Source organism: Vanessa cardui, chromosome 18 (genome assembly GCF_905220365.1).
Source record: "Vanessa cardui chromosome 18, ilVanCard2.1, whole genome shotgun sequence".
In the NCBI taxonomy this organism is placed as follows: domain Eukaryota; kingdom Metazoa; phylum Arthropoda; class Insecta; order Lepidoptera; family Nymphalidae; genus Vanessa; species Vanessa cardui.
Window position 1 is genome coordinate 7479683 of NC_061140.1, and position 72089 is coordinate 7551771.

At 31.1% G+C, this 72089-nt stretch overlaps 1 protein-coding gene across 1 annotated transcript; it reads left to right on the plus strand.

Moving 5' to 3' along the window:
* The first annotated feature begins 1447 nt into the window (after window positions 1-1447).
* Window positions 1448-33721, plus strand: LOC124537566 (G-protein coupled receptor dmsr-1-like). Its single transcript, XM_047114440.1, has 6 exons — window positions 1448-1806; window positions 30342-30500; window positions 32146-32282; window positions 32533-32635; window positions 32874-33457; window positions 33697-33721. The coding sequence occupies exons 1-6, from the start codon at window positions 1513-1515 to the stop codon at window positions 33719-33721; spliced, it is 1302 nt and encodes a 433-aa protein (XP_046970396.1). The 5' UTR covers window positions 1448-1512.
* The last annotated feature ends 38368 nt before the right edge of the window (window positions 33722-72089 follow it).

Consider the following 72089-nt stretch of genomic DNA (forward strand, 5'->3'; position numbering starts at 1 on the left):
TATTTTGGACGAGATACTTTTAAGACATATGATTAATTGATTAGTTTAGTATATATTGCATGTTTGGCAAATATTGTTATACAACTCAGATCGGCGTGAAAACCAACAATATGTACTTATATATATTGATAAATTATTTAGTTTACAATTAATAATCTTATGAGACCTCTTGGGGTATTATACAATCACTTAATTGCATCTTCAAGTGTAATCTGAATACCTTGTAACTGTGCTAACAATTAGCACGTATATATTATATTCATACACTGTACACTTAGTAAATATCAAGAGAATGATTTAGCTAGTGGTTTGATCTTGCCTTTTATGTCTAAATAGTCGACACAACAGTCAACTTTTGAATTTCTTCCACGCATATACTTAGCACTTTAATAAATAATAAAATATCAATCGCAAAATTTTCTGAATAACTCTAACTATAGTAATATTTTATTATAATAATATTTTATATTTTTTCCTACAATTATGACTACTGGATGCTGGATGTAAAAAATACTAGGCTTACTACATTTGAACCGATCCTATCCATGCTTTCACGATAACACTTGGAAAAAATCACACTTGGTAAATTGGATAATATTGAGCAATTACTTTGGTTTTAGGTAAATAAAACGTTTTTTGATTTATTAATCGACACCATAAATCACGCGGTCAACTAATTCAGACGCTTTAGGCCTCTAATTAATTTTATCAGAAAAACCACATCAGTAATTTTTCGCTCGTTTAGTGAGTTAAACGCATATTGTGTAAGAGGAGAGTCATATGTAGATGGTTGTTTACGTTTTAAGTCCCGAAAGACATCATTTAAAAACTACTATATTCATTTTATTCTGTCAGAATGTGATTAATCGCCTGAATTTAATACTATGCTATAATATTTTTGAATACTGCGAATAATACAAGAATTAATAAACCAAAATCTTTGATTATCTCCTTATATCTACAGGCTAAGCCTAATAATTTATGTAGTTTAGATGTAATGTACATTTAGAAATACATTTCTACGACAACTTAAATTCAATTATCTTAAAAGAAAGTCTTTTAAAATCTAAATGATATAAAATTCAAATTAACAAACTGAAATAAAACAAAATTTAAACCATATAAATATTGCTGATAAAAAAAAATACAAAGTTTCGAGTTTCAAGTCTTATTAAATGTGTCATCTTTTGATATATTCTAAGAATATAAATTAACTTTTCAATATAATATATATTTATTGTCTTACGGTAGATCTCTTGGAAAACTGCCAGACGCAATCCCAATGTTTGTTTTTATAGGCTATTTGAGTTTATCAAAAGACATTCGATGGTCTAGCCATATATCATTATTTATAACGGCAGTTTGTCATTATTCCACATTCCCTTATATGTCTATTAAAAGTTTGCGTATATCTAATATTGTTACTTTATTTTCAGATATTCTCGTCACAGCTAGCTGATGGACATATCGATTTTCAAATACCCCTTATCCGAGTAAAAGCGAAGTAGCAAAATGTCCAACAATTCGCAAACTTTATTGGATATTTTTCAAGAGATCTTGGCGGCATCTGGCAATTCCTCGGATACCAAGATCATCAATGAGACGAGAATTTTATCAGCTTTAAAGGAGCAGGCGTCAAAAGGGAAACCCGAGAATTTTGGCTCAGTTTTAATTAAAGTAGTGAGCGATGTACAGAGCAAATTGAATCTATCCATTAAGCCGGACGGCTACTGTGGTTATTGTGAGGGAGATTTCCGAGACGTCATCCACGCCTACAACGGCATTCATGGATATGTTAGTCTTATGGTGAGTATCTTTTAGCAATAATATGCAAAACAATATAAAATGTATAAAACACTTTATTCCTTCAACTCTTGCGCAAAGATCTCGCAAAGTCCTATATTGAAACATCAAATCAAATCAAATCAAAATACTCTTTATTGTACACCAGTAAAAAAAACACATATACACGGTTAGATGAAAGATGTACAAGAGGCGGCCTAATCGCTAACACAGCGATCTCTTCCAGGCAACCTTAAGGCAGAGGAAAACATATATTGAAAACGGTAGGGGTATACAGAGCAGATATAAACATAATAAATAAATACAGTGTAATGTTAATATATTAGAAAAAATAAATAAATAAAATAAAACATCCTAAAGTCATTCGTCGATGATCTCACAGGAATACTATGTGTATGATTGTGTGTGTGATCATTGAGTCCAAGACGAAGAATTTCGTCAAGTTAATTTGGGAATTCAATAGACCTATTGTGTCTCCATCATGGGATCAATTTCATTTTCCGATACTATTTCAATGGTAAATTTACAAGTATTACACACAACGGATGTTAATGAATACGAAATACATTAAATCTATTTATATATACAAATGCAAAGAGATAACTTCGTACATATTTTTTAAGCATATTGCGCCCACGCAGTGTTATGAAGTTGTATAAACTTTACAAATACATTATCATACACTAAATGATATAAAACATTTATGATTAAAGTTCATACTGTCAGTATCCAGCTGAGCTCCATTTTTTTGTCTTTTCGTATTTTAAAATAGCTTGAAAAAAGCATCGACACTTTGAAGCAGATATTTCCAAACTATTGTCAAAGTCTAAATTCGCATAAGTGTCAACAGATGTGTGAATTATACTGTTATTATATCATACTTATTTTATATATTTTATTCTGATTATTAACATTTAACGGGCACTTCATATTGTCCAAAACAAATTAAATAGGTAATTGACTTATTATAAGCTGTTTTTTCTGATTCACAAAACATACCCAAAACACAAGAGAAAGAGTTAATGCGCTTAAAGCGCTGAGTGCTAACAGAAATGAAATAATAATTTTGTAGAGGACACATTCACTTTGATAAAAACTAGAATCAATTTTTCGTCCCTCCGAGATTTGGTTCTTTTCATGTTTGTGTTGAGTATTTTTTTACGATTTTCTTTTTTCTACAACCGGATTGTAATAACGGACTTTGTTTGCTGTAACTCTCGATTTACTCGGATTTTATTTATGGACTTGACGAACAACTCTATATCAATTACCTTTGTATGATAGAAATAGAAACAGGATTTTTCTTTTTACTTCACATTAAACATAAAGAATATAAACTGGATTGCTGTTATGAAATTGACCGCAAATAAAGTAAATTTAAAACCCTTATCAGCAGCGAACGTCATTGTCATTAATAAATCATAAAATACAATTTATTTTTTTTCAATAAATTATTACTTAGAAATATCCGTCGTTTATTTAATCTACATATTATTATATTACTCTTCAGGTATCTACCTGTTGACTTCCAGGCAGGTACTTGTTGACTTCCAGGCAGGATATATTAATTTAAATAATTGTATTAACTAACATGACTGTATTTTTTTAAATGTTGAAAAAGAGCAACTACTGAGTTTCATGCCGGTTCTTCTCGGTAGAATCTACTTTCCGAACCGGTGGTAGCTTCACTTAATTGTTAAATGGCGATTCAAAAGTGCTTGTAAAACTCTCTTGAATAAAGTTTATTTTGATTTTGATTTTTGACTAGTTATCGTCCACGGCTTCTCTCGCACTTTAGGAGATCATCTGTTTTGCTAAAAAATAGCCATTTCCTTCCTTGGAGTTTAAATGTGCTTCATAACAAATTTCATCAAATTCGGTTCATTGATTTGGTAGTGAAAGAGCGACAAACAAACTTACTTACACATTTACAATAATAGTATACATCAAGGACCGAATATATGTTATTGATGACTGTTCTTAGGCGAACCGGGTATTCATGCCGAATTACGTCATTCAGTACATTCATTTAATTTACAAGTTATAATAATTAGTTATAAAATCTAAAACAAAAGACGATACATATTCAATACATTAATTATCAGAGACTATAACGATCAATGCTTAGAAACAGAATAATACCTTGATTAAGTAATTTACGTAAGTTTAAATGGTTGAACTAGAGTAATGTGTTTTCATTCTGTAATAAATCGAGGTCTATCGCCTTCTATTTTGTAACTTGATCTAACGTTCATTGATATATTAATTTAATGAATTCAATTAGTACTTTAATAGCTTCGACAACCTAATAAATGCATTAAATAGAAATTTACATTACTTACTTACATTAGTATCTTACTGTGGTGGATTTTTTCTATATCTGTATGCAAATAAAGCTAGGATTTATTTACAACAATATAATATACTTCTATTACTTAAGCTGGAAGAAATGAGAATATAACAAAAATGCCTAAAACAACTTTACATTCACTACCTTGTTTATTTTAGGGAGGTTTAGAAGCTTAAGTGAAATGGTTATATTGAACGTTGATCCATATTCTTGAAATGTACTCTATTGCATAAGTATAAGAACGAAAATCCTTTGAAAAAGCTTTGATACGATTTGTTGTAGATTTTTTTCTAAGCCTTGCAACGCGTTAGGATAAGTCGTGAAAATATGGGAAGGTATATTCTTGGAAAGTAATGAAATAGAATAGTAGTATCAGATAACATTGGAACATAAGTTTACATTTCAAATTTCCATTGTTCAAAGTTACCTGACTAAATAAAATGCTAATGAACTTTATTAAGAGCTCATAACGCATAAGTACATAATCAAAATATTAAACTGAAACAATGGGATGGTCTCATAAGTCGCAGAACCGATAACAATTGGAGCAGAGACTACGCTTTGGAAAATGAAAATTGTTAGCTGACATCGAGCTCATTGGTATTGAAAAGACTTTTGTTCAACAGTGAATAAGAATAAGATGGTGATGAACAAGATAAAATGAAATGAAATGCAATTATACAATTAGAATATCCTTTTTTTTCTTGTTCTCTAACCAGTAACATTTTACGCTTTCTGAAATAATCCTTTTTTAAATTTTAATTATTTAGTAAATTGCAATCAAGAATGCTTTTTATTTTTCTGTATTCCTCCGACTGCAGCTCCTCAAACCATAACCGTATTTTATGTGGAGCTACCGTCCTAAAACCACTGGGATAAAAATCATCTTACTCTATTAATATATAAGAATGACATAGCTCGAGAGCGTGTTAATCACATGTGACAAAATTTCATAAGAGGAAATGGATATCTTTTTGATGGATTTCTAACGAACTAAGAAATATTGAATCTGTTTTTATTTTACAAGACTACTCTAGTTATAATTTTAGAGCTAGAGACTCCCATCGGGATATTTTTAACAAAGTAGGGATATTCATTGCTTCGTTACAATATATCTGCAACGATGTTATGTTTATTCATGGTAACATCAACTTTGATAGAATCAGTGATAATCATTATATGTACATTTGATGTAAGTATAAGATTATAACGCTAAGTTTCCCACTCGCAAATTCAATAAATCCTTCTTGAGGCAATGTATTCCCTTCTATTATAAAATTCCGCAGATATTTTTAACTATGATGATAAATTCATATAACTTTTAAAAAATACTTTAATAAATAAAGCATATTATTCTTTCAGATTCTTCTGGATAGAATCCTCTTTCCGAACCGGTCGTAGCTTTAGTGGTAGCTTTCGTAAAATGACGATTCAAAAAGTCGTGAAGGCCTCATGATTTTAGAAATAAGGCAATGAAATTATTCCAATGAAATGTTATCCTAGGAACATTCACAAGTTCAACCGATTAGGCCAGTGTAGCAATCGATATATTATTGTCTGTTTGAACGACACAGGCGGAACCATTATTTAAATCTGAGTATCTGTAACATATTTAATTATTTGTTGCGTATCAATATCCGGAAATCATCTCGAGTCAAGCACCGGTCCGGCCTTAAATCAGCGTTTCCTCCCCGTAAGTGCCGACCCCTTGTCATTGCTTTTAACTTGTTACTAGGTTACGCATTGTGGCACGTTTTGTCAATAACGTCGTCCTCATGACGTCATCAGCAGCTTCTTAAAATTGATGTATCGTAAAATTTCTATATTAATAATTTCGTATAGGTCTTCGATACTCGATTGAAACCTATTCCCATTTATAGATCGTTATTAATAATGTATTTGGCTGACAAAGTAAATCCGCAAAATTCGTTTTCAATCGAGATATTTCGATATTAAATCCTAAGTCAATGACATGACAGTTCATCGGGCGGCCATGTTTGACATTTACGGGTGCGTTCAGAAAGCTGTGTAAATAATGATTATTGTTAGTTTTCATCGCCTGAATAGAAAATAGATAGATGTTTGGTAAACGTTGATAAAAAACATTGTATGAAAAGTAAACGATAAAAGGTGTTAATTAAGCATTATTTCTCTCATATATTTTTCATCTAGAATGAAAAAAAAATACTACATTAAAGCTTATGTAATAGGAAAAATTGTAAGGTAAGACAAACCTTTTATTGTTTCACATGAAAACGCCCATCGACGAAAAATTTAACGCTCCACATAAAACGTCTACAAAATCGGAACGTGTATTCAAAAGATAAGTTAAAAGATCAAAGAAATTTTACTAAAGGTACTAGAAATATAAGAAAGACTTGAAAGAAGTGTTTGTGAAGAGGCTTTGATTTCATCGAACAATAAAGATATCCTTTTTATCTCTAATAAGAAATATATAATACATTATTAGAAGAAGTATTTCAATTCGAGTAATAAATTAAAAAATTGTCTATTTGATTGTGATTGATAAATTTTGATTAAATATCTTATGGAAAATGTATATAATACATTAATATTATAATACATTTTGTTGCACACCAAGACAAGACAATTATAGTAGACAAATTAAAATAATATGATGATACAAAAGGTACTCTTATATCTAGCTGAATAATAAATATGTTGTCTTGGTTTATTTATTTATAGATAGACTGTCAAAGTTGACGCGAGCAGATACTCAAGTACATATGTGTGAATGTGTGTGTTGGTTCGTTTATTTTATTTCTTTGAAAAGAGACACTATCTCTAGAAATATAAATTATCATAGATATATGTATTATGGGTTATCGAAAGGCTGCGACTGTATATTTCGCTGGTCGTCATCTCTTGGTCTCAATGTGTATAGTACAGGTGATTTGAAAATGAAACTGTAAAATGAATACATTCAATACATTATTAGAAGTATAGAAAATATGTGTTTTGAGCTAAATACAAATTTTTGGATGTATATTATGTGAAGATTGTAATAAACTGTTCACATAACAGTAATTTATGTCACTATAGTAATTTACCAATCGATTCATTTATTACTTATCTGCTAATTGTATATTAATTATATTAATCCTTTTACCGCCCATCTCCGAATCCCATTTTCTCCTCCAATCCTCATTTAAAATCCACCGCCTTATGTTTTTCTCGTGCCAGGCAGTACCAGCTGCCGCACCACGCCACAAGGAAGTGACGTCCCACATACAGTGTCGATAACCGAATCAGTAATTATTCTAATAAATGTTATTTCAATTTAAAAAACGTATTTAAAAATCAAAGCCATACTAAATATTATTATTTCAATTAAAATTATATAAGTATATGTAAAAACGCTTTTCCAGTAGGTGTCGACGAAGTTTGTAATTAAACCAATATTTAGTTTGAAAATACAATATATTTTTAAATATCACTTTATACTGTAAATTGACTTAACAACACTGTAAGAGTCGACGTAGTTTTTAGTTAAAATACAATATTCAGTTGACAATTACTATATTTCTTCGAAATATAACTTTAAACTGACTTTTCCAAAACCCGCTTCCCGCGTCCGCCGTCCGCATTTCCAAGATGGCCGTTTCAAATGCCGCGCGCCACCAAGCGGCCATCAGTGTGACCAGTTTATAAAAACATTTTAGTGGTAAAACTTTGCCCGCAATTATTAAAGAAAACCTTATATATATTTAAAAAATCATGACAAGACATGTCCAAGTGTCATAATCACCGTTGCTAGTTTAATTTAGGCTACGCGAGGCTAAGCACTTATATCTCAATTCATACTTAACCGCTCTAGAATATCAATTGTCAGACGCTATAACAACTCTAAATCACTTACAAAGAATTAATAAATTCCATACTAATATCATAGAGGTCAAAGTTTGTATGTATGGATGTTTGCTAACTTCTACGTAAAATTTACCGAATGGATGTTAAAATTTACAATAATATAGCTTTATAAATATATTGTTGTGAGTAATACTTGACAATCAACCCTCTAAATTGCAAGCGAAGCTGTGGATGAAAACCAGTCTTTAATAATAAGACTACTTCACTGACGCTGCGCATATATAATATGTTATACTTTCTATTGTATGAAGTTTTAAGTCTGCGTACATTTGGCAGTGTTATCAAACCCATGCCAAACAAATCCGCTGGTGCCGCGCGATCTCTCCGATCGTGTCTGATAACCGTACCATCAGATTATCTCTGAATGCAACTGTGTTTACTCACACGCTGGTTCCGTGTAAAATTCGGCGGTAGATATATTATTGGTGTTATATATTCTGTCGTATCCTATTATTAGATTTATGTTTTAATTTCTCGGGTACAATTTGCATATCTGTGAAGCGTAACTAACTAGAGGATTTATTTACTGAGTCATTGAATAAACAGCGATTGTTAATGAAAATATTGATAGTATGTTTCAGCCTACATATTAAATGTCATAACTTAAAAACCACAAAGAATGTGTTAATGCAATATCCATTGATTTATTCTTATTATGATCAAAAAGAGTATTTTTATCATTGCAATTGCATCACAATAAGTAATAAACTTACATATGTTGTTATAATTGTTTTAGTTATCAATTGTAATGAATACCATAAATATTTATGTGCCAGGAACAATTAATATTATTGTTTATGATTTTGGTAGTTATCATAAAAATTAATGGAATTGCAATGTAAATAAAATAGATGTGTAAAACTATAAATTTTAGCTAAATTATTAAACACATAAACTAATTATAAAAGCGTGAACGAGTAGATTTTTTAGATTAAATCATGTAAAATAATTTGATCCTTTCTGATTTCATTTTTGATGACATATTTGTTGCTCAATAATTATTATTTTATTTAAAAAAATATCTAAAATTAAATAAAAAGCGCTGAAAGAACGTTAATAAAGCGTCAGAAACATCTGTAAGTGCTTCAGAGACAAAGGACATGATGTTCTCCTATGTTATCGTGCCTCCTCTTTGTATACTTTCTAGATTCTTCGTTGATGTATGTTATCATAATAAATATATAATTATTTTCATCCAATATTATTATAGTTTGACGACCTCCGTGGTCGAGTAGTGTGTACACCGGTTTTCATGAGTACGCCACTCCGAGGTTCCGGGTTCGATTCCCGGCCGAGTCGATGAAGAAAATTCATTAGTTTTCTATGTTGTCTTGGGTCCGGGTGTTTGTGGTACCTTCGTTACTTCTGATTTTCCATAACACAAGTTCTTTACTTACATTGGGATCAGAGTAATGTATGTGATGTTGTCCAATATTTATTTATGGTTGTAGATTCTTTTAGAGTCAATCACACCAATAATTAATATTTAGGGTCACCTCAAACGACAATTTTTTTTGCAGATTATCACAATCAGCTGACATACTGACTCTCTGAATGAGATTCAATAAAGAACGAATTGATTCAAGAAGAAGTTTTAAGTGTATAATTGATTAAAGTTGTATAAATTGTCGATAATTCAAATTGTTGGAGATATCGTACACATACCGAGTGAGAGCTTCATAGGCTTGCGCCGAGTAAACCAATAGAGATAAATGTATTACGATATGAAACGGTTAATATAGATCCTTTTACCCTCACGAAGCCGGGACGGATAGCTAGTGTGTTCACAAATAACCTTGTTGACCATATGAAAGGTTTTATTGCTTTTCATCTATTTTCTTCCTCTACAACGTGTGACTTATGTAATTATATTATGTCTTATTATTTTCGTGTGCTTGTATTTTGTTAGGTGTGTACTATATGACATTGAACTTTGTTAAGTTGCGATATAAAATTATTGATAAACGTAGTTAAATTAAGCGTAGTGAGCTGTTTCTATCTAATATACAGTTGTTAATATTAATCATATAATAATAAATATTATTGCAATGATTCTGATGCCTTATATAATAAATCTTGGTAATTAGTTGTCGTTCCTGATCCAACTAGACAACAATGTAAAGGTTTTGCTTTGTATCCTCCTTATCATATTTCGTATTAGGATCACGAAGATTCACGTTCATCTTAAGGTCTAAACGATTTTAATTTATAAAGAATTGCTGCACATTACAATTTAATGAAAAGTTGAAAGGATTGGGTTAATGATTAATTATTATACTTATACCTTTATGCCTTGAGCAATGTTTTCATATTTATAATAAAAATTTTGAAATACTTTTAGCATTAAAAAGTCACAAATTTCATCGACATGCGAAGAAAACTATGATTAATGAAGCGTACTCGGTAAACGATGTTTATAATAATAAAAGTGTAGTATTTGTCGATTTCGAGATATTATTATAAAATTTAAACAGCGTCAGTTTTCATATATAAAATATATTAAATGGCCTTTAAATAATAGCTACTATTGAGTTAATAAAAATTGTCAAATTACATTTATTTTTAAATAACAATCATTCTGTTCAATTAACGAAAAGAAAAATCTTTTCGTCACAAAAACACCAACACGGCGCCGCTGCGAGCATAAGCCATTTATTTTATAACGCATTCATTAACTTAAAAGAGTAAGGGATATTAATATAAAATATATTTAAAAAAAGGTCCTACGGGAATTCTAAACGCTGCAACAATAAGCCTATTTGGAATTGAAATCAAAAGGTACCTTATATTCATCATAAAAAAACTTATCCATTACTCTAAGTAATTACCCTTATTTCGAAAATAAATATTTGTATCGTCTAATTTCAGTGGCATTGAAAAGCAGAAATTCATCATCTAATGATTGGTATGAATGGAAATATCGTTTGATAGATGGATGCTTAAAGGGATGCGTGTCATCACGATGAATGATGCTATCTGTTTGATTGCTATTTAAACAATGTTTAATGATCGAGTCAAAACCAATTTATAATACACAGAAATTGGTAATTTGTCTCTTCTAAATATAAAAGGTATTATTATAGCAATAAGGCCGATTTCCGTTTGCGTGTATAACCGTTCAATTATTTGTTTGTTCGATTAGATTTCTACGTATAGTTGTCGTTGGCATTTGAAAGTTTCCGCCTTAATAGCGTCAAGGAATGAATGATGCGCGACTCTTGATGATGGGAAAATTATTGCTTTTTACATTCATTCATGCAGATTTAACAAGAAATTAATAATAATGGACTAGTGAGAGACACTCATGCTAAACTGTCTTAGTATGCATGAGACGAGTAACAGTTTTTTTAGATTAATTAAATAAATCTTGAAGTAAACGATCGATTAAATTAAATAAGGAAAAATTATTATTCGGATTTACCTCTCGTTTTATGCTCGTAAGTCTCGTTTTATTATGATATGAGTGGGCACTACTATAGCCCAAGGGGTCCAGGGAAGGGGACAGGATCGATCGTGCGACTTTTTTCATCGCTAGACGGCCCGTAAACCATTGCGCCATTAACCCTTAAGTGTTTAACGCTTTAGTAGTTTTTTTTCTATTAAATCTTACAAAAACATGATTTTTTATTAATAACTAGCAGACCCGGCCACGCGTTGCTGTGGCTGAGTGATTAAGGAAGGATTTAAAAGACAAAATTTAACACAAATTAACATAGCATTTTTAATTTCATTTTATTTATAAATACTCTGATAACCTTTAATTAAAATAAATCACAGTTTATCACATTAAAGTTTACTGAAGCGCCGGTCGATGTACAATATTTTTGGTCAACCTGTCTTTTGTTAGCACAAATAAACTTGATGGTCTTCCTACACGTGAACAGGCCACGTATAATTTGCCCATGGGAGAAACATGGATTCTCTAAATCTAAGCCGCAAATAGACATTGTTTGGCCTTGTGACATATTTATAGTCATCGCGAAAGCTAAACGAATAGGACATTGCAGTCTTTTAAATGGTATTGGAGAATCTGACGGTATCATTGGAATGCGTGGTAACAGAACGATTTCTCCTTTAAACTTTCCTGTCAAAATAGTTGCTTCGAGAACATTTCCGGTAATTTTTTTTATTACCAAACGTGTACCGTTGCATAGTTTAGGGGGGTTCAAATTACGCAGAAGAATAATCGGTGATCCAATTTTGATTCGAAGATTGTGTGGAGGCATTCCTGTTGTGTCTAAAGAATTTAAAAATTCAATTGGAAAATTCACTGCTTCATTTTCATCAACAGTAGTGTCGATTGACTTGAACGACATCAAATCACCTGGTAATAGTTGTTGTATCTGGTAGTCAATTAGGTCTACATCAACATTTTTCGCTGCCATAATAGCACGATTACTAAGCCAATTATGATTTAGATAGTTATTTATTATATCTGGGAATACACTTTCGATCAGTTCATTTTTAGTTTGAACAACAGTACAGAAATGTTCTGGTAATTTTATGCATTGGGTATCTTGATAAAATTGTACTTCACCGTTTCCAATATCTAATAATTGCTGAGAAAATACTCGTGCTGGATCATTTTGGAGTTGTACTCGCATGTTTTTTGTCAATCTTAGAGTTTTGACGTTTCTCCATAAAAATGATTGTTTTAGACATGCATTGTCAACTGGATCACCGACCATAATAATCGCAACTTCATCTACAGTTGGCGCATTGAACCTGCCAGCGTGTCCTCCCGATGGAACTTTGTCAGCTTTAATGACGATTTGATAATTGTCACCTTTTAATTGTGGTGATACTCTTTTAAACAATTGAATCAGATGATTACGGTTCTCCAAAAAAATTTCTAACGATACCACAATTGATCTCTCTTCTGCTTGTTCAATAAAATTATACTGGCATCGCGTTGTCACACGTTCTTCACAACTGCCCATAAAATAGATTTGGAGAAATTTTGGATCTTCATTTGGCATTGGCATCAATGACCCTATTTTATGGTACACTTGTCCTTGTATTTTAAATGTTGTTTCAAAATTACGACCATCAGTTGAGAGATCGCAAATTTTTGAAGCTCCAAATGATGTCATTTGAAAGCAAGAATTAAATCTTACGCAAAAATAATTTTGAATCATTTGAAGTGCTAGAAAGAAGAGATTTCAAAGGTTCAGGCGGAGTAGGGAGTGGTAATAATACAACTTTCCCTGAGGCACAACACATGCCAGGTGATTCATTTCTAAATTTTAACGCCTGACAATGTTTGCATATTTTGTTCATCGCACCGATAGTAACATTGGGATCAGCTGAGTAATTAATATCTGGTGCATAATGAAACCCAAGACGAACAAATGATTCACGTGTTAATGCACGACTGGTTCGCTGCCTTTCTCGGTCTCGTTCTCTAATTGGATCTATGTGTTGTCCACGTGCAGCTCTTGTTCTCGATAAATATTCTTGGAGACGATTATCACGCTGTTCTCTTGATTCATGCGCACGAATATTAGCTATGCGAATTCTTTGAGCTTCATTTCTTTCTGCTCTTTGTTCGACTGATTCGTGAGCTCTTTCAAGACGCCGTTGTCGAGCTTTTTTGCTACGGGCATTGTTGAGGTTAGATTTTTTTGGTGGCATTTTACTGAAAATTTTATGTGAATAAATTCCTTGTACTATTATTTTGTTGTTCTTATATTTCACTGCATTATGTAACTGTAAATTAGTAGCTATATAGATATCCAAAATAATATACAACAAATGAAAATAAAATGAAAAATGATCCAGAAAAAGCAATGTCACAGAGAGTATCGATCAAAAAATGGCCAGCACCACGTGTAGTGGAAAATGAAATCTAAAATTCAACGGTAGCGCCATCTATGATAAGTTAATGATAAACGGTCTGACAGATTTCTGTAAAAAATCCTATGTGAGGCGCCATCTGTTCGAAATTTTCGTAACTTACAATTAATAACAACAATCAACTTTGATAATCAGTTTATTGTTATTTATAAATCATTGAGGCCATTAATCGAAATGAAAACTATCCTATCTCTTAAGTTGGACCAAATTACACATAAATGCCAAATTTCATCAATATCGGTTGAGTTGGTGAAGAGTTCACTGGGAACATACATTGTGACACTGGATTTTTATATATTAAGATTATTATTGTTAAACTTAAAACGTTGTGGGCCGATAATAATTGGGACCAATTTCAAGGTACCTATTCAATATTTTTATATAGGCTGTACTAAAAATATGTTTCGAAAATAATATAACATTAAGGAATCGGATGTAACTAATAAATAATATTTCTAGGAAACGTATTTTAAATGATATTTTGTTTTTAATTTAATTTGAATTAATGGACTTATTATATTTCGGACTAATAATAAAAGCGGTGTATAAAACAAGTAATAAATATGAATAATGTGATACGTCATTTGTTAAAAAAAGATACAATTATTTTTCAATTTTCAAATAAAACGGGGCATTAATGAACAGTTAATTACTATTACTTCTTTGTTTGATTAAGTGTATATTGAATTTGTTTCTCGTTTTTCTTTCATTGGCAACATTATTTATCAGTGAAATGAAAACACCATGGGCGTATTTATTAATCGTCAATCGTTAATTAAAATGCTAAAAAAATTGGCATAGTATATTTTGATTATGGGTAAACTTTCAAAACACATTACATACGATCTAAAGGCAACGACTGTGAAATGATGGAGTTGACGCGCAGGTCGCTTTCACGGCTGTACGATTTTTCAATAAAATTATATTATTAAACCTCATTCGCTGGATGATTTATTGATGTTGTGAGACACTATATTAGTTAGATATACTTCAATTGATAGATCACTTGTGTTATTATCTGTAATTAAACTTTTCCATAGACAATATACTCGTTGAAATCTCCTTATTAATTATATTCGTAATTAGTATTTCATTAAGTGTCTTTGAAGGTCTCATTACCCCAATGTTTAGTTTGGAAGGCCTTAGATTTTGAATGTAAGGTTCTAAGCCCTAGAAGTTTCTATATATTTTTTTTCTGTCGAAAATATTTCGTAGCACAAAATAGTTTGTAAGTTATTAGTAAACCTCCATGCTCAGGAAGCACGTAAATCCATTAATAAATCATTCCTGTGCCTGAGCTCCTTCCAGTCGTGCTGGATTTAACATGCCATGTTTTCGCTACAATATGCGCACCTGTGTTTGCGCAATTTCCAATTTTGCGATACAATATGTTTTTTGCTAGCCACTTGAAAATGGTCACCGTCAAATCAGTCTGGATAATATCATATAGAATGATATAGACTTCAAACAAATCCATTACATGAGAATAAAACGTGTGAGTCAGATCGAATATGTTAAATTAAATATTTAAAATAATATTCCAGGTATTTATTATGACCATAAAAATTTTATATTTTATGAGATTATCATATAACACAATTAAGTATAATTATTTGATGCTATGAGTTTGTAATATATTCGTTCATATTAAATTTATTATTGGTATTAATTCGTAGCACAAAAATTTAATAAAAACTTTTCGAAATTTTAAAGTTCAAATAAATGAAGAGTTATTTTTGTGTCATATCATTGTCTTCATGTTTTACTAGCGACTTGCTTCGGCTTCGTACGAGTCCAATTTAACAATACACATAGATAATATATTTATAACGTTAATTTATTTGTTGGTCATATAATATCATAAATTAAATTTAATAATTTAAATTTAATAATTCAATTTTAAGTAGCTGCTAAGGTCAATTTTTTAACACAGCAAAAGTTTTTTTTGCACATGTTCGAAATAATATGTATTATCTTTTAAGATTTTATTCAAATGCTAAAGTGTAAAAAATATATCGTTCATATGAAAAGCCTATTGAAGCTAACATATTTACTTAGATAAGCATTACTAAAGAATTGGACGATTTTTAGTACATGAAAGTATTATGAGTTTATCTTATAAGATATATGTATATGCTACCGACTATTCTGTAGGTTCCCTTAAGCTACGATTTTTATTTTTTATAACATTGTTTTGTTATATTTTCTAAGGTTTAGTCAGCGGTATAAATACAACATGAAAACTTTATTTTTGCATAAAATACCGTCAGCCATTTCCTTCCTCGTATATGCTCGTGCAGCTCTTACTTCTAGTGTCGAAAGCGGATAGACAGACGGAAACAGAAAGTGACTTTAATAATATTTATAAATATTTTAGCAATGTACTACTCCTTCAGCTCAAGTTCATTTAAAACGAACAAACGTTAAATTGTTTTTACTCGGTCGGATAAATAATAAATAAACGTGAGACAACATCACATACATTACTCTGATCTCAATGTTAGTTGCTAAAGCTTGTGTTATGGAAAATCAGAAGTAACGACGGTACCATAAACAACCAGACCCTAGAAAAAATAGAAAACTAATGACAATTTACATCGGCTCGGCCGGAAATCTAACCCTCAGACCTCAGGACCTCAGAGTGGCATATCCATGAAAACCGGTGTACACTCCACTCGACCCCGGAGGTCGTTGTACATTGGGCAAATCCGCCATGTTAGGTATTCTCATCATTTGTTATAGCGTCAAACAGCAATATTTAGTATTGTTGTGTTGCGGTTTGAAGAGTATGTCAATGCAAATACAGACACAAGAAACATAAAATAGTAGTTCCGAAAATTGGTTACACATTGACGAAGGTTAATAATTCTTACAATACTGCTGTCAATGGAAGTTGTTAAACGCCAGTCTTCCTACATTAAATAATAAATATTTTTCCTTTATATTAAATAATCTCTGTTATTCCAAAATATAGGTCAATATCCTAGAGGTACTCATGGTTAAATACACCTTGGCTGGTAAGTGCAATTTTCTGAAATTACTAATGAATAATCGGTTTGCTAGTAATCACTATCAACGTTGAATTGTAATGTGATTAAGTTTCTTTTATAAATAATCTTCTCTAAGGTGGTCAATGAAAACGATACGAGGAAATCTGCAAGTGTCATATATAATCTGCCACATGTGTGACCCATGTTCAAAGAGCGTGCTGTTATTGAATCCAAATCTTCTTCTAAAATGGAAGCCATGTGTTACTTTAAAAGATCAGAGATGGCCCAGTGGAAAAGAGCAGAGATGGCCCAGTGGTTAGAACGCGTGCATCTTAACCGATGGTTGCGGGTTCAAACCCATTATATTTATGTGTTTAATTTGTATTTATGATTCATCTCGTGCTCAGCGGTGAAGGAAAACATCGTGAGGAAACCTGCATGTGACAAATTTCATAGAAATTCTGCCACATGTGTATACATGTTGGTGGAATACACGTGTGGTAGAGTTTCTATGAAATTTGTCACATGCAGGTTTCCTCACGATGTTTTCCTTCACCGCTGAGTACGAGATGAATTATGAAGGCAAATTAAGCACATGAATCAGCGGTGCTTCCCTGAGTTTGAACCCGCAATCATCGGCTAAGATGCACACGTTCAAACCACTGGGCCATCTCGACTCTCACTTCTTTTATTACAACTTATTTTAATAACAATCAATTTCGATGAAAATCTGCCACGCGTTCGATCAGTCTTGTCACATTTTATTTAGCTTCATAGTATACAGTACAGAAAAAAAGTAAAATCCATGTCTATTTGTCTCGTTATTTGTCAAAATGGCGGTTAATGGATCGATCAGGTCTCGTTGATTGAGACTTGCAATGAAAGAACAATTTTTACACAATAATTTGAATGTATAAAATCATCATAAATTATGTATTTCACGCGAAACTTTGATCCACTTTGCACGTTCTCCACCGTCCAATGTCTTAAGTCAAAGTGAGCCCTTCAAGGACTCCCTTAGGACGTTAGTATCGCTCCCGTGACACGCAATCGTATTACGTAGGCTCCTGTTTATTCGCAAGTCTTTCAGTACTCGCCCAGAAAATGACGTCAGTGATTGGATGGTGACGCTGTCAAAACCAGGAGCGATAACATCAATGAAAATATTATAAAATAATCAAATAACCAATGGATACGATTGTACTTGTACTTAATTATATATTGACTTACGTTTCACTTTTTCTCTTGTTAGTACTGTGATGGAAATTTTCAATTCAATTCAGTTAATGAACAAATCGAACAAATTGAAATCCAAAATTCTCAAAATATCGAGTTTTAAAACTATAAATATAATAAATAAAAAAAAATTACCAAAAAGAAAAAGCGACTTCAAACAAAACACAGTTTCAAACAAATTAATATGCACAAAGAAGTAAAAAAAAAAATTACGAATTCAAAATATTTCTTACAGTTTTCCTAAGTAAAACTACTTAAAAGTCGATTTACGATAACACAATGTAGTTACAACTATTGTTATACTTGGAACCGATACCATTCAAAAAAAATATCAAAATCGGTTCACCCAGTGAAAAGTTATGATGTAACAATTTTAAAAGAAAAACAAATACAGACGAATTGATAACCTCCTCCTTTTTGAAGTCGGTTTTTTAACCGACTCTTCGTCTTGTACATAGAAGACTTTTTGTGAAGAAGTTACATATCCTACTTGTGAATAAAAAATGGTCGAACGCGGGAGGTGACGAAACTATACTATTAATGGGAGCATACTAGCTTATAATGATTTATTAACATAAGAATAACCAACGTTAAATGCCTAAATATATACAAATATGAACTAAAACTAGTTACTGTACAAATCTTGACCGCGTGGTTAAAAATTGGTCGAACGCGGGAGGTGACGAAACTATACTATTAATGGAAGCATACTAGCTTATAATGATTTATTAACATAAGAAATAACAACATTAAATGCTTAAATATTTACAAATATGAACTAAAACTAGTTACTGTATAAATCTAGACTGCGTGGAAAGGTGGTACATTCTAGTAATAATTATAAGTATTGATTTTTTTTTTATTACAGTAAACATACTAACTATCACTTAAAACTAATATGTATTGTATTCAATGTATCAAAGGATTGCTCTTGTTTTTTTTTTTTAAAGTTTATGATATGATTTACAATTATATTATTTTTATAGGAAACCAAGTTTTATAACGTTCAAAGAATATGATTAAAAGTCAAGATTGGTTTAAGGTGACTGACAGTTCGAGGAGGCAAACAATGAAATTGGATACGATAAGTACCTTCTAACTTTCATTCACAACTGTTTTCGAAGCGAGATTTACGTATAAAATAAGTTTCAGTAAGAATAGAAGTATTACAGAAATGTTTTTTCTTTTTATATAATTTATAAATTACCGATGACACCACTACACATCACATTATATATTACTTTAAGTAACTATTAACGAGATAAAGATAAGTTTAATGACAATGATTCATAAATATATATGTTCCTGTAATTGTATGTATATTTTGAATATGAATTATTATAAACCGTGATGATAAAGTGACCCGCCCCGGCTTCGCGGAGGTGCTGATACTATAAAGACTTTTTCTTGTTTCTTTACTATATACATATATATATATATATATATATATATATATATATATATATATATATATATATATATATATATTAGAACCAGAAGTAGGAAGTAGGTTAACCTCTAAAAACAATTATCTTTATAATAATTTATAATAACAATCAATCTACCACAAAAGAAAAACATTTAGTCTACAACACAAATAACCATCAATAATCACATTACACCGTAATAATTATAATTGCAATTCTCAATGTGTCAACTACAAATCTCCCGCTTTTTTTTTTTTAAATAGGGAAGTTGTATGACTTGACGCTGATGTTGCTTGTTTATTCCAACACGGCCTCTCCTGACGGTGCGCCGTCCTCGGGCACCCACGCTGGCTCTAGATTGCTGATGAGTGATGAGATTCGCAGAAGGTCCGACTATAAGCGTCATCTACGCTCTTATCATCATGACACGCATTTGTCGAAAATAATTTATTAAAAATAAACGAAATAGCAAAATATTTGCCTAATCTTTGTAACCTTTCTATTCATCACACTTATGCGGCCCTCATTCACTCAGCCATTTTCTATTTCGTCAATCACGCTCATTAAAGATGTGGTACAAACATAAAACTTATTGGATAGAGACGCATATCCTGGGCAGAGGCAGTATTACGCGATGCCCATTTAACTTTACCTGTGGGCAGAGGCAGTATTACGCGATGCCCAAATCCCAATTAACTTTACCTATGGGCAGAGGCAGTATTACGCGATACCCAATTAACTTTACCTATGGGCAGAGGCAGTATTACGCGATGCCCATTTAACTTTACCTGTGGGCAGAGGCAGTATTACGCGATGCCCAATTAACTTTACCTTTGGGCAGAGGCAGTATTACGTGATGCCCAATTAACTTTACCTATGGGCAGAGGCAGTATTACGCGATGCCCATTTAACTTTACCTGTGGGCAGAGGCAGTATTACGCGATGCCCAATTAACTTTACCTTTGGGCAGAGGCAGTATTACGCGATGCCTAATTAATTTTACCTGTGGGCAGAGGCAGTATTACGCGATGCCCAATTAACTTTACCTGTGGGCAGAGGCAGTATTACGCGATACCCACGGTACAGATCCATCGAGCAGAGGTAGTTTACGCAGTACTCATATTATGACATGATGAGATAACGTTTGGCATACTTTCAATCAGGTGGCTTACTAGAGACCCTCGCTTTATATTACTGCTTCACCTGTCAGACTTTCATGGTCCGCCATCGTTTGCATTACACATAGACTCATAGCTGAAAATAAAAACGATTTAACTCACCCTCGAATGATACGCAAATTTCAGGGCACCATTCACCCTTCCATGCATTGAGCTACCGCTTGAGTGGTCTTGCCACTTGCGCTATTTTAATTCATAGCGACCATCTGGAGAAACTTTCGTCGCCTGCTCGGCTCCCGCATATCTTACGCCAACCTTCCAAGAAGTGGAAGTGTTGTCTCGTCTCGAATCAAACTTATTATCACGTTACTTATTGCGGGTAATCGAGAACAAGGCGTCAGCAAATGTATAAGCTGATGAACGTATTTCGCTATAATTCTGACATGTGTTGGCCACGATACGCGGAGGCGTTTGCATGACAATCGTTGTGTTTTCCTCAATCGCATTTAGCCTAGCTATGTTTTCACTTATCGCCTTTTTCACCAAACTATCACGATCACTACCGCGGGAGCGATGATAACAAGAACGAAAACGATGTCGTATTAGACATAGCAAAATAGATTGATGGTTATTTGTTACTATTGTAAGTGGGCACAGGCGTATCCCACTTCTGATTTTAGAACCAGAAGTAGGAAGTAGGTTAACCTCTAAAAACAATCATCTTTAATTTATAATAACAATCAATCTACCACAAAAGAAAATCATTTAGTCTACAACACAAATAACCATCAATAATCACATTACACCGTAATAATTATAATTGCAATTCTCAATGTGTCAACTACAAATCTCCCGCCTTTTTTTTTTTAAAATAGGGAAGTTGTATGACTTGACGCTGATGTTGCTTGTTTATTCCAACAATATATATTTACTATATTATATACAAAGTCAAAGTGAAAAACCTTTATTAAAAATTGAAGTGTTTACACTTTTTTATTGATAGTCGAAAATCTACCACCGGTTCGGAATATAATATCTCAGACCTGAGAAGAACCGGCGAAAGAAACTCAGCGGGATATTTATATATATTTTTATAATAACAATTTACAATGTACAATAATAAAAACGCTTCTTTTGAATCACTCTATCGATATATATAATCATCAGCGTAATTTTAGAAATCTAAGCATACATAGGGACAGACAGCGGTAAGCGATTTTGTTTTCAACCGACTTCAAAAAGGAGGAGGTTATCAATTCGTCTGTATTTTTTTTTTTATGTTTGTTACCTCATAACTTTTTACTGGGTGGACCGATTCTGATAAGTTTTCTTTTGTTTGAAAGGTAGTGCTTCCCGTGGGGTCCCATTTTTCTTTTATTTTTTTCCGATGATGGTCTCCGTATGAAAACGACATAAGTCTTAAATTTGCCTTATGTATATGCGCGACAAATAGGTGAATAACTGAAAATCACGTTAACCAATTGTGATAATTCTACACCGGCTCCAAATATAACAATAACTATAACTACGTTATATAATCGTAAATCGACTTTTAAGTAGTCTAATATTTTTCATTTCATTTTACCTAGGAGGACTCTAAAAATATGTTAAATATGCAATTATTTTTATTACTTTTCAGTGCGTTTTTATTTGTTTTAAAATAGTGTTTTGTTTGAAGTCGGTTTTTCATTTTGTTAAAATTTTATTTATATACTATCTAATGATATATTTATTTGACTATGAATTATTATACATGAATAAGCAAGTTATATTATTTATGTAAAGTCGGAGGCGTTACTAAGTGCTTTACATAGTACAAGTAGCGAATTAACCTCAAAATCCTTTTATTACTTCCTACTGTGTCATTGTGTGAGAAAGATTTTGATTGTGACTTCCTTAAAAAATTAGAAAATGTTTGTGTTTAACTTTACATGAATTAGAAATAAAATATTTACATGGTCAAATATGTGTTAGAGCAAATATATCCATAAATTATTTAACCATTCTTACATATATAACGACACACATTTAATATTTGCATTTGTCTTTAATTCTAAGATTTATCAAAAATAAATCATTTTTAAAGAGATAGAGAGAGAGAGACACACATAGAGTGACAGAGACATAGATAGTTTTCTATATTCAACTTTTGAATCTTTTCGTTGCATAAACTTTCCGGCTTGCGATTACCGGCAGTAGTTGTTTTAACGGAGCGATTGAAAATTTCCTCTTTATACTGATCAAAGGCATACAATAATTTTCACTAGCTTTTTATTAACTTCACTAGCTGAAACTTTGCAAACACTTTTGTTTTGGATATGATGCAACCTTTTACAGATTACAGGCCATATTATAAATGGCATACTTGTTGATAGGGTGTTGCTTTGTGCAAACCCGTTTCGGTAGGTACCAACCATTCATCACACTACCTCTAAACAGCAGGACTCATTATTTTTGTATTCCGGTTTGAAAAGGTAAGCTAGTGTAATTACATGTACATGGGACATAACATCTTAGTTCCCAAGATTGTTGGCGCATGGGTGATGTAGTATTAGAATGGCTAATATTTCTTGCAGTGTCATTGTCTGTGAGCAATGATGATCACCTACCTTGTAGGTAACCTATTTGCTCATCCTACCTATATCTGAAAAATAAAGAATTACATAAGATTTAAATGGATTTTTCTTTTATTGGTAAAGTGCAGCCTATAAATATACCGCAAAATTTTATTTCTTTTTTAGAAGAAGGTTTAAATCTTCAGCCCTTCATTGCTTCAATACACATGTATTAAAGTTACATAAGACACGTGGAGGCTTCTCTAACATACTTGCCTTCAACGTCGAACACGAGTTGAATAATTACAAACACAAATTAGCACATGGAAAGTTTAAATTGATAACTTATTCTTAATAACAATATATCTGGTATTGTATAAAATCAAAGCATACTTCATTCAAGTAGACTTTTACAAGCAATTTTGAGTCGTAATTTTACAAAATTATATTCAAAGTAAAACTAAGTTTATCTCTATGTAACTTTTCTCTACTATTTATTTACATTATTAAGTAGATGTAAGATTACATTTTTTGTAATGGATGAACTCAAAAAACAAAAAATATTTTATCAAGCTAATTATTTAATACTAATATGAGCTAAAATGTATTATAAAATAATCTATGAAAATAGTAATAATGTAACATGTTTCGTGTCCAAAATGTATGTCAATATTTGGTGTACGCTGCTACTATTAAAAAACATATATAATCCAATCAAATATGTCCAACTATTATGATTGCGCAAGAATAACCGAATTATTATTATTAATCCTCATTCTGTCACAACAATTGCCTTTGCCATTTAATAAAGATTTAAAAAAATAACAAATATAATGAACCCATAACGTCCAATGAGAAAAAGTCGAGTGAGCAACACAGTAGTCGCATATAGTGTGTAATATTTGACATCTGACTTCTGACCTTGCTAATAAGGAACATCATTATATTCTCTCGGAAAACAGCTTGCTGTTCGTAATATAGAACTAACAATAACTGAAACGAATGTATAATAAAAAAATTACAAAATTAGTGTATACAGGTTTAACACTGGATGGGCAGGAAATGTTTTTTTTTTATTGTTTTGACGTTTTTTTAAGATCAACATTAAATAAATATTTGAAACGAATGTAATGGATCTCCATTACATTATCATTGCAACAGTAGGTATGTATCTAGTTACCTCGATTTACATAACCTAACAAGAGTAAGAAATTGCCGAATTGAGGCTTTTTTTATCGTAAAGCATCAGTTATCACAGTTATATCCATTTGAGACAGACTTATAGGTATTTATAAAGTCATAACCGTTTTAAAATAAATATACCAACTTAATATTTTCTTGGTAAGCGCATTTCTCATTTTTTTAATTTAGAATTTTCCCGTGCTAAGCCGGGTTGGATCTCTAGTTTATAGTGAAGCTTTATCAACAGGAATAACGTGGGAGCAATCTTAAATTATTCCTATAATAAAAAATGAGCTCTGATTTATATTCAGGCCTACATGTTTCTATTTTTGTGAAACAGTCCTGAATATTTTTAATTACGTCTTTAAAAATATATTGTCTACTTTTTCTGAATCAGATCAAAGTACTTTGTTGAGGGATTTTCTAAGGTGGTGTAGAACTCAGTAGTATCTTAACAATTCATTAAGTATCCAATGTGATACTAATGATTGTAATTACTCAATGGGAGCCCTAATCTATATCAGAAGGAATTTTAAAGCATATCAATTGCCCTTTACCAGTACAAAGTAGTTTAGAGGCTAATTAATATGCTTTGAAAGTCTGCAAATCAAAAGTAAATAAATACAGTATTAGTAACAATATACGTTGAGAAAAAAAATTCTCATGTATGGAAGATTTTTTGGTACTGAACGAAAATTTTGTACACTTTTTTAATCGTTAGCATTTCGAAGGTTTGTTTGTATTTAGGATATTGTTACTTTGTTCAATCGACTGATGTATCGACTCAATGCGTGTTTTTTCAGAATCAAACATTAAATATTTGTTATATGGATACGTTTTTGATAAAAATGCACGTAGCAGGGCTATAGAGTCGGTGAGCAAGTCTGGATTGGCTAATAAAAATATTATTATATAAATATAGAATGTCATTCGTTCTTTCCACATAGAAACTTTTTGTTCAATGGCTTTAAAAAAACTTTATTCTTTTATCGTACAGTACATACTTTTTACAATTTTTTTATGTAAATGAAAAGTTAAAAATAAAGTCAGAGAGAGCCGACAACTAGCTATTTAATTTAATTTTTAATTACAACATGTATAAAGATACATTTCCTGCAAAGTACAAAATCAAAAGTCCCGCTGGCTTTTATAGAACCACCAGGCGAGTATTAGACTCCATTTTGAGGTTTTACTTAAATTAAATAATGCTTATTATGTTATGCTTAGGCTCAGGATGTGATTGTCGGGGTTGAGCTTCTGTTTGTAGAAATCAAAATCAAAAATCAAAATGAACTTTATTCAAGTGGGCTTTTACAAGCACTTTTGAATCGTCATTTAACAATTAAGTGAAGCTACCACCGCTTCGGAAAGTAGATTCTACCGAGAAGAACCGGCAAGAAACTCAGTAGTTACTCTTTTTCAATATTAAAAAAAATACAGTCATGTTACTTAATACAATTATTTAAATTAATATATCCTGCCTGGAAGTCAACAGGTATTAATTCCACACTTTTATATCATCTACAGAAATAACTATCGTCGCGTACGTTTGTTTGTCGTTATTACTGTCTGTGATTGTATAGCGTAAACGTGCTTCAAAGTTAGCGCCGATCTTAAAACGGCACTTTTCCGGCACTCCTACACGTTAAGCGTAGGCCCCAATTCTTGGAAGACTGCTTTGGTGCACGCGATTCCTAAAAGAGAAACTACTCAGACTCAAATATAGGACAGTGCTTTACTACATAATGGATTGAATATTTTTCAATTGTATTGAATAAATGTGTTGAAGATATATTGACAAGGCATAATGGAAATTGTCTACTATTTCTTCCAAATTTAATAATATCTTGAAAATAAAACTGGTAATCTCCTGCAATTTTGAGACGACCTTAGTTTATAATTAAACGTGCTTAGTCTGATGTATATAATTAGATATGGATAGTAATTGTAACTTCCACTGACTTGAAAACCGCGCCTCACGAATTACTACTTCGTGAATCGTATCGCCCGCCGGAAGCTCCTTTAAGTAGGCGGTTACGGAATCTAACCTCCGAATTTGAAGTTTAGAAACAAAATTAAGACGTTGTGTTCCTAAACTTTACATATAACTTTCTACGGATAGACATTAAATTCCTAGATGTCTTTTAAACAATGTGATACATAGTTATACACGATATATAATAATATACCCCCGTACTGAGCAAATGTTTTGTACAACACAGCCCGCATATTTATCACGCGATGACTTTAATCTCTCGTAATATTTCTAAAATTTTGGCTTTTCAATGTAATTGACAATATTTATCCGCATAAAATGGGTACAGTTAATATGTTATTCATTTTAATATCGATCAAAATCTAGTGGTAAGTAAACTAAACTACAGTTGTCATTATTTTTCCCTTTTTTAGAAACATTAAAATGTTTTCTACGATTTTCTATAAATTGATCCATGATTCCAACGTAATTAAAATATGATATTTGACCTAATTATAGGACCTCATTATAGACCTTTATCAAGTAGGTACCAATTTTAAACTACTTCCATAAAAGTCAGATCTAATTAAATACTTTGTAGCAATTAATATAATATAACAAGGAACTGAAGATTGTATGAAATCCAAAAAAAGTGTCTTTCATCAGATGTCACATGAATATCAGGTTGGATGTTATAGAATAATTTTCTATCCAGCTCTGTTCTAGTTTAGGAAGGTTCGAGAATTTCTATTCTGACTGTGATACCACTTCTCTCACCCGGCAGTAAGGTTGGTAGTTTTGATAAATTGTCCGAGTTTGTAGGTTATACAACTTAATATGATGTTTGAGAGAATTTATAACACCTTTCGACAAATTCTTACAGTCTTAACTTTTACAGTATTTTACCTTATTAATTTTTTGAATACTCTTAAGTTATTTTAATTTCCTTTGGTGGTTATATAATTGATTGTATGAAGCTGACAAAGTATATGTGGTAATACTGACATTGACAGTAGTAGAGTAGCAGTGACTTATGTCAAGATATTTTTTTAGTATAATAAATACATTATTACAAAATAAATTTTTAAAAATGAATATAAAATGAGTCCTAAAAACATTACGAAGACGTTTATTGCACCGGTGCAAAGTACAGGGAAATCAAAGACAAATTTGTTACACTATATTTTTCGTAGATTTAGCTGAAAATAACATTATAATAAGAAATAAGTGTAATAAACAAAAAAAACTCTCTTGACAAACCATTTAAGTACCTAGTAAACCTAGTACCTAGTACATAACATTCCCTTGTTTTGTGACAAGGGAATCATATGTTTATCTTCGTAACATTGAAATTCACTAATGCAATACCTCACTGTGTTTGAAGTGATGAGTTCTGGCAAAACTGCCTGTAGATAAAGGACGCGTCAAGGAAATCAGTATTTGTGCAGGACTAACTTTACGTTCTAATTTAAAAAAAAAAAAACTATTACATATCCATACATGCTCTATATATTTATTACGCGTGAGAACACCAACCTTACCTTTCGATATTATTTTTGGATACTTTAAACGAAAGATATTTTTACTTTCATAGGTTATTTATAGATTTTTTAAACATGTTAGTAAACTTTATTATTAATTGGTTTGAAATATATTTCTCAAAATAGAATACAATAAATTGAATATTACTTATAAATATGCTTACCGTAAACATATTAATTTTCTGTATAAAATGATTGCAAATGCTAGCAAAGCATTATTTATACTGATATGATGAAATATATTGCAATAATCAGTGCCATTCCCAAACGATTCAATTTAATAATTTTATGTTTATATAATTCTAATATTGTGACATTTTATGTTCATTGGACTGCATCATAATATTAGTAGTAGTAGTAGTTATTTATGTACAATACTTTCCACCGACCCGCATTGGAATAGCGTGGTGGAATATGTTCCAAACCTTCTTAATGGGAGATGAAGCCTTAGCCCAGCTGTGGGAAACATACAGACTGTTGCTTTACTGTACTTAGTTTGAATAAGTAATAAGATTAATATATCAGCTGCTTCTTGCAACCTTTTCTTAATAAAGTTAATGTAATATATTTAATAAAGATAACGAGGAAAGTAAATGGTGAATCTTAATCAAAGACTTTTGCAAATATGACCGACTTTTTATGTACTCAATTTAAGCTTATTAATTATTTTGTTCTCGTTTGTGAAGAATACATGCATGTGTAGGATGAAAATGATTATTTTCAGTGATTTCATAAAACATAGAGGTTCTTGTTCTAAGAAACATATATTGGTACATGCTTGAAAGTATAATAAAACGAAAAATATTTTCAATTCTAAGTTAATATTTTCAACAGTGTTATTCGCAGTTAATTTTACTTTATAAGGGCATTTAAGTTCATATCAGTAGTCCATTCTGTATACAGAGGTAGCAGTTCATATTGTAATACGATGGAATCGCTGAATCACAATTTATGAAAATATCAGGTTCTATTTTCATCATGCAAAGATTGTCGAGATCAGCGTTCACAAAGTCCATAAATCGGCTGAGTAAATGGAGCCTAGCGGAACATCTGTTCTGTTGATTCTTAGGTGAATTTGGACTATCTACTTTATAGGCTTTACCCTCGCTGCTTTCATAACTAAATAGGAATAAAATATACCCTCTTTATGTCGAATTTCACAAGAATTCTTGATCTAACCAGGCTTTTATGTCAATGTATAATCATTTATTAGGAACGATTCTACGTAGAACCGACAAAAACCTCAAAAAATCAATATCACAAATAATAATTGATTTGAATTTGCGAATCAGAAGCCCTTGAATAAGGGATAATTGGGTAAATTTATGAATATGACTATTGTAAACGTCAATTGGACAATACTACTCATTCCGTAAGCAAAATGTTTTTTTTTTTTTTAATTAAATATAGTAATTGGGCGTAGGTCAATAAAAAGTAATATGTAACCACGGAGTACTTATATGGATGTATGTAATTATAATTACTGTCTGAAATGAAATGTTGTTTGAATTTAAAAGAAAAAAAAAGCTGTTCTCGCTCTTCCAATAGAACATTACTGTCGAATTGATAAATAGCTCCCGTTTATTACCTTTAAATCCTGTAACAGATTGTCAAATGGTGTTGCGTGAGCAATATATCACGCTTACGTGGGAAAAGTCGGAACATTAAAACATATTACGCATATTTATAATTTTTTCAAGGCAGATTTACGTTAATCAATCTTTATGTGGATATCTATCAATCAATTTATAATAAATGAGATAGTGAAATAATATCATTGTTGGAATATATTGTAGATCTTATTTGATAATAATTTAATTATAACGTTCTTTCATCAATCATGAAATTTTCTCATACGTGATTTTGCATAAATAACGTGTTAAACAGTCCTCTGCTTCCCTTATGTAAAAGGTTATAGGCGTATATCATTAAAAATTCACTGTCGCATGACCGAATTTGAACCTGCGACCTTAAGTTAATATTCATGCCTTTCAACTGGCAGGTAAATTTAGCAAATACTTCTTTATTATTATAGATTTTTTCAATCTCATTGAAAAAGCTAGGTATAGCTTTTAAATACCGATGATGCTTATAATGCTCTCGATCGCTTTCCGTGGCAATAACTAATCTCTAGTAAATAGGAGGTACTCCAGCACGACACAAGCAAACAATTTTGTCTCATAATCCGATGGGACTGCAACTTAACACGACACAGAGTCAAAGCCGAGATATAACTTAAGGCATAAGACCAACAGCCTTAATGATTTTTTAATAGAAAGTTACAATTAATATGGCCCTTTTCAGAGTTTAAATTGAAGGTCTCAGGATTTGCATCCGTATAAAGCAGCCACGATACTAGTGAGACAATCAAAATATTACCATAAATATAGTGACTAAATTAATTATTCCACCCACAGGTGTGCACAATAGGTGTGATAGCGAATACAATGAACGTGGCGGTGCTGACACGCCGCGATATGGCAGCGGCGCCAATCAATCGCCTGTTGAAGTGGCTGGCTGTCGCAGACGTTTTCGTCATGCTTGAATACGTTCCATTTGCCATATATAAATACTTGGTGAGTTTTTACAAACAATACTTTAACCAAAATTATATTACATAATTTCTATTTGAGTTATTTGTATTATGATGAGACCTACAAAATGTACTCCGTAAATTTTTCAATGCTGGGCTTAGGTCCCCTCTTTCTGTCAGGAGAATATTAGGAGCGTTTATTTTCGGGTTGGTTGATTCACATGTAGCTGAATTTCACTGAAATTACATACATATACTCACGATGTTTTCATTCACGAGACGAATTATAAACACAAATATACCACATGAAAATATAGCAATGCTTACCTGGGTTTGAACGCGCAATGATCTGTTAAGACGTACCTACTCGCTCTAACTACTGTGCCAACTCGGTTCGCGATGACACTTACAGTGCTGTTAAATTTATAAACATACATCGATGTCTTTACACGTGTATGGTCATGTATATTAGTGGTTAGCCGATATATCCGCCATCTTGTATCTCGTTAATACGCATACCGATTCAAGCGAGTCTAAAGTACCTAATTAATGCGTTCGGTATTGTATTTACTAAGCGGTTGGTAAATTAGGAAAAAATGTTGGAAGGCGATGTCAGTAACCTAATAAGATCGGTCTTAGTATTTATCTATAACATGGTCCCTTCAATATAACAAGAGCTCTTAGTTTTTCCATCACCGATGACATTTCGCAGAATTATAAACAGAATATTATTTTCTTAAAGATTGTTAATTCAAAAGATCTCTTCAAATAATAATAATTATTAACTAACTTAACAAACAGATTAATTGAGAGAATACTTAACGCTCAATAACTTGAAAAATCAATTTGTGTTCAATTATAACAATTCATTGAGATTTTTAATCATATATTGATCAAAGTTTTACATTTCGTAGAAGATTTAACTGTGAATGTTTACTTTTCATTATATAAGCAGTTTTATAACGAAAAGTTAATTAATCAGTTTATGACAATAACAAGGTGTTAGATCGAATGAATATACATTCGCGCTTATCGTGATGATCTATCACAACTCTCAATAGCTCGACTATAAACTTAAATATTATATAATGTAAACTAAATATTAAATAGTTATATTTGATCAAAGAGTCTCAGGTTCGATCCTGTCATTCTGACACTTTTACTTTACACATTTTTAAAATAAATTCAGATAGTACCAATGATGTTCTAGTAAACAGATATGTTATTAACGCGCAAAATTGAAGACTAGAAAACGTCCTAATTGGGACGTTTGCCTTTAGTCGTTTTACGTAGTAATACGTGATAATACATCATAATTACGTAGTAATACATTTTGCGTAATTAAAACATCTAGTTATCCCTTTTACTTATTGTTTTTATCAAGCTATCCTTTTTACTTTAAACGAAATGTAAAAATAAACTAAAATAAACGGTCCCCGGTGCGGCACACATTTTTCTGTTGTTTAGTATGGGTAAAACATATCTGTTTATTAGAATATCATTGGATAGTACAATTTATTTATCGATTTAGTTTGAAGTCTTTATATTATTTGAAAAACCTTATTAAATACTTTTAAGTTTGAAGAAAATCTTTTCTTTATTTTCTTCATATATACGGATTTATAAAAAAGATAGAAGGTTATAAATCCATCCTAATGCTAAGTATTTATATAACAATTTCATTTAAGGTACTACCTGAGAAATTGGATTTTCCGTATTCGTGGGCGATGTACTTACTATTTCATATGCATTTCGCTCAAATATTACATACCGCGTCGATATGCCTCACACTGTCGCTAGCAATATGGAGATACATCGCAATAAAGTGAGTCGAACCTTTTTTTATTGACTTTTTATACACTTTAACTTACTAATAGGATATAAAAAAGGTATAAAAACCATTGAGGATGAAGTCATTTAACTCGTTTCAAATGCCTAAATTTCCATTATTACAACGTCTTCCTAAAAAACAATAGATACAAGAATACTATTTGAGCGTCGAGTTATTTTGTTATCTGTCATGGATAAAGTTAGTTTTGATTTGTATTGGTATTATAAGTATTTAATTATTTCAGATATTCAGATAGAAGTCACATTTTGTGCACTGAACGACGATGCAGTATTGCTATCTTGACCAGTTTCATGTTGCCTCCAATTTTGTGCATACCAACGTTTATGGTGAGTAATAAGCTAATTAATAATTCAATATATTATAAAAATTGCAAAATCTAAAAGCTAACATGAACAATACTAGATGATAATAATCTAGAACATTCGAAGGTCACACATTCTCCAATACACTTATTGTATTAATTTAAATTAGCTATTTCCTTAACAGTTCCGCACATTGCTCCTGCTTTTAATACAATAAAAATTATCATAGAATGCATGCAAACATTTTGTTTATATTCCACAGGTATTTGACATTCACACAAAGAATATTACCGCCGTAAATGGCAGGCCGGCGTATATTGCCTACCATGTAGACTCAGACAGTCAGGGTAGACTTTATCAATTGAATTTTTGGGTGCATGCCGTACTTATCAAATTGCTACCATGCTCAATTTTGACTGTGATTAGCGTGTGGCTAATACGAGCGTTGTACAGTGCCAATCAGCATCAGAAGAATTTGAGGAATTACAGCGCTTGCCCTGCCGCTGAGAAAATGGTAAAACGTCAACACAAAGCGGATAAAAGAACGGATAGGACGACGAAGATGTTACTGGCCGTTTTGCTGCTTTTCCTTGTCACGGAACTGCCTCAAGGGATATTGGGTTTGATGAGCGGATTGCTGGGCTGGTGCTTTTTCAAACGCTGTTACGACCTGTTTGGCGAAATGATGGACTTCTTAGCGCTGCTGAATGGCGCTATAAACTTTATATTATACTGTTCGATGTCAAGACAGTTTAGGCAGACGTTTAGGCAGTTATTGCTGCAGAGGCACCTCGCTCGCTTCCTGCCTCCTAATCCCTCACACTCGGACTCCCACAACCAAAATACGTACGTATAATTTTCTACTCAGCTTATATTTTCGGTTATTGTTAGCTTCTGTTCGCTTATGTCAAAGTAAACTTCACTAATAATTCTGTTACTAATTTACATTGTTTATTTGTTATTAGTTACTTGATATTGTACTTTTTTAAAATATGTTACTAACTATTTTCGTAATGAGTGAATAAATGATATATAACAATTGTTAGGTTAAAAAGGAAACGCATCAAATTATTTTGTCCCAACAGGTGCACAGAAAAGATAAAAAGATAACCGCTGCAGAGCATCACTAAAGTTTGAATGTCAATGTGAGTAAATTGCATCTGTTATTTGTATGTGTGTTTAATCAATTCATGTTGCGCTGATACAACTGTCTACATAAAGTATAACATATATAAGCTATTTCAATCGCAGGAGGAGATGAGATAAAAAAGCTTTGATATTGAATGGACGTGACATTATTGGTCGTTTTTTATTTTTTATTCTTGTTATTTAATATATGGAATAGTGTAAAAAATGCATTTTATTATTGAAAGTTGGTAACTAAAACAAGTGAATAAAAGTATTTAAATTATTGCATTAAAAATGATCATATCAGCAGGTAATTTCTGTGCGCAATATGGCACCTATTAGTAAATCGAGTCGAGATGGCCCAGTGGTTAGAACGCGTGCATCTTAAACGATGATTGCGGGTTCAAACCCAGGCAAGCACCGCTGTTTCATTTCATGTGCTTAATTTGTCTTTATAATTCATCTCGTGCTCATTGGTGAAGGAAAACATCGTGAGGAAACCTGCATGTGACAAATTTCATAGAAATTCTGCCACATGTGTATTCCACCAACCCGCATTGGAACAGCGTGGTGGAATATGTTCCCAACCTTCTCCTCAAAGGGAGAGGAGGCCTTTAGCCCAGCAGCGGGAATTTACAGGCTGTTGTTGTTATTGTTGTAGTAAATCGCAATGAATATGTTTATCTTAGTTTCCTTTGTCTATACTCCTTCTTCGATTGGAATGCCTTATTTTATACGGCTTTATAGTTACCATGTATGTCATATTGTTGGTGATCGCTGTGACATATTTCTTGTGTGATATTAGTGGTCACTATGTCTGGTTTCAAAAGATTTTTGGTTTAACGCTACTAATTTCTTAGGATGTTTTTTAATTACAGGAGGCATATGACGAGTTTGTTGGTAAGTGGTCACCTCTACCCAAAATCTTCGATACTTTACGTGATATGAACTAATCCTTATGTAGTATTTGTGCCACCAAGTTTGAGATCTAAGTGATCTACCACGTTTACCGCCAAGCTCGAATAATATACAGATTTAATATTTAACATGTTGTGTACGGATTACGTAACATGGTACATAATATATTATATAATATACAATGAATATAGATTGAATGCTTAGAATGTAGGCCACATACTTCTCATCTCAATATAAACAAGGTTTTCTATATTATCAAAAAAAAAAGGAGTTTAATTTCTACCTGGTTACAAAATAGGGTATAATAGAATTTTATTTATGTAAAAAGGTTATTTAACGTCCGGAAATTTAAAAGTATCAATTATAATTTGACCAATGAAATTGAGATATCAATAGAACCGTTAAGAGAGAATTTTTGTTTTTGTTTTAGTTTTTGAACGTATTTTTCATCACTCTTGTTTAAAGTGTTTTAAGTAATTTCGAAAGGACTTCAACGTGTTGAAAGAACTTCAAATGAAAATTTACTTTTAGTGTAACATATACTGGATTTACATTGTAACGTCATTTTATATTGATGTGTTTTATTCTGAGATCGTAAGTTTTGAAAATGGTAATGCAACAAAAAAATACTAAGCGAAATACCAATCACTGATTAATCCAGAATTCTGAGAATACATATCACCTACAAACTTAAATTTGGGCAAGTAGGTTTCTTATAGGGTGTAGACATCCGCTAAGATCTAACAGCTAGCAATTAGCATTAAAACGTAAAAGTTTTTGTTGCAAACATCTGATAATTATTATTAATTACAAAGCAAAGGCTTACGACGTGAGTTTGTTGACTAAGAAAATACTGTCGTTGACATAAAAAAGTCTGAATTTATTCTTATAAGCTCTTACCAACATTATTAGTATCCAATTAATAACGGATTTCGATATTATTTGGCTAAATATGAGTTTCATTAAACGATAATTTCATTAGAGTAAAATCTTGATGTTTCGTAATTTGAATTGAAATTTTCTGGAACAATCGCAACTGAGATTTAATTTATAAACGTTGTTGATAAATATCGCAGACGAGAGGTCAAACGGTCCGATGGCGCCTCGACCGTTTTATATAAGAGCTAAGTTGGCTCGCTTTTAAAATCGTAAATTTTTGCCCATTTTCGACGCTTCGTCGCAAAAATAAAGTATGTTCCTAAAACAGATGTATGGCCTAATTTCATCCTTACAAATGAATTAATTTTTATCGTGACGTTGTAAAAAATAATAAAAACTTTAAAAATATTAAAACGTTATATTTTTGAACATGAAGTAAATAAGTCTCAATAGCAACAGCATAATGGGTGCGATGTGGATCTCGCAGCTCCTCAACTTATTTTCAATACATTGAAGTTAGAATGGGTATCACACGTTAATTATTTTCTGGATGAACTACTTATATCATTAAAAAAAGAATTACGTAATAATTTTATTACTTACATTGTTTATTATATTTATAGCATCGTTCATTGACTTCCAATATTAAGGCAAGACTGATATTTTATTTGGCAAGATCAGATCTATCTTTCCCCATTTCGGTGTTCTTGTTTCTATTAAATACTATCAGTGCAATTATTTAATATATGTTAGTGCTATTTAATTACGAAAGTAATATTTTGTAAATAACATCTGCAATGTTATTTACAAAATATTTAAATTGAATTTGAAATGTTCTAAACAGGATACCCTTAACTTTGGAACCTCCAATTGCGAGTTCGTCCCACTCACGTCACACAAGCCTTGCTCCGCCTCTGTATACTTCACACGTGTACTGAGTTATTGGGGGTCAGGTCCACCATTCATTACACGATATTCACGTAGCGTTGGATACTATTGAGTAGTTGGGATATACGGAACTATGAATAATTCTATGATTAAGTCTGTTCTGGTTTTGACGGCGTGAAGTTTTAGTTCTTGATATATTTGTTACATTGTGATAAACTGCCTTATCGAAACGTTTTCCAAACCAGCTAAATGAGCAAAGGTGATCTTATCAGTATAATGTAGGTTCCTGTCTAGATTATGTAAATTTGTTAATTAACTGTAGCATATAGATTATACAAACGTACGCGTTTAAAATGCCAGAGACTGACATTTTAACTTCTACATCATTTCTATACAAAGCATTCATGTATCAGATATCAGGTAACGTTCGTACAAAATTAATTCGTTTTTAGTTGTTCTTCATCGCAAAAATAAAATTATATATAGGTACGTATAACACACTTTAAACTTGAAATTCCAAATATTAATGTAAGATAATTGAAATTGAATGCGTGGTTTCGATGGTTACTTGTTGGAGTTATCTTACATAATTATGTTGGTTATATCACAAACATATACCGCCTTACCATTATATACCATATTTCTTTATAAAAAAGGAAATTATACTTTTAGATTTTTATTTAAATTTCCGAAATTCAAACAATATTGACATACAATGACAATAAATATTTGTAAATTCTTGCGTATGATTTATAGAATTATTACATATACTACAGATAAATCTACGCTTAATTTCTGGGTATATAATTCGCTTTGAGTATAATGCAACGAATCGCTCTAAGAAATTTCTTTAATACTTTTAATCTTTATTATATATATTATATTATATTATATATATTCATATAAGTTCACCGCGAATTGTTTGCGCTAATTTATTAAATATGATTTATATTTTTGTAATTCTAAAGGCCAGATCTAAGCACAATAAGATCAAAAATAATTAGTAACAATAAAAAGAAATACATCATTTATTTTTCTGCAATATGTGAATAATAAAGACATTATAGTTTAGAGCACGTGAGGGATGTAATATTATCGCGTTTTTATTTTGTCTGGAAAAACGCTCTTACGCATTTCTCCCCAAAGGAGTGGGATTGGGAGTGGGAGTATGTGGGATGCGCCCGTGCCGAGAACGTCTGCTGTAGTCAGGCTCACCGGAATACAAACAAAAATACTAGCCCGCAATTTTCTTATTAAATTTAATTAATTAATTAAATTTTATACATCGGATTTTTTGAAAGGTTTTATACGTATGTATATCTGATTTAGATGAATAATACAAATAATTTAGCGGCATCTTTTTTAATAAATGCATGAATGTCAATTAGGAAGCAAGAAATAAATGTTTAATTAGGATACGGCACAGTTATAAAAGTTATTAAAAGAAATAAGGAATATACCTACTACTTAATCTAAAACATTTTTTATAAAACAAATAATAACACTTATTTACATAGATATATATGTACATTTCATTAGACATAATCATTTTATGTACGATCGATGAAAAGAATAATAATTGTGATACATTCCGAACTGTAAATTCAATATTTTGATTTCATTTGCGTATTCAGTCGGCTTCGAACGCAATAATATCCAAGTGAAACTTTTGTAGTAAGTTGTAACATGTTCCATAAGACCATTCATCATAATCACGATGAATGAAGGGTTTCTTTCTATCTTTGTTCGCTGATCTTTATCGTAAATCTCTTTGTTACTTCACCTATAAAATCCATTCATAATAATCTAAGTGAAACGCTTCCTTATGAGGCTTAGGACAGAGTAAGGTCTACAAAAAAATCATCACTCCGAATTTCAATATATTTTACAAAAGTTAATTAATTTCTTCAACAAATCTAAGAAAATTTATTGAAGAGTAAATTTTTGATTTGAATTGCCTCTTAATACTATAGCATCATAATGAACCGTGATAATAATGTTTAATGGATTCCGCGTTACTTTTATAATTGTCAATTAAGGTTTAATATAAATAATCAATTACATGAAATTTAATCTTTCATAAATACTAACAAATAAATATATGTTTGTATGATATATAAGTTGAAAGCATATTATGAACCGAATTAACTCCCTAAAATTGTCTTAATTAATTATTATTGCCTTAATGGTAAAAAACGATATGATTCTGTTAACAGCACCTCTGTTAACAGAATCATATCGTTTAGCAAAGGTGATTTATAATTCTTGTCTTAAATTATCCACAACCCCTTCAGAGTAACAATTCTTTGTAGACTTTAGAAAGGCTATTTTAGGTAAATAATATTTTGATTAAAAAAATAGAGTTTCGAAATACACCGTAGAAAATGATTATAATTATTTGGAAAGCGATAGTTGAAACGGAGGTACAACACTTAAAATGGAATTAAATCTCTCCAAGCTCATCTAAAACCGTAAGTTCAAAATCGCCTAGGTTGGTGTTTCACTGATGATGGTTCAGTCTTGGACTGTAGATTATACACGCCACAAGGAGATTTAAACCGTATCTTAATTTTGTCTCTATGATTTTCATGTTTTCGAGATTGCGTACTATATATAAAATACTTTTCAAAGCTAAATCCAAGCACCTGTCGTGAAGAAGGGCAGTGTCTTTTTTATGTAAAACCGATTACTCTTTAAAAAAATTTGTTGTGGATCGGGGCTTTTTCTCTTTGTTTTGGGGTATTATTATGGGGCTGCTCATTACCATTGTTGTATTTAGGAGCTTACGCCATGCTTATTACCTATTCAGCTATGATAATAATTATCAGAATAGTACAATACAGTACAGTAACAACCTGTAAATTTCTCAATAGATATTTTACCACACTGCTGCAATGCGGGTTGATGGATAAACATGTGGCAGAATTTCGTTAAAATTAGACACATGCAGGTTTCTTCACGATATATTCCTTCACCGCCAAGCACGAGATAAATTATAAGCACAAAATAAGCATATGAAAATTCAGTGGTGTTTGACCCCGCAAACATCGGTTAAGATGCATGTGTTCTAAACACTGGGTCATCTCGGCTCATTATTAGAATAATGATAATATGATCGGTAAAAGCTTAGATGATTAATGGAAGGCTGAGTTCGTAGTAGTACCAAGTATTTAAATGTGATTTTGTTATTCATCTCTTTAAAACTCGTAAGCCTTACTCGAAGGTTTTGTATTTTAACCACTAAGACGTTTCTTTCGGGCTCTGGCAAGCACTATTTAGTTCATAAGCTTAATTCATATTTATAACAAAGAAAACGTCGCGGGTTACTTTCGTGCAATCGTGTAATCCTCTGCCATGTGAATTGAATACATATATGGCAACCATTTAAAATAAGCACGATCGAAAATATCCACAGAATGAATCAAGATGAAAGGAAGCCTTTGGACCAGGAATGAAAAAATGACACGATGTTACTTCTGCTGTGAACGATGACATTGTGAGGCTACCTGAACGTGTCAAATGTATTGTACTTTTATGTAAATCCAAAAAGGAGGATATATATATAAATATATTGCAGATATATCTGCAAGTAAAAGTATACTTTTACTATCAAAATTTAAATATTTTTTCTTTGTTTCAGCGGAAAAACCTCGGTACCGTGAGGCAGAATTTTGCAAGGGAATCTTCCTGCAGTGCGCGAACAGTTTTTGTGACTCTAAAGTGATTAGTGTTTATAGTTTGTACGGTAAATGTATATTTAAATAATTCACTCAGAATATTAAAGTGAGTTAGCGTATTTAAGGGAAGTTGATTTAAATATAAAAGCCAGGAGAGAGCAACACGAATGGATCAACTAAAATTGTATTTTGTCATTCGTAAAGCTGAAAGCATTTTAGCTAATTAACGATAGTCAGAAAAGGATAATGGTTAGTAGTTTTGTAGCATATTAGTATTAAAGCAGAGCTAGATATGATTTTTACATTGAATTTTATATGAATTATTTAGTCATTCAAAGCATTTATTATAAGTATAATTCGTATTATATGAAAGCATATTTGTCCACACTCCCTCAGGACGTTAAAATATGTTCTTGGCAGAAGTGACCTCAACGTCTTATGACGTCATTTATTGTTAAGAAAATATTGTCTCGCCAGACATTTACGTAGCAAGTCTGTTACGAGCTATAGTGTGAAGCTTCGTCGATGTTTCATGTCGTTCTAGCGTTTTTAAAACTATTGAATATTTCTACTACATGTCACACAATAATAAAGGAATTGTATATGCAATAGGGAATTAATTAAATATAACTTTTGCAAATATCAAGATTGCGTAGACTATAAAAATGCTGCCGTCGTTTTCCCTTTAAATGGCAATTCCGATTCTAATTATAGTTGGGAGATTATCGAATCTTTTTATATTCAACATCTTAGCTATCCTCTGCTACCGTTAAAAATAAACATAATATTTTTGTTTAATATTGTGTAATTTGTCTTTGATATGAGATTTTAGTAAATACAATGTACATTGATCGTAGTAGGTGTAGATGTGTGTATAGATTTTATATAAAAGATGTTTGTTGTTTTTAAGTTTTGTCGACTCTAAGCAAAACCAGTAAATAGATATAATAAGAGTTAATTTTGAACAAACAATGCACTAAGACGCAACTGGTAAATATTGCGAGCATTTTAAATTTCGTATTGTATTCGGTTTTCAGTATTAATTCAACATAACTGAGTATTAACATTAGAGATCTCACAAAATGCTCTTAAGAAGAAATTATATAAATCAAACGTTTTTTTTTTATATTACAATACCGCTTTGAACTAAAAATGTACTTAATAAAAATATAAATCAGCGAGAATAGACGTTTACAAAGAAATAAAAGTAATGGATTATCGATTCTACTAGTTTGTTGCAAATTAACGATTATTGTTATGAGCATCGTTAGGTAAAGTCAATTCTTGGTTGATAAGAAAAAAATAATATATTTACTTTGGGACATATTAACTTTACCTTTCTTCATATTAAATATAAGTTACTATGGTAACAAAAGTAGCTTGTATATAATAAAGATTTCATCATAATTTATCTTATTATTAGCACGCTTTTTAAACTGTGTTAACCCTAGGTGAGGCTAATAAAAGTCAGCCCCTCGGTTAAAAATTCTTAGTAGCTTGCTCGTATCTTTTTTAGATAGCAGTACCTACAGTGAATCTGTCAACTAGGATAAAAAAATAAGCAAAACAATCTACAGTATAACTACAAAAACTTCGTGTTTTAGATTATGTTTAAAATAGTTTTTATAATTTGTGTCATTTGTCAATGAAATGAATTTTACAAGAGTAGCGTTTTAGAGATAAAATAGTGCAGTGTTGACAGATTCAATAGGACGTCGCGTCCAGCACAAACTAAAGCTTCAGATATAAATAACACTATGTCAATACTATGTTGTGTTTTCACCCACGCATCGTAAGATAAGAGGAGCTATTTTTGTATTACCTGTCGAGTATCCACTAAGATTCACAGTATATGTGCACTATTACGTTTAATTTAATTTACGAAATGAATGTTTCAAATCAATTTGTCTTTGATATATTTCAGAGTACTTGACAAGATAAAATCAATATCGGTAGTACCTTTCCTTGTACATACAATTACGTACTTGTAGTACTCAAAATCCATGCTTGACGGGTTAAATTGTATCAATTTCTGCTGTCTATTGTATCTGATGATGTTGCTGTTAACCCCGGTTCACTGCAATATTAAATTACTTAACCAGCTAACATTGGAACAACAGTAAAACTAAAATTTTATATAGTTAAATTCATATATAACGCTTCATAAACTCTATGCTAATTTTTTAACAAACGGATATAAAAACATATATGAAGTAATCGAAGGCTATTCTTTATCTAAGTCTATTTCACAATTATTTGACAAGTATTAATATTTTCCACAGAACTATCTGTGAAAACTTTATTCAGAAATTATAACTAAAGATAATTTAGATTAGCTCAATAATTTATATTCAGGTTTTACTTAATTTATTTAAATTGTAATAATAATAGTATTTCTGTAGAAAAGTTAATTTGAAAAGCACTCCACGATTCTTATTTAAGTATTGTTATTTGTAATAAATTAATTTAGGGATTTTTGTTTAGTTTTGTTTTATTAACAATCTTCAACAAAACCAAACATTTCGTACATGTAGATTTCTTCCATTTGAAAAATAAATACAGATTTTTGTTTACTAGATATATAATTGACTTTGTTTTTGTTCATATGATATTTTCAGTATATAATATTTCACAGTCCGTTACAGGCAGAAATAATAATTGAAAATTAGGGTCAAGTTTAGAAAGTCAGACACAACATTTATTTAGTCATATTGTATATATTTATAAATGTATGCGTATCTGTATTATACGTACATATGTTGTAAAAAGTTAAGTAGATTTTTATATGTGTCGCGTTCGAAACTTGCTTAGGTATGACTTAGTTGTTTTAATGTTGGCATTATCCCAAAAAGGTGAAAATTAATGTTTTACAAGTTTGCGACGACGGTTTACGAACTGTTAAGTTGGGAACACTGGGTTATTGAAAACTTTGTCCAAAAGAAGACTTTCAATGTTTGGATCAAATAAAATGTATGTATTACTTATTCACTTCGTATATATTAACAAAATAATTATGGTACACTATGTGTATTTTTTCATCCCATTTAGTAGAAAAAAAAACATAAAATAAAAAAAAAAACAAAACATCTTATACATTTTATGAATTTTGAATTTGGAACAACATTTTATTTTAAAACATAAACATTATAATAGCAACGTTTCTGTTACACGTTTACGTTACGTTCACGCTCGTGCTCATTAATTACAAATGTTAAAACTAAAGTCAAGCATAAGTAAGTTTTAGTTTGTGTATATCGCAGAGAAACTTATAGTTTGTTTACGTGAAAGATATCAAGTTCACAATGAGAAATCGCAGGATTTATTTAAAGTAAATTGTGCCTTAATTATTAATTAATTTAGGACCAACTGACTTTGATTTCAATTGACTAACAAAATAAAGTTCAGTAACAATAAGAAAATAATGAAGCCACAAAATATGAAGAATACTCAAAACTCTATAATTCTGTAAAATAATGTTTACTAATCTGTCATACCAAAATAACATTACCTTGAGATTTTCCTGTCATAAATTCCGAAGAATTTTCAAATTCCCAAGAATTTGTTCTTCCCTAGGAATTTATCCCGAGCCTTCAGAAAAAGAAATATGAGATTTATTTACTTGTCCAGGGGAGTATTTTTTACGTTGTCATCAAGGTATTTAGGGAAATATTTAAGATTTTTTTAAATATCAAGTAAATTGCACTGATTTCGCAAAAAAAAAATCGCCCCTCTAGGCTAGGGCCTGATCGATTTACCCCTGACTGTTAAGTAGGTCATGAATAATACATACTCGTACGTAACTACGAATGTGCTTTACATAATGACTTTGTAATCTAAATAAACAAAGTACTTGATAGCTCTTAGATTACAGCTATTTTAATGAACCTAGCTAACAGCTTAACGCGTAATCTACGCGTAATCTGCTGTGTCAAAACTATTTCAGTCATAGGCGAATGTAATATAATGTTATCTTTAATATATTTTTGTTTGGAAAATGTTGTTCTATTCTGTTTTCAAATCAATCAAGCCATCCAATCAGAATTGTAATTCTGATTGGATGGCTTGAGCTGAAAGACCGGTTCTGGGCTAATGAAATTCAATTTTGTAACATCTATAAATTTGGTCAATATTCAAATTTGGAACGGATTACAAAATGTTTGCTTCAAATTACATTGTCAAACTAGTTATATGAATGATACGAGATGGATTTAAGAGTAGGATAGGTGGATAAGAGCGGATTGGTGGTTCAAATTTAAGTAGCAACTATTTTTTTTTCTTGTACATGGATTGCTTATATAATGTAGGATGGTAACACGTGATAATCAGTTCAAGGATATTAACAATGGCTTTAGGTAATTTTTGATTTCTTTTGTTTAAATATTAAATACGTTGCATATACATCTGATATATAAGCGAAATACCACTTAATGACTCGTCACGAGATCTCCGAAATTAGTCTTGATTGGCTAAACATAGTTACTTCAAAAATTATACAGTAATTAATTTTATAAATTTCAAATTTAAGTCTAGGAGTTGGGTAAAATAGTATGCATATTACGAAGTCGGGCCAGACAAATAGTACTTATTATGAAATATATTATTACCTCGAATAATCAGATATCCTCTGTAGTAATTTGCGCCTACCCTAGGGCCTGAGGGCAATAAAATGATCCGAAATAATTATGTTTACTTTATTCTTGGATTTCTGAAGATATATTTGGTAACGCTTTCATAAAATTGGGTCAAAACGGACGGAATACTTTTGTTTGTTATTAGTTAAGTGTGGGTTATGTGTACATAATACATTTAATCATATGTATGAAATAATATGTACATAGTTTTAATTGTAAATTTTATTGGCTTGTGGTTATTTTTTTAGACGAGGAAGTAGTTTAGAGAAATTTACGTTAGATATATGTATCTTGTCGTTGAATTTGTATGGAATTACGACATCTGTCAAAACCGTACGTAAGATAATACTATTCAAATTGTAATATAACGGGTTTTATTAATTTTGCAACGTACGAACAGTCACTTTGTGATAGGGCTTCGTGGAAGCCTGTCTGGGTATCGACTCTGCAGTAAACCCACTTGTTCGACCATGTTCGGAAAATAGTCATGAAATGAATATCTACATATTTAACTTTACGTACACTCAATGCGATAGCAGACAGAGTTGATTTGTTTTGTTGCAGTATGAGTGAACTCACAATAATTGTTGCTTGGAATATATCATATACAATTTAGTATTATATATATTATTAAAACATGGATAGATGTATTAATTTTTTTTTTTCAAGTGCTGTAATATCGAATTGGGGCACAATCCTGTAATGATATGTATACAGTGTGGCATTAAATAAATAAATAAGTTATATCTATAGAATATATATATATATATCGTACGCAATTACTGTGCACTAATAACGTTATTGTTTTAATAAACGAAATGTTTTAATTGATCGCATGCATGTTGACGACTTTAAAAAAGAAGGAGTCTAACTTCGGTTGTATATATATTTTTTATCCTGGTCACCCTAAGGTCCGTCATTTATGGAGCGATTTTTTTTATCTGTATGCGAAGCCGAACATATTCCATATTCTGGTCTCATTTAATATCGAAGACGGTTAGTTTTTCCTTATAATTTTATATTATAAAACAATAATTTGGGGAAGTTAAATACATTTCAAGAATAAAACTTCATTACAGTTATTTTTGTACCAATTCTATTAGATTCATCTTAATTATGATTTACGTGTTCTAATCTGTATATTGGCTCCTTGTTATAATAAAGGGGATAATCTAATTTCATAGCTTTAATTCTATATTTAATCTCATACAAAAAGCTTTCGTGTGTTCGAAAGAGAATTTTAGATTATAATATGAGATTCACAGCGAATATATATTTTAGCATCATGCAAGTACAATAATCTCTCATACCCTTGAACGGTAGAATAATGTTTAAAATATAAAGTGTATTTCATAAGTATCCTCCTACTCAAAATGATTTTTATTTAAAATATTTTATCTTAGTATTAAATTAATATAAAAACTCTTTTTACTGGATACCAATATGATTTTTCTCTGATCAATTACGTAGATTTTTTGTACCAATTGAGAGTAATCGTTGCATATTTCATAGACAATTGTGATTGTACCCGATTGATAAAAAATGATTGGGAAATGATTAATTGAATTTATGCAATGGATGATTCAATTTGTCTTATGTGTATTTTAATACTTAACAAGATGAAATCAATGTCGGTATTACATTTACTTGTAACTACACATATTTACGAACGTATTTGTAGTACTGTAAATCCGTGCGTAAATTCTGAGTTAAATTATACGAATGTACGTCTATAGTGTCTGATGATTTTGCTGTTAACCCCAGTTCGCAGAATTATTAAGTTATAGCTAACATTTGAACAACAGTATAACTTAAAACGCGTCATACATTTTGCTCATTTTTTATGGTATAGGTTGGCGGACGAGCATATGCGCCACCTGTTGGAAAGTGGACACCATCACCCATAGACAATGACGCTGTCTGAAATATTAACTATTCCTTGCATCGTCAATGTGCCACCAACCTTGGGAACTAAGATGTTATGTCCCTTGAGCCTGTAGTTACACAGGCTCACTCACCATTCAAACCGGAACCCAACAAGAGTACTGTTATTTGGCGGTAGAATAACTGATGAGTGGGTGGTACCTACTCAGGTGGGCTTGCACAAAGACCTACCACCAATTAAAATTCTATCCTAAATTATGAACAAACGGATATGAAAATATATATATATAAGCAGTAATCGAAGGATATATTCTTTAGTTAAGTCCATTTCACAAGTGTGAATAATTATAATTCCGTGGAAAGTTTATTCAGAAAATACCTCTAAAGAGTTTAAATTAGCTTAGTCAGTTAAAAAAATGTCTGAAAAAGCTTGGTTTAACGTAAGAAAATAAATTTACGCAATAAAAAACACTTTGCTATATCGCAACAGAAATAACAGCGTCTCACTGATTTTTATTAATACCTTTAAATAATGTCACTTCTATTTTCTTAATAAACGTAATATCATGGCAAACAAGGAATTGCTCTGTATTGTACGATGTTTTGTATGTTTTTATTCGTGCGTTGTTGTTATAGTTTGTATGTTACTTGCTAAAGATTATATACTTATATTTTTCTATTTTGGTGGTTATATTAATGCCACATTTTTTATTTTTGTAATTATCATATTTACGCTTATAATAAAAACGACGAGATGGTATTTTTAGAACGGTTTGTGTTTGTAAATCATCTCGTGCATGGATGGGATGGAAAATATCTGGGTGTCTAATTTTGACGAAATTCTGCCAAATGTGCAATCAACCCGCATTGGAGAAGAATGGTGGGATAAGATCCATACCTTCTCCTCAGAGTCTTACACATATTATTATTTAATAATAATTTTTCTATTCAATATGTGGAATTATGTAAAGGATTATCTGGGTTGCGTTAAAATCATAATAAGTTCAAGACTACTAATAATATAGTTTTGCCAGTAATATTATTATTGAGCAGTATTTATTTAAAAAAAACACATTTATAATTATAATATATTTAATATAATTTTATTTAAAGGCTGAGATTTAGGCAGAGGTTATTTTACTAGTTGTTTCAATATAGGTTGGGAATTGAAATCTCGTTTGCGAATGACATATAAATTTTACATATATGGCTGTTTATCCTTTGTGGAGTTCAGAGAAAATGGTGAAGCTTTGAGAAGTGTTTAGTTTTAGAGCGTACAAAGCCGTCGCTCTGAGTATTTTACGTATTGTGTTACCTGTAATTAATGCAACATTTTTGTCTGTACTTTTCCAAATGTTTGTATGTGTTGTTACTGTAAGCAGTATTATTGCGTGTTTTGTTGGTAACCTTTTTAATCAAAATGAACTAATTAAATATCACTTGTAATAGTTTAATCGCTTTAGCAAAGCCTTTTGAAAACTAAATTAAAAATATATATGAAGTTGATGATGATTTGATATATATAGATGTAAATATTATATATATAAGAATATATTGATTTGTGTTACGAATAACTGTAAATATAGATACAGATAAGAGTCAATATAAAATATATTATAAAATATTATTATTGTTTTATGTACCGCAATGTTGATATAATACATTTTATTAGTAATAAACGGGAATGTGTGCTTGTAGATTATAGTACTCTGAATAAGCTGTGTTAAGATCTTGTATTTGAATTTACCAAAGATCAAATATACGTAGACTATTTAAAAAAGGTATTAAATGTTAGTTGTAAGTTCATTTATACATAGAACTGTAAGAGAGGTGGCCTATTGAGATCATTTGCTTGCATTGTAACAATCTTAGATTCAATTTCGAGAATTCATCTGTATTTGATTTAGTTGTTTTGGTGACGTAGGACACTGATGCTCCCTTCGTCTCACTTATGCAATGCTCGAATCTGGGGGTTGATTCTACTAACTTATAACAGTTATGATATTTCTGATTCTATTGTGATAGAAATAGGGGGTTAATTCTACTTATTTAATTGCAGTTTTTCCGTTGTGTTTATAGATTGTTAGAAAAGGGAAACAGCTGAGCAGTAACGATTACGATTGCGATAATTTGTCTTGTCAATTGTTACAATACAGGCGATTGTTCCCGCTGAAGGACCGGCCTAATAGTAACATATATTTATTATATGCGTAAAAATTTACTTAGATTGCAAACTAATGACGTATGGATTGCGTATTAAGAATTAAAGTTATTTGAATATTTTGATATTTGTTTTATTTTCATTATTTATTTTTAAACAATATAATAAATAGCTACAAACAAATGACGACATAGAATTGCTTATTGAAGGTAACATTGTTATTTTCATGTAATTACGAAACCAAAACCATTATTATTGATACTGTTTGTTCAGAAGTAATCGTCAAAATTACTTAAATTATAATTTAAATTCGATCGAGTCCGTCAAAGGCTATAACGGCTTAAAGTTAACATATGTATTTGCGTACCGCTATTTCGGCATCGTACACAGTTGTATTAAAATATTGTGTGGCATATAATAACAACTCTCAATAATATATTATATCTTGATTTATTTACCTATACTTTATTATTTGTATAATGTATTATTTATAATTACCTTATTCGTCATGTTAATTAACAGTAATTTAACCTCACTAGTTCGTCAACTGACTTCCGAATATAATTTTTAAATGAAATAGGACGCGCAAAAAGGGACGCCATTTTGTTTTTTAAAAATACCTGTATAACGTTAAGCTGCACTAGTATATAGAATTAAGAGTGTGTTAAGTGTTTTATTTTCTTAAAAACCCACAAGTTTTAACAAATATTTCATATATATGTATACAAAACAAAAAATTCTAGATTTTTTTACATTCCACGTCATACGATACCTTGCCTTAAAATCTCGATTCCAGTTTATTTTAAAGTTTGATATCGATCTTTCCGCATAAAACGTTCGAACAGTTCACCTATTTTATCATTCACGGTATCAAGTTACCTTACATATCAAAATTTTACAAAAAAAAATATTCATTTTTATATCAACTATAGAATCATACGTAGTTTATATTATTGTATGAAAATCGTTTGGTTTCAGTTTCAGTACCATGGTTTATGTAAGGTCATGCTCAGATAGTGCGTGTGAATATTACGAATAGCTCATATTAAACTACTGTATTGATTCTATTAGATTATATAGTAAAATTGGATTTTCGAGAGAAAATGACCAAAGCTATATGACACTTTGATTGAAAAATAGATTATGGTATTCAACTATGTCCTATATAACCTTGCATTGTAGCCTCATTAATGATACCTAAACATAAATTTAAATAGATTTGTCTTGCAATTTTTTATATTATAGTAGTAAGTTGTATTATAATTATAATTGTTATATATTTAAAATATCGTTGTAATGTTAATGTTATTTGTTATTACAAATAATATTAACGTTTCAACGTAACTACATCGTTGCGGAACGTTATTTTAAGGGTCCTGTATATCTCCATAAAATAACTCAGTTACGTAACGGTCGCAATGTATTTCATTTTGCTAGACCAGATTGCATTGTAGATTGTAACGATAACAACATATGTGTATCTTAGCTTAGTCTATGCTCCACAGCATCTCAAACAAATCCATTGAAGCAGTAATAACGTTATAAGAAACGTCAGATGTAAATTGTAGAGCAAATATCCAAAGGACAACTGGTTTATTGGTTAATGAAACAGTCCAGTGGTTAGAATGCCGATTAACCGATGATTGCGGGTTCAAACCAAGGTAAGCACCACTGAATATTCATGTGCTTAATTTGTGTTTATAATTCATCTTGTGCTTGGCGGTGATGGAAAACATCGTGAGGTCTGCATGTGTCTAATTTCATAGAAATTCAGCCAGATGTGTATTCCACCAACCCAATGTGTTGAACTGAACTGTGCTGGGCTGGGCTGTTATTGTTGTTTGTTGTTTTTGTTGTGGTTTGAACACGTGAATCTCGAATGATGATTGCGGGTTACAAACTGAGTAAGTATCATTGCTTTTTGTGCTTGTGCAACCTCATGAAATAATATTTTATTATATATCATATATAATAAAAGTTCGTAGTAAAACGTTAGTAATTTACCAAGTTGTCAATAATCAATAAAAAAAAGCGTTTGTCACGCTCGACTAACCATGTCCTTAAGATAGCGCCTTGAAGGAAAATATCATAATATGAAAATTTCCTAGAAGTGTTTTCCAACTTGCATTAAAGCAACGCGGTATTATAAGCTCCAGACTTTTTAAAGGCTGTTATTTTACCTTTCAATTTATCTAACATTCTAATGTTAGTTGTTTCTCGGATCTAGCCGAGATGGCTCAGTGGTTAAAACGCGTACATCTTAACCGATGAAACTTCAAACCCAGACAAGCATCACTCAATTTTCATGTGTTTAATTTGTGTTTATAATTCATCTCGAGCTCGGTAGTGAAAAAAAACATCATGAGCAAACCCGTATGTGTCTAATATGCATCTGAATATGCTCCTTACCTTCTCTTCGCCTCCCGCCGTTTGAGGGCGAGGAGGCCTTTGTTCAGTAGTGCGTTTACAGGCTGTTATTACATGAACTACATGAATAATCATTTATATATACGTCCTCTGATTTTTTTTTTTCATTTTCGAGTATAAAGTTTGAGTATTTATTTCAGTTAAGGAACACTAAAATCGTATAAATGAAAACGTTATTCATAAACCGTTATTTTACTGATAATATGAAAAATAATTATATAAGAAAAATAAGTAATAATCGTTGTTATGTATCGTTGTTATAAAGTAAAAACATGTTTTGTCTATGGTTTATTTATTCAAAGGTATATATCATTAACGAATATAAGACTACATAAATATTATTAATGTTTGATACATAAAAAAATACTCTAAAAAAAATAATTTTTTTTAGTAGAAGAGTGAGAAGTAAAATGTAATATTTACGAGACAAATATTATCATAATATTTTCTAAGATTTAATACATCCGCAATGGAGCAGCTTGGTGGATAAGCTCCAAACATCTTTGGCTGTTACCCAGCAATGGAAAATTTACTGGCTTTCACACTTGGAACTCGAATGAATTATATAGTTTCCTCTTTTAAATCTTAATTAGGGGCAACTTTCATAGAGCTAAAACTTTTTACTTTCATATACACTTTATATGAAGTTAAAAATGTCACAATTCTGGGAATGCCATCCGAGAAAAAACCGTGATGCGTCCTTATATACGACTTTCCCTTTTTTATACGGTTTTATATAATATTACTCATCAGTTTTTGTATTTTTTTTCTATTTAGACGGAATTTTAATAACAATTTTTATTTCATATATTTTTATTTATTTATTTGAAATTACAGAATAAATGAAATTAACTATAAAATAATTATATTTTTGTTAGAAAACCTAAATTTAGGTTTGTAATAAATCAATCTATCTACTGAACATTATCATAAATTAACATTTTTAATACTATTTAATAAATAATACATTCATAATTAATACTTTTTAAATCAATTATAACTTACTTGACTTAGAAAGTATGATTTCAATTTTTTCTTAATGTTACAAGGTGTAATATGGTCCCGTTCATCAGTAGGTAGTTCCATAACAAGGCGAGGAACTAGGTAAGCGTTCGTACGCTCGCCGTACCTACTGCGTATACTCGGAGTGCATAACCGGCCGCGAGAGACGTCCTGCGTGCATACAGAATGTTGTCCTTTATTCCAGTATATGTTATTGAAAAAAAATCTTTTAAAATTCAATAATTCTACTGTGCCTGCATCGGTAAAATTCTACAATGTTTAAAAAGTTCCGTTTAAGATTTGTCTCTATATTTGTTGTTAATGATAAGTTTTAAGATTCTTTTTTGCAGTTTGAATATTTCTTTCAAATAAGATGTACGTCCAGTACTACTCAAGACAAGAGCTAGAGAATTATATAACAATAATTTTAATTAAAAGGGAATACGATTTCTTAAAATCGTCATATTAGCTTAAGCTGCCTAAGCTTATTGCATACATATTAAATATGATAACTCCAATTACATTTATTATCTTTATGTACCTAAGTCTAAATATGTATTTGTGGTAAGACGACTTCGTTCCAAATGCGTGCCCATAGACGACTCTTGTAATTTAGTTTATAATTATTGATAAACTCAATACACATTACCCATATAAAAAAAACATTTTAGTCATGACTTTCTACACATACTCTCCACGAGCCCTTTTGTTAACGGTTACATTGTCTGAACAGGAAACTATAAATAATTAAAGGTATAATGTAACAGCATGGTAGTTTTTATGTCATTTGATACAAGTGAAGATTATCTAAAACATTTTCTTGTGTAATAGGTGAGTGGACTTCCAAATGTGTCACCTGATGGTAAGTATTACTTAATCAATACCGTTCATAGAGACTGCTGCTGTAACAAATATCAAACAGTCTAAGCAAGTGTTACCAACCTTGGAAACTGAGATGATATGTTCCGTGTGGCTGCAACTACCCTGGCTCACTTACCATCCAACTCGGAACACAGAAGTACCGGTACCTACCTAGATGAGATTGCATTAAGTCCTACCACCACGAGAGTTGAGTGGATAGTTTCAAAGGTTGCAGATTCTGGGTCAGATCAATTAAAAGTTATTTTATCTCCGTCTAGAAACTCTCGATATCAAGTTAGAAGGTTTTGAAGTTAGCGCTGTTACACCTACGTACTTCAGAAAGCACTTGCGTCTGTTAATTCTTCACGTGAGTATTTTATATTGTATATTTGGTTGTATTAGGAGAGTATTGAGAGCGTTGGGGGCATATGATGCGTCTATGCTTATAGTACATACATGTGGGCTAAAACATCTTCCGCGAAAATGGTTACTGATATCGCTCGTCGTGGCTAAAAGTTCAGGTTTTTTTTAAAATTGTAAAATGTTTTAATTCTACTTATTAATTGAACCTTCTTTTTCATTAAGTACGGTGATATTAATTTAAGTTATAATTCAATTGATACCCTCGTTTCTTTATGTAGCACTGCAGTTAATAAATTATAAATTAATATTTAATCCAACTAAGAAATATTAATAAGAACTTTAGATCATTATAATATTTTTAGATATTTATAGAAACTTGGGTGTCGATATCCATAAATTCTAATAATTTTCCACCTACTTTAGCAAGTGAGAGAAACCGTGTTTGGCCTTCGTCTACTTAAATCAGGTCACTGGTCGCATGCAATATCCTCTAAATATAATTTGATGTTTTTTCGTGATTATGATAAAAGACGAAGAATTTCGTAAATACATCATATGACACTTGTTCCCAAACAACGATCCATCTCTAGTTGTTAGATCGTATAGTGGGATCCAATATGCGTTTATATCGATACCGTCATTGTATCAGAGTAAAATAATGTTATAGAGCTTTTACGGAAAATTCTGAAAGAAAATGCAAATGTTGAATCTTGAAATGTTTGTCTCTCATTCCAAATATCCTTGGAACGTTTGCATTTGAAATACATAAACCTTGAAACAATACTGCAAAAACCTTTTACCAAAAAATATAAGACTGTCTTACTGCATTAAAATAATTGCAAATTTTATATACAAATGAATAATAATATTTTTGGCGTAGGTGCAATATTATGTAACAATTACGATTTTTTAAATTCATATTAGATAAGTCTATCATAAATCAATGTGGACCTAAGGTACCACATTAAGTGTTCTATATATTATACTCTTAGAAAGTCTAGTCTCTTAGTAAGTCTAGTCTATACTTTAACACAATCTTCGAAATAAAATACCGAAAATTCTTAAAATTTGAAAAAATATTTTTATAATGTGGCAATTGTAAAATAATGGCTCAATACCAAAGACTTAAATTGAAAAAAAAATAAAACTAATGATAGAACTATTATGTTTTACATCACTACAAGGTAATATACCTATTTGAAACAATACGTGTGATTATAATTTTGTTTTACGATTTCTAGTTACAATTCCAGAGAAATTCCAAAAATATGCTATTTACAATGAAAAACAATTAATAAAATACGGATTTCTATTTCGGTCAATACTTAATTAAGATGCAATTTCGTTTGTAACTTATATAGTTATTCCCTCAAATTCCGTAAATAATAATGATGATTGTATTCTTGTATTAGGCTATCAATGTAAACTTTCATCCGTATCGGATCACTGATTTTGTCATTACGAGGTAACAAGCAGACAGTACAGATAATGTCTTTCACTTAATTTGTTTAAAAATAACCAAACATAATTATAGAGTTAATTAAAAAAAGAGTTAAGTAGTTACGTCTCGTAATATATTGTTAGTAAAGAAATGGTTAATTAAAAAATTTAGAATGCAATAAACATGATACTCGGTGTTGGCTACAAGCCATAATTAATCTTAAGCTTCCGAACTATGCTTAGTGCTCTTACTGGCGACGGATCCAATAAAGATCTTGCGAGACAATCATTGCTGTTCATTTTGTATATTTTTTTCGTTTTTGAAATAACATTGGTTACGGATTCTCGTTGACGTTTTTCACAGTGTCATAATTTTAGCGTTGAATAATAGATAGATAGATAAAAGGTCCCACTAACGAAGCTATGTAGATTAATAAATTAACACTGCGTCTACTTTTATATTTTTTTTTAATATTTTTTTTTTCATAGTAATCGAAAAAACAAAGTAAAAGCAATTGAATTCTATTCTCTATCTAATGTCTATTTATCTTACTTTCAACTTTGCATAAGTAAAGAATAATATACATTTACAGGTTACCAGGCAAACATCCTTAGTTACTTCTCATAACGTCAGCTCTATATCAGTGAAAGTTGTAATCGGTCCATTCATTTTCGATAGAATCGGAAGTAGACAAAAGAAAATAGACAAATACAGACAAAAAATTGAATAAGTTTTTTTCTATATTTTCAAGTGCATTAAGTAAACAGCTATTATGTTTACGTTACAAACAGACACTTCACTATTTATTTGAATATACAATATTCAATTTACTTACAAGTAATGATAGGGTTTTTGTTAAAGATTTCCCCGTAGGATCCGCATTTAGAATGCCAATGCCTGTAATTGGTTCACTTGGTATTCAAATCAAAACACAGCAATCTAAATATTGAAGTTTAACGATAAAACTGATGACTAGGTTGTATAAACACGTTTACCTAGATTGACTATGACACAAATATGTCTTTATTACTATAGCATAGAGTCTAATTCAAAATCTTTATTCAATATACAATATATTTGCTTTTCTTATCTTCATAGTATAAAACAAAGTCGCTTACCACTGTCGCATTGTCCTTTTTAATAGATAGAGTGATTCCAGAGGAAGGTTTTTGTGTACAATACATCTATATAATAGTAAAGGCACAAGAAAAATTCAATAGTATATTGCACACGTGCGAAGCCGGTGCGGGTCACTAGTATTGTTATAGATATAGGGGCGAAGAATTTAAACTATTTATTTGACCGATAATTTTATTGCTTTTATGTTTAATAACGATTCCGCGCGTGTGGCGTCGTGGCTGTTTCGAACGTGGCGTAATCAGGTATTTTCACACATTCTTCGCTGTAAATCAGGCTGTATTTCGGCAATAATGTGCCGAATATTGGCTTCCGAGTGTTCAATTATTTCTGGTCTATTTGCGTAAACATGCGACTTAATATCTAAAAATTATCCTTCGTACGATTATTATGAGGTTGCACAGTGTTGTTTGTGTTTTAATTAGTTCTTTTTTTAGTACATAAAGATTTTTTAGTACATGGCCCAGTGGTTCGAAGACTTGAATCTTAACTGCTGATTTTGTGTTTAAACCCGCAAGTACAATTTTTGGGCTAAATTTGTGTTTATAATCCGTCTCGTGATTGATGACGATTGGAGAATCTAAACATCTTTCTGAAATCTGATGAGCTGAGGTGCTGCCTCAATTTTTTAACCGAATGGTTTAGAAATGTTACGTGGATCTGATCAATTGTTCAGTTGATCAGATCCACGTGGATCATGATCACATTTGATGTGCCATAAATGTCCTCGGAAGAACCTCCGAGGATATTTATCTAGAAGGCTATGTGATTGTTACGACATAATACATTCCCGTGCTGTGCGAGCCCTCCTCGTCACTCAGCGGAGTTTTTTCTGAGATGACGCTCGATCAGTTTTTGTTTCTCCGTGAAAGTGATGCGATGTTTTATTAAATAATATTTATTAATTCACAAAAAATATAAATAATGATTGTGTCGTACTTGCATTTGATTACAATGATAATTACATAGCTAATTAAAAACACATAAATATATAGAAAAAAAATAAAATAAAATAACTTTATTAAACCAGACACGACCAAATTACAAAAATAGTCTTGTAATTTGACTTAACTGGACTTCATATTTTACCGTCTTTTGTCATAATCATATAGTTTAGTTCGTAATATACATTCGTTTTGTATGCTCACTGCGTGTTGTTATTATTAAGTTTTCAGTGCAGTAGTATTCTATAAAAAATCACTCAATATCTCACTTGCGAAACGTTGAAAACCGGTTTATTGTTATGCTGTTTTGATACTTGTATCCGATACATTTTATAATTGTAATAATCAAAGTCGCATATCCCATTCTGACATTGCACGCTGGTGTTATACAGTGAGTTTCGAATTTGAATACCTATCTGTATAGTGTACTAATATTTTAATGTACATATATTACCAGCGATATCAATGACAATATCGTCCGAAATTCATTTATATTTACAGGATATTTGTTTCATTTTATTGAGTGATTGGTGCCTCTCATATCAAAAGATTGTAATACTTTTTTTTTAATTTTATAAAATATGCATGCGTGTACTGTTATTTTTTTTGCCTGGCGAGCTGGCTTATGGGCTATGTGTTCATACCGGAATACAACTATACCCGGTGTTATTGCTTTAAGGTAGAATGTATGATCAGTGGGTGGTACCCACCCAGACGGGCTTGCACAGAGTTTTTCAACCGATTAAATATTTGCCAAATATTTTATACTAAAACGCGAGCGGCTATGCAGGGGTGCAGTTTATTAATAAAGAAAATATGATATAAATTTAATTTATACCCTATGATGAAAAAAAATAGATCCCGCTGAGTTTATTTTGCCGGTTCTTCTCAGGTCTGAGGTATTATATTCCGAACCGGTGGTAGATTTTCGACGATCAATAAGAAAGTGTAAACACTTCCATTTTGAATAAAGGTTTTTGACTTTGACTTTGATGATCAGGAATATTAAAGCTTAATGCCAGTGATGTTTTTTTAGAATTTGATCATTTGTTCCGGAGAATAAACACACAAACAATTTTGATCCTTATATAATATTAGTAATAAATATCAAATGACTTAATTCAGATTTCTTGTGTCATTCTCACTTAATTTTCATAAAAAAATATGATTAGAGATCTTGAAAAGAAATTAACATGAATCTAAAAAAATAAACATTGTTGTTTATCTTTGTTCCTCCATTGCGTGTTCTGAGTATATACACGCCTGTTTATATTGAATCGTGATGTCGGCTTGTTGACGAACTCCCACTGAATGTTCGAGGTGTGTACCTGAAACCGTAAAATAATTAATTTACGATCGCTGTTTTGACATTGGCAATGTTACGTAAATTATGTAGCACGAAAATTTTGTAATTTTTAACCCCTATACGTCAGCCGTAAAACCGGTCATAAATATTCATAAAGAAAATCTCCTAAATACGCCCGATGGGAAATACTCTATGGAAATTTGTCACGTTATATTTGATCTATTTTAACCTTTAATCAAACTTATAATAACATTCGTTTTATTTGAAGTTAAGTTAAAGGACGTGTTCGATACTGCATTGAGTGAGTTAAAAAAAGTACACAGATAATATAAGATCATATTTTTAAAATCTGTTAATTATGTAGTCATACTGATTCTTGCAATACCTTGTAGTGTAATACATAAAAAAAGGAAGTGAACGACTGTCATAAAGGGATGGGTTTATATTTTTGCGCGAAGATTGTGTGCTATCGAGATATTATTTCTAAGTGGCAGAGAATTTCTTTTTTTACTTGGTGGTAGGGCTTTGTGCAAGCCCGTCTGGGTAGGTACCACCCACTCATCAGTTATTCTACCGCCAAATAACAGTACTCAGTATTGTTGTGTTCCGGTCTGAAGGGTGAGTGAGCCAATGTAACTACGGGCACAAGGGACATAACATCTTAGTTCCCAAGGTTGGTGGCACATTGACGATGTAAGGAATAGTTAATATTTCTTACAGCGTCATTGTCTATGGGTGATGGTGACCACTTACCATCAGGTGGCTCGTATGCTCGTCCGCCAACATACAACATAAAAAAAAAAATTCGCTACAGGTCGTTTTACCTAGTTGGTTTTTGTTATTTATTAGAATAACTGAAGTATTTAAGTAAGTTTTAAATTTATTATTTTTAAAAAGACATTTTAATTCTCCATGGTACAAGTTTAGCAATAAAATCTTAAAAAAATAATAAAATAAATTGTTAATTTTACAAGCATTAAGCACTAAACCTTTTGAAGGTTCTTTAATACTAAATTATATTAGAATCCATAGTATTGTATTATTAATTTATTTAAATGTCAATCTGCTTGAGATTATTTTTAAAATAAGTAGGCGTGCTTAAAATAGGCGAATTTAATAGAGAGTAGCACCGGTAATCGCATCTTTAGATATAATGGATTAAATTTTCACATATAATTTTATTCATTTTTTATTTTATATTCGAATACAAATTTAAAAATTTTATTTAGTTCTTTAATACTTTTTTATGTATAATTAGCAACCAAAACACATTTTCTTCTGACAAATACAACAATTAAAATCATCTTGTGTCATCAATCATCAGTGAAAACATAGAAATGTTGAAAAGTCGGTCTTGAGCTTATATATATTTAAGACAATAAAACAATGATCTTCATACATACATATATATATAGGTAATCTTAATAGATCTATATAGATAATATATACATATAAATTGTTTTAATTTATTAACATCGATGATAAAATCTAGATACATTGTTTTTCGTTGTAGTATATATTACCTACTTTACCGTGAAATGTATTTAATCTCAGTTTACGACATCGTAATGAGTTTTTTATAACTTTTATAACATTTTTATACCTTGTTGTCTCACCTGGTTACGAGCAGTGATTCCAATATTCTGGATAAAAAATAACTAGAGTGATTTTTGTCTCTTTTCCATGCAGTTATCAGTACAGTCACAATTTTAAAATGTTGATTTTCATATATTTATTGAAAATGCTTCAAAGTAATTTTACACTTTACTTCTTGGGGAGCTCTTTTCAATTTTATTGAAAATTCCTTTCATCTGTTTTAATAAACAAAGAGAACAAAATGTCTCAATAAATATTTATAAGAAATTAAAGGTTAAATAAGTAACATTAGAAGGTAAATAGACGAATTTTTATTCGAACGTAAGGCAAAAATCCATTTACTTTTGACTTTTTATTAAACATTTTATATATTATTTAATATCTAATTTAAATATTAAGATTGTTTTGTTTTCCTTCCAAGGTGTTTTCCTGTTAACGTCTATTTTGATAAAATAATTCGATATAAATAAATGCAATTATTATTTATCTTCGTGAAATTTAATCGTGTTATCTTGAATCTCTGACGCCGTCTGAATAAAATCCAATACTGAATCTTCTATAATATGAAATTTACAGTCTCCGTCATTTTAAAGGTTTCTAATTAATTTTCTTTTCATTAATATAAATTGTTCCGATGTTGTTGAAATGTATGAACGTTTTATTTGAAGTATTTTGATAAGTAAGTCACGCATTAAATTGAGTTAGAAAAACAAGATATATTGAATAAATTAAGTTCTCAATTAAAAAATCAGGATGTTTTTGTGGTGGTTTTATTTTTATTCGTTCTTGCTGGCACACGAATATAGCAATCCAATTGGATTCGATCCTCGCATTTGAATGGTCCTGAGCTCTTGTGATCTCCTATTAGATTTTATTTTTACCTGTTCTCGCAAACACGTATTGCGTCAGATGGTTGAAAAAAATAAAATTTAAGTTCAGTGTTGTTTCCTGGTTTTATAACTATCGTATAAAAATAGCTGGTAATGTTTTGGTTTAATGAATAAAATAAAATGCAATCATAGACAAAAAAAAATAGCAATTCAATTAAGCAATTCATCTTTACTAATATAAAATATTCAAAATCGATTATAAAATTATGGAGTATGAGGTAACGAACATAAAAAATTTAAAACAATTGATAACCACGTTATTTTTTTAAAGTCAGTTAAAAATTTAATTAACTGGTAAATATCACAATGTATACGATAAACTATACCCGTTTTTTGTTTTTGTTTTATATTACAGAAACGAAATAATAAGGAATATTTTGTTTCTTTTTGTTTGTCTGATATGTTCATTGGAGCATCAGCGACCAGTCGTGTGTTTTTAATTTATTCGGCCCCCGCTTCACCGAATGACGTTAACTTCGTAACTGTCAAATCTGTGACTGTCAATGTCACCCTTGTGTCATCGTTGTATCATTTACAAGTCAAAACAAACTTTTTTCAATTATTTGATATTTATTCTTCAACACAAACGGAATACTATGGAAGTATTCGAATTATTTCTCAATTTAATTTTATATATTTTGAATTCCTATACTAAGTTTTTTTTTGACTTGTTATTTAAGTTGATGTAACTGTTACTAGAATAGGGATGGATTCTATGACATAAAACTAGAAATAAATAATATAGCAATAATGTCGAAAATCGGATACTTTAAATAAATAAAAAATTAAAACTTCGTGAAATCACTTGGGCGTTTTTTAGATTTTTTTTTAAGTATTATATATTCGAAATTTTATGTTAAAAAAAAACTAAAACTGGTTTAAGTTATTTTTATGATTTCTTACATCAAAAACGTTTATAAATGAAGCGTAATAAATGTAGTCTGCAAAAAGTTTTGATTTAAAAACGTAGGTGATGTTTGCGCAAAGTTCTCAGGTGCAACAAACTCTGATAATAATACAGATTCACATTTCAGTCGACATTGTAAATTGTATTCCATATTCAAAAGTAGTTAGAATTCGGCTATTTTTAGGCGAGACGAAACTTAAGTTTTTTTTTTATATTACATGGGTACGCAAACGAGCAAATAACGTGGTCACCATCGCCCATGAACTTGACGCTACAAGAATTAATCACTCTATAAATCGCCAATAAGCCAACATGAACCTTGGGTACAAAAATGTTGTATCCCTCACCACTACCATTGTCTCACTGACGCAGAACACAAAGATGCGTTATATGATAGTTTGACTATAAAATATCTGTTAAGTGGGTGGTACTTAGCCAAACGGGCTTGCACAAAGCCCTCCCATCATGGTAGCCCACAATAGAATTTAAAATCTAACAATTTTAATTATAGTTAAAGGATTATAAATTCTTAATCTTTAGTGGGTGAATTCATCATAAAAATATATAATATATCTTTATTAACTTTGAAGTCAAATAATTTATTACTGTGTATTTAATTTTCATCTATTTTTGTCCTAATTTATGACATTGGATTTTCATTTCAAGTTCGTTAAGTTTATAGGATACGTAATTTTATATTAACCCGTTAATTATTCTGAATTTTTAGTGTTAATTAATGCTACAGGAAATTTGAACGTCCCGTGGGTGTCGTGGCCGATGCTATGTTGATTAAAACCGCGTAGCTGTAATGTGGATAATTATTAATTTTTCAGCAACTTTTTGAGTTATGAATTGATTGTCAACTCTTTTCTCAGTTTCTTTTCATTGTCATCTATGTAAATTAACTAACTCCATCTCATATTTTGTGGAATGCGATATCTATTTAGACTCGAACAAAATAATAAATAATAAAACTATGAAAACAATCTGAAAAGTCCATAATCATAAAATATATGTGCTTTTCCCATATTCTTATTTACGTACTCGTACTATTGACTAACTAATAAGTAGACAAGTTATATACTTTGAAATAATAATACCATGAAATGTTTTTTTTAGTAAGCAACCCAGGTCAAGTTGGAAATAAAAACCTCCAATTCCTTAAGGCTGTATAATAAGAAGTCAGAATATTTTCACAAATAATGTGAAAATATTCTGACTTTTTATTCAACTCTTCATAACGTAAATTAAAGTGAACTTAGTGAGTAAGTTTTTAATTGTGAAGTTAAACTCTACTAATTAATGGGAAGTGGGAATATCGTGATTGCTGTATTTGCCGTCTCACTGAGCATTCCTTTGAGCATTTAAAAGGATTCTCTATTACTTAGTCTACATCTAGAGCTGCATCGGAGCTTTATACATGAATTCACTTATGCCTTTCTTGATCGTGCAGGTGTGTTAAATCCTTTATTGTTGAATGACAATAAGACCTTCAAACTGTTCGAAGTAGGACGCACAAGAATTTTCGATGAAAAATAAATGTAAAATTATTTTTATATTTAATTCATAATATATTTCATAAATTTAAAATAATTCTTCGTTTAAATTTAATGTTAATGAATTTGGTGCTTCAAAAAAATTGGTATAATTGCTATAAATGATATATAAGGAAAATATAAAATATAAAAATTTGTATTCTATATTTTCCTTGATAAATATCAATGTAAATACATTACGTTTTTAAACACAGGCCAAATAATTATATATAAATCATTTTATGCAAATAAAATCTTCATCTATACTTATAATAAATCTGTAGGAAGGTCAATTCTGTACATGGAATATTTTTCCAAAATAACTATCAGAGATTGAAAAGGGGTCGATACTGATGGCAAAAATGCAATCAGTAAAATTTTTGTCTGTCTGTCTGTCTGTCTGTCCGTATAACCGTTATAGAAACAAAAACAACTCGACGGATTTTAACGAAACTTGGTACAATTATTTTCCATACTCCTGAGCTGGTTATAGTATACTTTTCATCACGCTACAGTCAATAGGAGCAGAGCAGTGAAGGGAAATGTCGGGAAAACGGGAGAAGTTACTTATATTTTAAGCTTCCGTCGCATGTACAACCTTAATGGTTAAAGCTACATAGAAATTGTGTATTACGGAAATTTTCTCCTTAAAATTATATTAAAAATATCACATGATAGCCTTTGTCTATCTTTTATGGTTGATTCATAATAACACGTGTCACTCCTAATAGCTTAGTAGTTCGAAGCTTTCTGATTATATTTATCTATTCCTGTGTTTATAACACTCTAAATCATCGCAAATTAAAAAAGGTAACAGTATTAACTATTCCATAAAAAAGAAGCATAGAAATCGGTATAGAAACACCAAAGTTATACATGAAATACGCTAATAATAAAGCTATCGCACGTGAATACTAAATCTATACTACTATATAAATCTCTAGAGTCTATCTGTACACTTATTTTGACTGACATAATTTTTACCAGTTTTGACAATTTTGTCTGTCTGTATGTTCTGCTATAACTCGATAACAGATGCACCGATCTTTATAAAAAATGGTATACAGGAAGAACATGTGCTTGCGCAAATGATAGGCTATCTATATACAACAGTGGATGTGTTTGTATGTGTGTCATCGATAAACTCGGAAACTATTTAATCGATCATTCTCATCAAGATAAATAGATCATTAAGATTAAATTAATAAAGAGATTATGCTATTCCCATTGATGTAACCCGCCACTAGGTAGCGCTGCGATATAAATATATCTACACCGTTCAACCGATTGTCATGAAAATGAGTACGTACAGGTATTTTTCACGGAGAAAGTGATTATTTCATCCGTATTATTAATAATAAATCAAAAATAACCAAAAGATGGCCCTTACGAGTATCACGATGCATTTCTATGCCGATCAACCGATAAGTATAAAATATGAAATAAAAAATGAAAATCATTGATCATCATTGAATGAAATAATTTATACAAATAGAAACCAACATTGAAGAAACAAAAGATCGGAACATCAACAATATAAGGATGACGTCCTGCATCCTTATGAATGCAGAGTATGAAAGGCGTTTTAATGCTGCCGTAGCTCCTTAAGTCACAGCTGTAGTTGTCGGTACAGAAATTACATAAAATTTTAACAAAAAGAAAAACCGACTTCAAACAAACTACTGTTTTAAAACAAATGAATATGCACGAAAAAGTAATAAAAATAATTGCGTATTCAACATATTTTCTAGAGTCTTCCTAAGTTAAATGAAATGAAAAATATTAGACTACTTAAAAGTCGATTAACGATTATATCATATAGTTATAGTTATTGGTATATTTGGAGCCGGTGTCAGCCACGGTGCCCTTGCCCCAACAATCAAAAGAAAGAAGCGATACGAGCCCCTTGATTAATCCAGTATATTATTGTGTAAAAGGTAATTTGTAAAAAACATATTTGTTAAAGTATTCTCGTATTGTTTTTTGATAGATATACTGTAGGGTTTTATTGGCGGAATTAATTTACTAATTAATTATTTAATTTAATTAAACGGAAGTTTATATGAGTCAGAAACTACTTCGAGGACAATTTCAAGGGAAACTTGCGAATAAAGCAAATATAGACTTTCGAAAATGCGGATTTAATACGTCACGCGGCGTAAACTACAAGGATCCCTCGAAAGAGCTGTAATCGAACTCAGCAAAAAAACTTTGAAAAAGACTAACTATATTTCGTACATCATATGACATCACATCACATACACAAAATTTGATTAAAGATAGTAAGAAATTCTGCCCCATATCGCACCCTAACTGCGAGTCGTATAGGAGTTCCATCACTACATAGTATAAAACAAAGTCGCTTTCTCTGTTCCTATATCTTTAAATCTACGCAACGGATTTTGATGCGGTTTTTTTTTAAAAGATAGTGTGATTCAAGGGGAAGGTTTGTGTATATAATACATGAACAATATAGTAAAGAAACACTGATAATTTTAGAAGTTTGCGATGTGATGTCGTATATAAACAAATTCTGTAGTATATTTAGTATCAGTATTGCACCCGTGCGAAGCCGGGGTGGGTAGCTAGGTGATTATAATATTCGACTATAATAATTACATAAACATAACCACATTACGGAAGGTGACTCAAATATCCAAATAACCTATAAATAAAAGATTCGACCGAGTATCGCTAACGTGCTCCTCAGAATTGTTCCGTTCCCTTCCGTTCCGTTACTTTGTCATGGATCCTGTGCTCAGAACCTTACCAAACTTTCACCAAATTACCCTTGAAGTATATATTTTATAATAAAAAAGAATTATCAAAATTGGTTAACGTGATTTTCAGTTATTCACCTATTTGTCGCGCATATACATAATGCAAATTTAAGACTTATGTCGTTTTCACATGGATACCATCATCGAAAAAAAAAATAAAAAAGATGGGACCCCACGGGAAGCACTACCTTTCAAACAAAAAAAAAATTATCAAAATCGGTCCACCCAGTGAAAAGTTATGAGGTAACAAACATAAAAAAAAAAAAAAAAAAAAAAAAATACAGACGAATTGATAACCTCCTCCTTTTGGAAGTCGGTTGAAAACGATTATTGTTAGCAGAAGATGGATATCATCTCGGACTGTATCAAAATAATCTCACAACAGGCTCCTTGACATCGAAGATTTAGTTGTATGAATTTTTTTGCGTATCGTATAATGATTAGAGATAATCCATCTAACCATATTCTGAAGTGTCGTCAACTGTTTTAACAAACAATTAATTGTTGACATGTACGCTATGGTCGAGAACGAACGATTAAACTACATTCGATACAACCAGTCAAAACTCTGAGCCAAAGAGTACATTTATTTACGAGATACAATATCGAATGATAAAGTAGCTGCTGATAGTGGACAAAGATCTTCGTATAGTGGAAGTCCAAGACATATGCACGAATATGCTCAGGATGCTTTGACGTAGGTTCGCAAGTATTGACAAGGTTGTAAATGTAATAACATCATATATTCGATAGAACCGGATAAAAGAGGACGTGTTGGATTGATGCAAACTTTTACATACTATAGAAATTTAAATAAAAATTTCATCGTACCTTTATAACATCGCATAAGTTTATGGGTGTTATGACCAATCTGCAGCCTATCGAGAACATTATTGGAGAAGATGAAATAGATGACCAATATTAAATACTGCCCAGCGAAGCGGGCAGTATTTAAGCGGGTATAGCTAGTCTGAAATATATTAATTAAATACTTTTTGGAATAAAATAATTTCTGAATGTTATGTAGTTACAACTGGCCCGTAAGTACCGCCAATGCTACTTATTTTCGAGTAAAATTGTACTTAGTACTGTTGTTTTGACATTAAGAGAGTTGTTGGCTGTGTTTGGCGGTGATTATTCGCTATTCGACGATTCTTTTGCCTTATCTCTATAGTAATGTTTCCTCCTGATGTAACATCATTCACAATAAAAAAGCATAATTGTTAAAATGAACTCATTAGTATCATATTTAATAATAAAACAACTCTTCAATATTATTCATATTTATTTATAGTTCTATCATAAATTACTTTTGTTTATTTCATTTATTTCATCGGGCGTACGAATTAGTCGCGGTCAAATGATTAGGATTAAATCAAATGTCACAATAATATGTTCTGTTTTGTAATTGCGATCGTTCCAACTCTGTGAATTTAATTATTTTAGTATCATGTAACAGTCATGGGCTGTATATTTTTTCATCAGAACTTAGGATATATAGAAATACATAGTTATGCAATAAAAGTAGCTATAAATATACATTTTGTAAATAATACACGGTACCAAAAAAATTGTCCTGTAACTAGATTGAAAATCATTATCGATTGACAGAAATATTACCATTCCGAAGTGCTCGCCTTAATCCTTCCGATAATTATACTTACTCAGTAAATAATTTTACTAGCTTTTATTAGCATTATTCATATGTTTTAGATATACATATAACCGAGATGGCCCAGTGGTTAGAACACGTGCATCTTAGACGATAGTTGCGGGTTCAAACCCAGGCAAGCACCGAAGAATTTTTTCACTAATGTGCTTAATTTGAGTTTATAATTCATTTCGAACTTCGCCGGTGAAGGAAAACATCGTGAGGAAACCTGCATGTGTCTAATTTCATAAAAGTTCTGCCACATGTGTATTTCACCAACCCGCATTGGAACAGCGTGGTGGAATATGTTCCAAAACCTCTCCTCATAGGGAGAGGAGGCCTTAACCCAGCAGTGGGAAATTTACAGGCTGTTGTTGTTGTTATATTAATTATTAGTTAAAATACTTGAGAAACGACAAGAGTTAGTTTATATAATAAAACAGTTTTATAATAAAAGTCTCTCCGTTGCATAATATCAACGTCATCAACTCCTAGAGCTTGCCACTTTGTTATTCTCAAGTATTCAACTGAATGATATTCGCATACAATTCGTTTGAAAGCGAAACAACCTGTGTGTTTGTTTGGAGTTGAAAGGATCTGTCTGAAACACTTTTCCTTTTACCTTAAGACGAAACTGATGTATTCAAGAATGTTACAAATTCTGAAGATTTTTTCGTTACATTTGTTTATGGTATTCTATTACATATTAGAGAGTTCGTATTGAAGAGTATATAATTGCTAAATAACAAAGAGTTTATAGATTCTATAGTTGTCTTATATTCAGTGGCGGATTTACCAATAGGCTAAGTAAGCGGAAGACTTAGAGGGGCGGACAATTAGCGGGCGAAAAATTTAGCCCAAATTTGTTATTATCTTACAGAAATTTACAAAAATATATATAATGATATGAGCACATATTACGTCCGTAATCCGCGTATACGGATTACGGACATAATATAAAATCGTCACTACTTAGTGGGCTGGAAAATTAATCTAGTAACTGACAGAAATATCACCTAGTTTATAATCGTACTAATAACGGAAAAAAACCGATATAATGGTGGATACATAGAATACAAATCATACATGTTACAAAAAAAAAGCAAAAAAAATTGAATAGCCTACTAGCCTACTAGCGGTGCATTTGTGAATTCGCCATTGCTTATATTTTTATTCTCAGGGAGATTAGGGAGAGTCTGTAGGTATAATGTAATGAGTTATAGATAATGTACACAAGTTTAGGAAGCAGAGATGTCCCAGTGGTTATAACACCACTGCATATTCATGTACTTAATTCATCTCGTGCTTGAAGGAAAACATCATGAGGAAACCATCATGTGTCTAATTGCAACGAAATTCTGCCACCAATCCACATTAAAGCATCGCGATGGAATAAACTCTAATCCCTTTCAAAGGGGAGGAAGTAATCACCCACCAGTCAGATATTTACAGGCTGTTATGTACACAAGTTTACCGAATGAACTTTGTTGTTAATATTCAGAAAAAATCAAGATGAAAATGTTTGAATCAATATGGTATATTTTTTACAATGTTCGTAGGTACTAAGAACAACAATCCACCAAGAGTTGGCATACAATCGTAATCTTAGATAGATTACGATTGTATGCCAACTCTTTACTTTGTAAATAAGGTTTTTAAATAAAGTAAAAGGTATTTGCAAATATATAATAACATTATTTGCAACTGGAAAATTGTCTCTTAAGTAAAAATATTGAAAATTATAGTGCGATCACATTTCCATCGTTACATAATATTACTGTTCTCAGGGAACAGTGGCAGTCTTGTGTCTTACAATAATCATGATTAAAAGGGATTAAGAAGAACGGAAATACGATGACAACGAAATACTTTTATTGAATAATTAAGTCGTCTTGAGTGAAAAAGCGTGTCTGAATTCCTTGGATATGAAAAACGCAGACAGAATAGTCTACTGCCCTTCCAAATGGACAACACTTCAGATGAATCTATTTTTATACGAATAAAAAATGGTTATCTGTTTTTTGAGTGTCAGTCTATGTTGTATGTAAAGATTTTGTTAAAAACTTCTTAAGACATTTAAGATTGATATTACCAACATTATATTTGTTATTTAGATTTTGAATTAACGTATGTACTATAAATAAAAAAAAATATTACGAAGAAATATATGTTTATGACAATCGAACCCTTGATTATTTGTATATTTAGATAACAGTCTAAGCTGAAAACGCGTCGAATAAAGTACAGATACTAACCAACAGTTATCACACGCACAACAAAAACAAAAGACCTCCTCTCTTTAAGGCGAAGGTTCGGAACATATTCCACCACGATGTTCCAATGCGGGTTGTTGGAATACACATGTAGCCGAATTTCTGGGAAATTAGACATATGCAGGTTTCCTCACAATGTTTTACTTCACCGCGTAGCACGAGACGAACTATCAACACAAACTCAGCACCTGAATATTCAATGGTGCTTGCTTGGCTTTGAACCCACAATCATTGGTAAAGATCCACGCGTTCTAACCACTGGGACATCTATCTGGGGTTCCACTCGTCACTCGCACACTAGTAAATAATATGACGTCATGCGAATGACTTAACCTGCTCACACACTACGATAATGAAGTCAGCTCATTTGTCACTCTGTCTTGATACATAAATAATCTATGATTCATACAACTCTCAAGTAAATCAAATTATACATACTATAAAGTTATGTAGTTTGTAATTTATGTATATATTTACTTAGAAAGTCTGTAATAACCCCCTGAGGAGGTCGCGATAGTGTTCGTGACCTTAACACTACCAAGCAGATTAAGTATTGTTGATGTTTTCACTTCATTGTTAGAGGTCTTTGCTTTCTATTTGTCTAATTTAACTTCAATACAACAATATTGCTGACCAGCCCAGCTGATTAAAAACTGTTTTCACGAGAAGTTTCTAATCATTGAAAGGATCTTAACTACTTAATCCATATTATAATTATATAATATTATAAATGTGAAAGCAACTCTGTTCTGTCTGGCTGTCTGTCTGTCGTTCTTTCACGACTAAACTGCTGAACCGATTTTGAAGAAATTTGGTATGAAGCAAACTTGATCTCCAAGAATGCACATAGGCTGTTTTTTGCCTAATTCATGATAACCAACATCCTACGACACGAGCGTAATCTTTTATATTTATAATTCTCCTCATTCTTAGCAATAAATAGAGATTATCGTGTAAATAAATAGATAATGTTGTATACCTGCTGGTTACAGGATGAATGCAGCGTTAGTGTCATATGATTTTTTTCTTCCTAACAGGAAATAAGACCGACATCAATCAGGTGACTTAAAAGGGTTGACATTTTATTCATTATTCTTTATTTATACGTTTAAGAATTTCCATAAACGCAAATAGATTTCCTAATAATAAATAATAGGATCTGTCGTGGTATACCTTGGTTTAAAAACTATACAGATAAATAGTTAGGTAACATAACTGGAAACGATCGAGGGAAACGTTGAAATCGGCTTATTTCCACCTGCACAATAATATTATTACAAACTATATCGTAAGCTGGAACGGCAGTGGATTTTATACTACGTTTCGGTGTATCTCAAGTTACGTAAAGTAAACAGTTTGAGGTACTAAATAATTGAAGTAATCTTTTTATAGATCATTTAATGTTACGTCTATGAAACTATTATAAATTACGTATATAGTCGTAAAAGCAACTGCATTATATCATTACATCGTATATGCTTAGATCATGCATGCTTGTATGCTTAGATGTTTAAAATTACGCAACGGATTTAGATGCGGTTTTTTTAATAGATGAGTTATTCGAGAGGAAGGTTTTTGTTTATAATATGTGGACAATTATAGTAAAGAAACACTGAAAATTCTCTTCTATATTTAGTATTCGCTAGTTATTTATATAAAGTTAAATTATAAGGAGTATTTGAAAGAATTTGTGAATCTTAATCAATTATTAAATTCGATTTCAAATTCGGACAAATACCACTGAACTTTACCACATATTAATGTGCTGTGAATGAAAAATCTGCCATAAGTAACCGTGTGGGACAGAATAAGCTTTTAACATCTTATTCAAAAGGGAGACTCTTAGCCCAATAGTGGGACGAAAACAGACTATTTATTTTCCTTTTTCATATTGGTGTGAGTTTATCCCTTTATATATATAATTCTATATTAGATACGCCATACTTTGAAATATGTTGTCGAATTAACTCCTGTTATTACAATAATTTGAAATTCATAACATTAGAATTGCCAACTAATTTTAATTCCATGAGTACACTGGATGGATTTATATAATGGGTTACTACCATTATTGTTTATACTATGTAAACATATTTGTATATGAGCCGTTTTAATGTGTGTAGTGACTTTAGGTTAACTGTTATATTTTTATTAAAATTATTTTATTTAACGATTCTATTCTTATAAAACATTTATTAA

What these genes read in the sequence shown, in the direction of transcription:
- LOC124537566 (XM_047114440.1), top strand. Translation starts at nt 1,513, where the DNA reads ATGTCCAACAATTCGCAAACTTTATTGGATATTTTTCAAGAGATCTTG. An exon ending in TTGCCATATATAAATACTTG is followed by an intron (nt 30,501 to 32,145) that starts GTGAGTTTTTAC and finishes ATTTCATTTAAG; the next exon opens with GTACTACCTGAGAAATTGGA. An exon ending in TGGAGATACATCGCAATAAA is followed by an intron (nt 32,283 to 32,532) that starts GTGAGTCGAACC and finishes TAATTATTTCAG; the next exon opens with ATATTCAGATAGAAGTCACA.